Below are 72089 nucleotides of genomic sequence, written 5' to 3' on the forward strand. Positions count from 1 at the left end.
TTACACTGTGGAAGCAGCGAGTGAATTTCAGATCACGTGTCACACCATATGCACTCACCAGTACTGGAACAATACCACAACCAAAAGCAATTTTGTAGAGGTCACCCCTGCAATGTCAAGGGAGCAGTGTTTGATTAAGGGTCACCATGGGCGTGCTGTCGGCGTGCCCATGCCAGTGGTCTGTCGGCGGCGTAGTATTGCGCTGCAGCCTGCGTTCTTGTGCAGGATTCAAGAAAAAGGGACACGCAGTTAAAACCATGTTAAAAATTTACGCATAACACCAATGCAACTTGCATATTTCTGAATGCAACCGAAGACGCACGTTCGTACCACAGTCATTCTGCGGCAGGTGCATTTTGTATACACATAACGTGGCAGCACTCCTCTCAAATGTAAATCGACCCCGATGACTATTATTATTATTATTATTATTATTATTATTATTACAATAATTATTACTACTACTAGTAAGTAGTAGTTACTGGACACAGACTGTCCGCAACGCTACAAGGCTTCTGGACACGTTTAATTAGCAATTAGAGCTAATTGGGACCCCCACATTAATCAGGACCCTCCAGGGAGTCATCACACTAATTGGGGAGCATCTAGGACGTGTCCAGACCACCCTGTGCGTTGCGGACAATCTGTGTCCATAAAAATAAAAAAATAGGTAGAAAATAAAATAAAAAGATGGAAATAGAGTGGAGAGAAACAATTTATTCGAAAATCAACGATGCCGCGGCGAAGAACCCGCTCCGCAACACCCGAGTGACCAGCGCCCGCCATGTTGCTTGTTGACGACTGGTAGTTGCAGAGATCGATGACAGGTGGCCACTTAGTTGCAAGGCATCACACCAGATGGCGCCACCATCATAGCTCTAGATGAGAAAGACAGACAACAAGATACTAGCGCCAGGTAAAAATGGCAGCACTGCTGAACAAGTCTAGGCATGCGAGAGAAAAGGTCTAACCACTACTGCTAAAACAGCACGGAGAAAACAGTACACATCGGGGAAAAAGGCTTACGGGGACGATCGCTTAGGCCTAACCACAACACTACGCAGCTAACACAAGGCGGGAACCACAGATCGCTAAACATGCGTCAACAGGCTTGCTCACCGCAAAACAAGACTAAACATACGAGGAAAAAGGCTTACGGGGGGCGATCGCTTAGGCCTATCCTCAACACTACGCAGCTAACACAAGGCGGGAACCACACATCGCTAAACATGCGTCAACAGGCTTGGACACCGCAAAACAAGTCTAAACATGCGAGAAAAGGCTTAGCACGAGCGCGGTCACCGCTAAACACGGCAAACATACGAGAAAAGGAGCGCGTCAAATCACTCACCTTTTCCCCCGCGGCAACTTCCAGGCAGAAACTGAGCGAGCACGGAGAACACACGTCTGCTCTCTACGAGAGCCAGCCAGAAACTGAGCGAGCGCGCGGAGCGCACGTCCGTCTTCCGCGACGGTCCGAGAGAAACCAGTGGAGTGCAGCTGTAGCTGCCACAGTTTCGCCACGAAAACCACCGCCCCCCTTGACCACGTGATCATCAGTAACGAATCACGACAAAGTAGCCGGAAAACGGCGCCAAAAAGCGCGCGCTGGTTGATTGAACTGCGCATGTGCGCTGCGTGCCCTCTCCACACCCTCTCACTCGAATTATCTCCCCCCGCCTGTTCCGAGCGCTTCGCCAGGCCATCTGCTAATATCATCGGGAAGCAGAAAATGAAAATCCAGAAAACGAAGGAATTCACATGTACAAATTTATTGACACGGTAAACATATAAACAAGAAGCAACATTTGAATGCAAGTAAATCTACACGATTATTACAGAATACTGCAGAATAAAGAATAAATAGTGCCGAGCAACAGAAAGCATGACTATCATATTATACAATCCTTAAGGAAACCTATTCGGTTTGGAGAAAGTAGATATTATTATACACATATATAGGACGTGATGAGTCGCAAAAGCCATCCGCTTCATCCCAGCACAACTGTCGAATTTTCTGGTGACAGGGGCCAATGCTCGCGGATCGCAGGGCCACGAACAGCTGTCGGTGTCTGAATGAAAAAAAAAAGGAACCTGTTAACGATATGGTAAACCCGAGCACAGGCAACGTTAATTGGCTGAATACGCTCTGTATCGACATGCTATCGTTACGCGCCTAATGTCGACTAATGACAAAATTCGAGGAGCCCTGCGTACGCGATGCACGCTGTTTTCCTTTTCATGCACACCAGTGTATTAAACATCAGACACATTCAAATAGCGGAACAAAACGCAACAAGTAACGCCATGCAGAATCATCAACCAGATCATGACAGATAACCGGCAGAAAGTGATGTAATACGGGACAAGGCGTACCTCGCACACAGTTAGGCGACAGTATTAAAAGTCTGATCACTGACATGCATCATACGTTTGTCTGCTTACCTTTCATTCAGGCGTTCGTCCATGGCTCGAACATCTTCGAAATCCACGAAACGAAATCACCGTCTGCTCACATACGTAGACGCCAGCCACACAACGGTCAGACGGGTCGGCGGTCGGCGCCTCGGAGAAACGAACGCGGGCGAATCCACCGGTTAAATGAGCCTCAGCCAATCATGATCGAGAAAGGTCACGTGGGGGACCGGAGCCAATGGAAAGTAAATAGCCGGAATTTGGCGGGAAATGCCAGCGGCGACACTATTGTCGCGGCGGCGAAACCCGCTTACTGTGCCTCCTCTGGAGAAACTGAGTGAGGCGACGCGCGCGCGCCCTCTGCTCCACCCGTCCACGCATGCGCGCGCGCGCGCTCTTAGCGCCCTCTGCGCCGGCCGCGGGTGTTTTCGGTTTCGGCTCTCTGCTGCGCGCGCGCGCGCGCTCCTAGCCGCGACGGGTGGCTTCTGAGTTTCACTTTCGTTTCTTTGCGCGCGCGTTTATCTGTATAAAGGCAGCGCGCACCGCGCTCGCGTCATCATTCTGACTGATACGTGGAAAACGCCATGTGTGGCTTATTCTCCTGCGCTTCTCGTCGTCGCAAGGAAAAGACAAAAAACGAAGAACTTCGCGAATTTATACGCGGCATCGTGGAGGAAGCCTTTCAAGTCCACCGTCTGGAATGGTTGCAAGCGCGTCAAGAAATGTGTCAGGATAAGATGAAGACGCTCGACCGCATCTTAGCGGCGGACAGACTGGCGAAAAAGAAGTCCAACTTTAGCCTGGACAATCTGTATTGGGAACGCAGTTCCGATGTAGAGGACGACGACGAGGATGTGTAAATAAAAGCGATGCATTTCTCTTCGAGTATCAGTCTCTTCTTTTTCTTCGTGCAACGTGTACGCACGCAACATGTCTTCCCCCGAACCTTTTCGTTTCCGTCATCCCTTTCGCTGTATCTTAAGCGGCCCCTCCATGTGCGGCAAATCTACTTTCGTTGCTAACGTGTTGAGGAACCTGAACGACGTGGTAGACAAGCCTCCGTCACAAATATTCTACGTGCAGAAATATGCTTCGCCGAGCATGCAGGACGAATTTGGGGACTCCGTAAAATTTACCAAGGAGCTACCGCGAGAGTGGGACACGTCGCGCGCTACGCTGATCGTCGTCGACGATCACATGACCGACGCCGGTTCCTTGAAGGAGGTGACCGATCTTTTCATTCAGGGTTCTCACCACGCCAACGCATCGATCTTCTTACTCGTTCAAAACATCTTTTTCGGCAGTAGCCATTTTAGAACAATATCCTACAACGCCAGTTACGTCGTCCTGTGGCGCACCGTGCGCACCGTGCACCAGATGGAACATTTCGGCCAACAGCTATTTGCCAGAAAAAGATTGGAGTATTTTCTGGACGCATATAAACAAGCGATGTCGTCGCCCCACGCATATTTACTCGTGGATCTTCACAACTATACGCACGAGGATCACAGGTTGCGTAGCAATATCTTTCCCGGAGAACGTCAATATATCTACGCTCCGAAATGCATCTCCGCCCTTACCTCACTTTACTCAAAGTACTCTCCACTCTACCCCCTCCACGCCGCCGCGACGTCTTGAGACGTTCGTCCTCGTCCGACATGAAACACCTCTCCGAAATTTGCCTCAATGTATTGAACGGAAAGGTGGCTCTAGCTCCAGATACGTTCGCGCGTTTGAAGAAGCACAAACGCTTTTTACGACGGCTCGCCTACAAAAAGATTCACAAGAATCCGCAACGTTTGAAGCGCTATCTGTCTCAGCAGCGAGGACAGGGCGTTCTTTCGTCGGTGGTTCCTCTCCTGCTTTCCGCCGTGTTGAACCTTTTCGCCAATGGCCAAGAGAATTGAAGTGACCACCTCCTCCTCCATCGGAAACATTCTTGCCTCGAAGGAGAATGACGACGTCAAAGTGAAACTCATAGTGCAAGCACTGTATCGCATACTCAAGCAGTACGGATTTGACCCCTACGACAATAAAAATAAGGCGTCCGACGCTACAAATGACTTTGACTATTCGCTTCTCTCTCCAGAGGTGGACGAAGAGGAAGCGGAAAGGGTCGTCTCGGAATTAAAGAAGGTTCTTTCCTGGGATCGCGAGGGCTGTGTCTCCGTGTCGGGCAAGCCCATCAGACACTCCTCCGTTTACGAACTCGTCAATTATTTGTTGCAACGTAAGACGGGAAAGAAACCTACCTGGTTACCCAAAGTCTCGAAACTATTGCGTCTGATTTCTCTACCCAAATCTCGCGAGCCTCAACAGCAGCAGCAGGCCTCCATTGCGTGGACGACTTATGGAGGGATATGAGAAACCAGAGGGTGGTTTGGGGGGTGTGGAACGCTATAGAAAAGCGCATCACTTGAGCAAAAAGAAGGCTCTCGCCATTCTCAGAAAGCTGGATGCCTACACGCTCCACCATCCGGTCAGAAGAAAGTTTAATAGGAGACGCATGATCGCGCTCAAGATCAACGACGTGTGGCAAATGGATCTCGCCGATTTGTCAAAATACAAGAGATTCAACGGTGGCTACCGCTACATTCTCGTGGCAATCGATTCCCTCTCCCGCTTTCTGCGCACCCTCCCGCTAAAGACGAAGCGCCCCGCCGAAATGAAAAGGGCCATGATAAGACTTTTTCGGGGAGGTAACGTACCTACACGCATCTTTTGCGACAGAGGCGGGGAATTCTACAACAAGACCGTCAAGGAGTATCTCTCTCGAAAGAAGGTATTTCACTAGGTATACAGAATATTTCACTATTTTAGGGTAACGGGAAAATACCACTTCGTTTCCGCGCTTCCCAAGATCGTGCACGACTACAACACCACCAAACACAGGACTTTGGGCATCAGCCCGTCCGAAGTCACGCCCGAAAACGAATTGGAGCTGTTCAATAAGATAAATGGGAAGCCCGTCGTACCCTCCGTGAAAAAGAAGCTCAAACTGGGGATAAAGTGAGGGTCCTACTTCACAGAAAAGGTTTTCATAAGAGCTCGGAAGGGAGTTGGTCGCCTCAGATTTTCACCATCTCCCGCCTGAGAGACACCTCTCCTCCCGTCGTACACCTGGAAGATTACCGGGGTAAGGAAGTGGACGGATCTTTCTACCCGGAGGAGGTACTCGTCGTAACCCGAGACGCCAATCAGCCTTGGCCAGTAACGAAAGTGCTGAGAAAGAAGCAAGTGAACAGTCAGAGCTTCTCCTTGGTTCGCTGGTTCGGTTACGACAAAGAACACGACAGTTGGGTTCCGAGCAGCGACGTGATCAAGATTGGGAAATGATGTCAGACATCTACGTCCACCTGCTCTCGAACGCCAGCATGGATAAGTTTCCCTCGAATAAACTCAATGCCTTCACGGTAGCTTTCGATAGTCCGCTTCAGCTCTCGAATCGGTATAAAGTCGGTCTGATGGATCTCAGCATAAGTAACGATTTTTTAAATATCGGGTACGAAAGGCAAGATGCGAAAATCGAGGTTTCTTTCGAGGACACCGTGGAAGCCGGCAGAACTTTTGGTGTCACCTCGGATCTCGAGAGGGATTTGGGAAAAGCCCTTTCGGAATTCAACGTTTCTTTCGCGTACAATAAATCGCGATACGACTTCGTCTTACCCGTGGACGTGAAAGCCGTGGAATTGGACCCTCGGCTCGCACAGGCGCTCGACGCCTCGCTAGCGTCCCGCGAAGCAGGTCGTGCGGTGAAACCTCCCAAATTGAGCGAACGCGAAGCCACCTCCATCTTATTGGAGCACGCCGCACCCGTCGCTTTCGGCGACATCACTCTGAATTCGGAAACCACGTCCCTACGGAACACAGGGACACGTCGACACCGTCGAGGGACACGAAGAAACGCTACGCGTGTCTCTCCCCGTAGCGCGTCAATTTTCTTTCACGATCAAGACGAAAATTCCTCGATCTTTGCAAGTACATGTGCCTCCCGGCTATTATGCGACGCCGCAAGTACTTCTAAATGCGATTAACCAGCGCGTAGGCGAACGCGCGCGCTTCAGCTTCGACGGAACCGAACAGAAATGTAAAATTCGGCTTTCCGAGGGCACCTCCACCCTAAGACTTTCCGAGTACCTAGCCGTGCTTTTGGGCTTCGAATCGCGTACCGTGTTCACGGGGGAGGATGCCACGAGCTCAGTCGAGGTACTCCTGGAACCCCCGTTTCACAACATAATCGTGTACACCGATATCGTGGAACCCACGTACGTGGGGAGCGGGAAAAAAACAATATTAAAAATACTACCCTTTTATTACGAGAAAGACAAGCACGTCGTCACCTACACGTTAGATAACATCCAGTATTTTAACCTGTCTCAATTCGAAATTCCCTCAGTGACGATCGTTCTCGCGGACGAAACGGGAAGACGTTTGCCGTTGCGGTCCAAAGGCAGAACCAATCTAACGTTGCATTTCAAATATGTACCGTAATTCCCCCAAAATAATCCCCGTGTACACGGGACCTCTTTTCCAACGAGGGGGCGGTGTGTTGAGCAACATATCCAAGTTTATCGTTCCCATCTGGCAGCAAATAAAACCGATCGCCAAGAGAACGTTGAAGCGCTTGGCGCGGAATTTGGCCGATGGCGAAGGAATATCGCGCGCAGTAAAAAAGACGGCCATAGCAACGGGGAGAGACGTGCTGGATTCCATGGAGGGCTCTGGAAACAACAATGGGAAGAAACGCCGCAAACGACAACAAAAGGCGCCGACACACGACGCACCTGCAGATATCTTTGGTACGCCGTGAAGGTCACACATCCGCTGCGCGCGCTCCGTCATGACGTCAACGAAAGGAAAAATATAGACGCCGATCTGTCTAACGAGTGATGTGATGATATTCGAACCCCCTTCCATTCAATACGGCATGGAAGATACTTCGTACCAACTCTTTTATCCGGTCAACGAGTAAATAATTCCGTGATCGAGTTTTGTATTCAAAATTTGCAAAGGGCACACTTGGATCTCTACGGCAGTTTCGTGTCCTTGACCGTGCGCATTGTTCGCGACGACGGGTAAGAAATGGACGAGAAAGATGTCGTTTTCCCAATAAACCACCTGTTGAGCGGCATGTTTAAGACGGTCACCGTTTACGCGAACAACAAGCTCGTCAGTTCCAACGAGTTGTACGCCTACAGGAGTATTTTGGACGTCGTGCTTCATTCCATGCCCATGGCTCAAGAAACAGTGCACGCGGCTAAACTTTATGTTGAGGACGACGAACATTTAAAGGACGATTACGACGTCTCGTCTCGCGGTCCGAAATAACGTTACGAAGCGACGAAGGGTGGAAAATACTTTAACCTGGTCGGTCAGATCAATACCGACCTGTTTCAACAGCCGCGCAGATGGTACCTGCCGTCGAAATTCGCGTCGTTTTCCTATTAAACAACGACGAATTTAAACTCGTATCGGTCCCCAAAGACAAGAAAACGTACAATTACGAGGTGGACATTAAAGAAATGACGTTACACTTGAAAAAGGTGACGCTGGCACCTTACCTGTTTTTGGAATACGAGCGTCGGCTTCAGACCACGCCGGCCATCTACGTGTTACGCGGATTGGAAACCAAGGTGCGGAGCTTGAGTGCCGGGAGCTTGGACGCTCACTTTGAAAACGTTTACCCCGAAAGGGTACCTTCCAAATTATGCGTCGCCCTGCTCGCAACGTCCGACTTTCTCGGCGACATCCAATCGAACCCCTACAAATTCCGTCATTACGACCTGTCTCATTCGATGCTCTCCGTGGACGGCCAGCAAGTGCGAGCCGACTACGACTTTCAGAACGACCTCGTCAAAATTCCCTACTTTAACTTCTTGCAAGAACTGGGAGAGAAACATTTCAAGTATAGCTACGAGCGATTTAAAACGAACGGGTTCCTCCTCTACTTCAACCTGGACGTGGACAAGTGTTCTTCTCCTTCGCATTTGAACGAGTGGCGAAAAGGAAACGTTCGCCTGCAATTACGCTTCGCTAAAGCCCTTCCACACGCGGTCACCGTCCTCTTGATTTCCGAGTGTCCCAAGCTCATGTACGTCGACAAGGACCGTACGGTCACCTTCCCATAAGAAAAGATGTACGAGAGCGACATCTTGGAACTCGTGTCCCTGAACCCCCTCGCTTCCTCCATGCTGAGAGGCATTTGCGCTTCCGACGAAGCCTTCGTTTTACGCAAGCCCGGCTATTTAATCATCAATACCGAAGAGCAAAGAAGGCGCGGGCAGCACTGGGTGCTCTACCTGAAAAACTACGACGGGTCTACCGTGTGTTTCGACAGCTACGGACTTCCCCCCATCGAAGCAAACCTTCGTAGGACTTTACCTGTAGTGGACGAGTATAACGACAAGTGTATTCAATCGCCTTTTTCGCCTTACTGCGGGCTTTTTTGTATCTACGTAGCCACGCGCATGTCGAAACGCTACAGCTTGAAAAGTTGTGTATCCATGTTTTCCTGTAACCTCGAAGAGAATGACGAAACAATAAAACGTCTCCTCGTGAGCGAACTCGTTTCGTAAAAAATAGTGTATTTATTTTTTCACGACATACACAAGACCCTTGCGAGACGATCTTCCAACGTGCTGACCCGACGCTCACCGCCGTCGTCGCCGGTCTGCACCGTGACGTCGAGGGATGTGTGGAGAAGCCAGTAGCGACGGACGATAGGCCGGTTGAAACCCGCGTTGATGAGACACGGGTCGACTGTCTCTCCTCGTCTATACTTTTCCAACAGCTCGAGCTTGTAATCTACGAAACGCTTCATTTTCTTTGCAATCTTCCCACTGACGGTGAACAGACGTAAGGGTATCGTCTTGAGAATCGAGCGAAAGTCTCCCTCGCAGCTATCGCCGTGAATATAATCGCGTAATCGCAGCAAGTCCCGATACATTCGCGTTTGCACAAAGGTGGCAAACCTCTGCTCGGGCGTCATCATGACTGAGACGGAATGAGAGTAGACAACCTTTTTTTATTTCTCGTTACACATGAATTAGGCTCCAGCTTTGGTTTCGTAGCCGGGAAGGCAGCCCAAATACGGACGAAGGCTCGAGTCTAACCAATGGCTGGGGTTTCTCAACCAGAGTCCACCGCAGCGACAGGTAGTCAGTTGATCGCCGATTCGCAAAAAGAAGGTCTTTGGAGGAGGCTTGAAGGTTAGGACCAAGGGCAGATCTCCCGTCAGTAGCCATTTGTAATCTGCAACGAAAGGAGTGTGAGAAACGCGTGTTTTTTTTAAACTCAAACACACACGTACAATCTTCTTCAGTCACAGAGTGACACTGATGGTCCATCTTCTCCATCTTCCTTCAATAGTCGTAGTCCTTCGCAACGTACGTCGAACGGTACCGTCCGACAGCCGAGAAACGGGCGAATCAATCGGTCCGTCCAATGCTTTTGCTCTGAAAAAAAATGTAAACGATTATAGAACGTATTAAAAAAATAAAAATAACGAGGAAGCGTACCTTTGGACCACAATCCACCGCAATTGGTGCAGAAGAAGCGGGCGCTGCCAATCTCCCGAAATATGTGAGGCAGGAAAAAACCGACTTCACGCGCAGCAAAAGTGTTGTACACTGAAAACGAAACTCTTCAAACATTTCGACGATGATGATGACGTCATGGGTATTACTTACGAGGATCTACCAAGCTGATCATGATGGAATGACGATCGACCATTCGCTTCGACATTTATAGTAAAGCTTTGCCTCTCACTCTCTATGACGTCATTGAACGTGTTTGGGCATGTTAAGACGTGTTTGAAGATGTTTGGACACAGGCGGCGAAGTCGCCCCTGGACACACTCGTTCCTCTCATTCTCTCTATGACGTCATTGAACGTGTCTGAACATGTTTGGGCGTGTTTAGACACAGGCGTCGAAGTCGTCCCTGGACACACTACTTCCTCTCTCTCTCTCTATGACGTCATTGAACGTGTTTGAACATGTTTGAACGTGTTTGAACATGTTGTGACGTGTGTAGACACGAACCCCGCAATACGAAAAACGTGACGCAGTACGAATTAGATTGGTGGTTAGTGTGTCGCGCCCAGTGTAGAAGGATCCTGGGTTCGAATCCCACTCTGGGTCTTCTTGTCGTCATGTACAAGTCGTCCCAGAGTGTTAGCAAGAAATTAGTGTAATGTTTTTATTGAACGTCGATGACATCATTGTCATATGCGACATCGCAAAAAGGCGCGAAAAACGGAAGGCGGGGTGGTCAAAGTACAGACGACACCGTCGCAATGCGAGGAGGAGGAGAGCGGTGTAGCGACTATAAAAGGTGCACTGGTTCTACGACGATTAACAGGAAGCCCACGAGGGGCATCCATCCACGACACGAGGCGTTTCGTGGAGCAAAATGTAAGTTGACCGTCTCTGCTGTGAAAGTGTATTCTATGCATGACATTGTTTTTCAGGAACCAATAGCCGCTGTCACCACATGACACTGAACACAGGGACTCATCCCATCCTCTCTCATCATCAATCTCAAGCGTTCCTCAACTGAAGGGAAAAGTGAGCATTGTTTCGTGAGAGGAAATCTCGTACTGATTTTGTTTGACCGCAGTGCCGCTCTGCCTCGTATGTCAGTACGACCCCATCGATGCCATGCTCGTGGCCGTAGAAAGAGAGCACGAAGCTAGAATAGAGAATCTCGGTAATAGCCCAGTCGTCCTTTCAGATGACGACGACGACGACGACAGAGTCAGTAGTCCGCCTTTCGTAATACCTGAAACGGACGACGACGACGACGAACCCCTAGATGGACATGACAATGCAGACGAATTGCTCATGTGGGAAGGGGATCAGTCGTATGCAGATTTCATTCCTCTGTCTGGTAGGGTTCGAGATGAATCACCAGATGCAAGCCCAGAATTTCGAAACGAAGCTGAGCCTGTCCAGGGTCGTAGAATCGTTGAATTGAGAGAGCACGTCGTAGAGAATCATCCCTCCGTCACGGAGAGACGATTCCTTCCTTTTTTTGTCACAGATGAGGCATTTGACGGAATGGCTACTAGGTACACGCTTCTCTGTTCCCCGCACGACGACAACGTCGATGGTTTGCGACTCTATCTACCGAGCATAGCTCCAGTAATCACGCGCGTCCTCGAAGCTTATCCCATGCCTTTCAAATTTTGTCTGTGCTCGAAGGCGCTCATGGTTAAGGACGGAGCCGACGGGTTGACTTCGCATCTCCTTCACGTGAACCTTCACATGAGAGTCGTTCATAACCGCCAAGAAATCGAAGGCGCGATAAATGCTGCTATCGCAGAATCCTCGCAACGCGTTGAAAACTATGCGAGAGAAGGGTCTGGTTTCACCTCGAATGACGTCCAATGTGTCGACTTAAAACTAACGCGCTTAAAACCGAAGCGTATTGGGTGCACGGTCGAGCTTCCCGAAATGTTGAAAAGAAAAACAAGGACTCTCACAAACGTCAAACTCCCTCCGAATCACGAAAACGAGTGTTTCAAGTATAGCGTGCTTGCGCTCTTACATCCTTTGACGAACAAACCAAACGATTATGCCAGATACCGCAAATACATGAATCCTTCGAATCCAGAGACGCGCGTAACGTACTGGCCACCCTGCTTCCCAGTCACTTACGAAGACATTGCCCTGTGGGAGAGAAAAAACAAAATCTCCGTGTACATCTACGTGTTCGACGAGCAGACGAGTTCGATATCTACCGGACGGGTTTCCTCTACGCTCTATAAGGATAAAGTCCACCTGATCGAGGTTAGGGAGCATTTCTATGGGATCCGAAAATTTAGCACTTTCATGGGACGAAGTGACTACTTTTATTGCGAGAAATGCACGTCCGGTTACGGAACGAGAGAGGCATTGCAGCAACACGAACGCCTGTGTCGAGACGTGAACGAAGTGATTCTCGAAATGCCAAAAGCGGGGGAGTGTGTCTCCTTCAACAAGATACAGTACATGCATCCCTATCCCTATTTCGCGGTGTTGGACACGGAGAGCGTTTTGGAAAAGGACGCGCTCGTGAAGGACGCCTCGAGTGTGCACAGGATGAGCTCGTACTGCATCGTTGTAGTGAGAAGTTGGGACGGAAAAATACTAGGCCTAGATGGCTATTTCGGACCCAACGCGGCAGAGAAATGCTTGCTCTCGTTCAAGCGATTTAGCGATCAAATCGATAGGTTGAACAGTTGTCCCGCGCCGTTGGTCATGAGTATGGAAGACCACTTTTGACACGCGAGCGCTACACACTGCGAATTTTGTCGAATCGAATTTAACCGACATACGCGGAAGGTATCGCATCACGACCACACCCGCTTCGTACAGCCCGGTTCTTCGAATTTTGTCGCGACGCTGTGTGATACGTGTAACCTTACGTGTCATAACACCAAAGAACTCGTCGTGTGCGTGCACAACCTGCAGTACGATTTGAGCTCCCTTCTCCGCCACATGCACGTTCTAAATCTGGGCGAGCCGTGGATCTTAGCTTCGAGCTCGGAAAAGATAAGAGGGTTCAACATTGGCGATCTCCATTTCCGCGATACCACGCAGTTTTTCAACCTATCCTTGTCGAACCTGGTGGAAACCCTGCTCGCCAGCGGTGGTGAAAGCGCGTTTCATTGTACCCGTCAAATGTATGGTGACCGTTTCCGACGCCTCCTCAGGAAGGGCATTTACCCGTACACCTTCGTCGACAGTTTCGAAGCGTACAATTTGCCCGCACTACCGCCAAAGGAAGCTTTCAAAAGTGACCTGAACGACCAAGAGATCACGGACGAGGACTATCAGTACGCCCTCGAGATTTTCGAATTGTTCGAATGTAAGAACCTCGGCGGTTACACGCGTCTCTACGTCACGCTCGACGCCTGTCAGCTCTGCGACGTCGTACTGTATTTCAGGAAGATTGCGCTAGAGACGGATAGGTTAGATATCCTACGCACAGTGTCCCTCGCCAGTTACGCGTGGAGCAGCGCTCTGAAGCTCACCAAAGTCAAACTCGAGCTCATGAGCGATCGCGAGATGTACGAAACGATCGAGAAGGGAATCAGGGGAGGCATTTGTAACAGCTTCCACAGATACTGTCGGGCTAATCACGAGGGGTGTGACGATTACGATCCCCAGCAAGAAAAGACTTTTATCCAGTACCTCGACGTGAACAGTTTGTACCCGTACGCGATGACTTTCCATCTCCCGACAGGTGGTTTTGAGTGGGTGGATCCTTCGAGGTGGAGCGAGATCGATTTTCTCAACATTCCTCACGATTCGGAAATGGGTTACGTCTACGTAGTAGACTTGTCATATCCCGAAGAACTGCACGCACTTACCAGGGATTTTCCCCTGGCACCCGAACACAGGTGTGTAAACGAGAACGAACTCTCCCCCTACCAGCGACACTTGAAAGACGCGTTAGCGCTGAACGCCCCTCCCACAAAGAAACTCTTGCTGACGTGCTACGACAAAGAACGCTACGTCGTTCACTATGCATTGCTCGCACTGTGCGTGAGGTTGGGCATGAAAATAAAATGTGTTCACAGCATCCTCTCGTTCCGCCAAGACAACTTTTTGCGAACCTTCGTGCAGAGAAACGTCGCGTTGAGGAATGCCGCGACCACGAAATTCGAGCGACTTCTGTACAAAACCATGTCGAACAGCACGTTCGGTAAGTCGATACAAAATGTGAGGCGGATGAAAAAGTATGCCCTAGCCTACGACAAAGAAAGCGCGCTCCAAAAAGCTAGCTCCGTCGACAGTCAGCATTTTCACATTCTGAGTGATAAGTGCATCTTGTACGAGATGAAGCAACGCCGCATCAAATGCACGCACCCCCTTTACGTGGGCTTTGCCATTCTTGAAATATCCAAAGTCCGAATGTACAGCTTCATCTACGAGTCGCTCTTTTCTCGCTTGACATGTCCAGTGCAATTGATCTATAGCGACACGGACAGCGTAATTTTTTCTCTCACGTGTGAAAGCCTGGAAGAGCAGCTGATGAAGATTGAGAGTGAGTTAGATCTGTCTTCCTATCCGCCGGACCACCCACTTTTCAACGACGAGCACGCGAACCAGATGGGGTACTTCAAAGACGAGACGGGGGGCGGAGTTATTCAGGAAGTCGTAGCCATCCGAGCGAAAATGTACAGCATTCTCTTGGCTGGGACACACAAACAGATCGCGAGAGCGAAAGGAGTTAAGAAAGACGTGGTGAGGAAACATTTATTGCACGAAATGTACCGAGATTCTCTGTTCAATGAAAAGGCGGTCTCTCAGAAGCAGTGCACCATCCAGAGTATAAAGCAAACGATGTACACCATTTCGAGACTCAAGAAGAGCTTGGTCCCCTACAACGACAAGCGCTACCTCGTGGATGCCGTACACTCCTTCCCTTATGGGAGCTGCGAATACGGTAAGCTTTCCTAGTGTTTTGACGCGTATCGCATTACGATAGTACTCCCTCTTTGTGCAGCACCGGAAAACCCGGAAGAGAGCCCGAGACCGCCGACGTCAGGCATCGAGTAACCGTGGAACAAAGAGCTGCACGCGCATGTAATCGAGAATAAAAGTTCTAGTCGAGACATGCTTCTCTCTCTCTCTCTCTCGCAGACAGGAGAAGCACGGGTCGTTGTGGCAGTGTGGTAGCGGAATGGGTGTACGAAAAGAATGACCATTCCGTCATCGCGCTGGTACCGTGACCCGCGCAATGACGACGCTGCGATGAAGATTACCCTTTTCTGGCGCGTCTGATGTCACGAACGCAGCATTACGAGATCATCAGACAAGGGAGGGAGGGTGCTGGCATCTATTGACCAAATCTTTTGTTTCTATTCAATAAACATGTTTCAGTGAAAGAACACACAGAGTCTCATCAAAGTTATTCGGACTGTTTAATGCGTTGCATGTCAATAACCAAGCGGTATTTCAATAAATCAATGACAAGGATGGCGATGTAGACTGCTTGCAAATGTCGCTGCTTCCGCAGGGCGTGCTTAATATGAGCGATGGCACGAGCGAGAAGGTCCACGATGTCTGCAGCGATGTAGTTGAATTCTGCGTTGGCCAAGCTCACAAATTCGTTCATCAGTCCCAGGGGTCCGTCAGGAACCGTTATGCAGACGTTCTTGTAACGGGCGTAGATCCGACGCACCATCTCCTGCAGCGGCCCCGGCGAGATCTCTCCTATATTGCCAAAGCCTACCATGTCTATCACGTAGCGAAAAGCAGTGATGACGAACTCGTTGCGGGGACTTTCGCCGTTGAAACATTCCTTCTCCACTTCTTCCCAAGAAGCGTGGGTGCGGGAAATATTTTGTAAAGAGTGGTGCTGAACATCTTCACGTAGTGATGACGCGAGCGCGGTGCGCGCTGCCTTTATAGAGATAAACGCGCGCGCGCGCGCAGCAGAGAGCCGAAAATGAAAACACCCGCGGCCGGCGCAGAGGGCGCTAGGAGCGCGCGCGCGCGCATGCGCGGACGGGTGGAGCAGAGGTCGCGCGCGCGTCGCCTCACTCAGTTTCTCTCGGACAGTCGCGGAAGACGGACGTGCGCTCCGCGCGCTCGCTCATTTTCTGGCTGGCTCTCGTAGAGAGCAGACGTGTGTTCTCCGTGCTCGCTCAGTTTCTGCCTGGAAGTTGCCGCGGGGGAAAAGGTGAGTGATTTGACGCGCTCCTTTTCTCGTATGTTTGCCGTGTTTAGCGGTGACCGCGCTCGTGCTAAGCCTTTTCTCGCATGTTTAGACTTGTTTTGCGGTGTCCAAGCCTGTTGACGCATGTTTAGCGATGTGTGGTTTCCGCCTTGTGTTAGCTGCGTAGTGTTGAGGCTAGGCCTAAGCGATCGCCCCCCCCGTAAGCCTTTTTCCTCGTATGTTTAGTCTTGTTTTGCGGTGAGCAAGCCTGTTGACGCATGTTTAGCGATCTGTGGTTCCCGCCTTGTGTTAGCTGCGTAGTGTTGTGGTTAGGCCTAAGCGATCGTCCCCGTAAGCCTTTTTCCCCGATGTGTACTGTTTTCTCCGTGCTGTTTTAGCAGTAGCGGTTAGACCTTTTCTCTCGCATGCCTAGACTTGTTCAGCAGTGCTGCCATTTTTACATGTCGCTAGTATCTTGTTGTCTGTCTTTCTCGTCTAGAGCTATGATGGTGGCGCCATCTGGTGTGATGCCTTGCAACTAAGTCGCCACCTGTCGTCGATCTCTGCAACTACCAGTCGTCAACAAGCAACATGGCGGGCGCTGGTCACTCGGGTGTTGCGGAGCGGGTTCTTCGCCGCGGCATCGCTGATTTTCGAACAAATTGTTTCTCTCCACTCTATTTCCATCTTTTTATTTTATTTTCTACCTATTTTTTTTATTTTTATGGACACAGATTGTCCGCAACGCACAGGGTGGTCTGGACACGTCCTAGATGCTCCCCAATTAGTGTGATGACTCCCTGGAGGGTCCTGATTAATGGGGGGGTCCCAATTAGCTCTAATTGCTAATTAAACGTGTCCAGAAGCCTTGTAGCGTTGCGGACAGTCTGTGTCCAGTAACTACTACTCTAGTACTACTACTGCTACTACCACATCCTCAGCGATGAGTGCCTCCCTCTTGCAAAAAGCGCACAGATATATTCGGTAAAAGTACTTTATTATTGCCGTCGGCGATATAAATAATTTCGAATGATCATCAATTGTTTTTCGAACATTTGGTTCACGCTCAGTTAGGGGACGGCCTTGGATTGAACTATGTAAAAGGCATGCCCTTTCCAAAACGATATACATTGTTTTGGCTTCATTAATGGAGTATCTATAACGAACTCGGGAAGTGAGCATCTAAGATAAACATCAGAATTCCTTATCAGCCGAACATATAGTGACGTTCTAACCCCATTTCTCATCGTTAAATAGGACTCAAATTGTCTTCGTTTACTGTGTAGACAGAAAACAGAACACAGAAAACATAACTCCGTTTACTGTGTTGTCATATCGGCAGATGCTCTCACGCTCCTCTCGTTCTCCCGCTCTCGCTGGGAGCTACACTGGCGCCACCGGCATTATTATCATTTGAAGCGACCCATAATGGGAGCAGCGCATCACAGCGCTTTCGAGCGCCCTGATATTGACGGAAGACTACACAGTTCTCATTTACATTTTGACATTGAGTCCTGGCATCCTTTTTTATGAAGGGGCTCATTATTTAATTGCCCACATCACCACCAGCGATGGGGAAGAGTATCGTCGTATCGTAAAGTTAGTGTTATTGTTAAGAAAAACTGACTTATTAATTTCACTAATTAACTAATTATTACAAAACAGAAGTAGTTTTAGTATAGTTACACCACTTATTTTTTGTAAAGCACCTGTATATCACTCCCTCTGATTTTAAGTTTTTCCAAAAGCACAAGTACAATCTTCCCATACTCATAATCCTACTGCTTTCATCTATCACGAGCTCTGGCCATTCTTCCTGTGCGCAACCGATGCCGATGGATGAGGAAGAAGAATAAATTATTGAAGGATACCTCGCCCTTCTCAGTGATGTTTCTTGGTTGAACCATGCACGTTCTTGAAGCTCCACATATTTGGTGACCCGAACGTGGTCCCCGGGACATTCATGAACTCTTTCCCTAGCCCACTTCAATCAAAGACCAACCACGGCGATTCATCGCAAGTCATCGCCTCTTACATGATGCTTCCACCGTTGTGGATGAACGAACCGACACTTTGGTCTGTGTCACCATGTCACTTTCGTTCGTGTCACCAGAGTTCGTCCTTGCGCCGCTGTCCCCCTCCGCCGTCGCAGAAGTCTTGAGGCCAACGCTCTGCCTACCAATCCCTACGACTCACTCATGGAGCAACTAATGAGGCTTGTGCAGATGACGTCACACGCAGCCTTTGAGCGCATTCGAGACACGTGGCATGGAAAAACATGGGGAAGGGACACAGACGTCTTATCTCTGTCTGGCGAATGATGCCGCGGCGTGAGTTTTTACAATTTCCACTCGTCACAATATGTTTTCCAATGTCACGTGTCCACACATCACATCACGTCACTGCCTCATTAAGGCTTGTGCTGTGGCGTCACGTGTGGACGCAACATGTGTCAAGCACAATGCGTAGGCCAGACCAAAACATTATTTCGGATTAGATTCAGCAACCACCGGGCTGATGGTGTCTTACAAAAAACTCTTCTTAAAAAAACTTCTCAGCGGTCTTACAAAAATTCCACACCACCGGGTCTCTCACAATTTCAAACAACCAGGGCAATCAGTAAGTGACGTCACTTTATATTCTCCAGTTTAGCTCGGATCGGTGCAGGGACAACGCGAATGTTATCTCATTATCAACTTGCAATCAACTATGAACGAAGATCGTGGCGTACTTTCAACGATAACAAAACTCGTCGCTTAGACGAGCAATACTCTTCCTTCCTTGTTTTTTTTTTTTTCAGCTAGGCCGAAGGAGCATTCATCCTGCCCTGGAATTTTCAAATTCCATACAAAATGGACACTAACCCAATGAGGATGACTTCACCGCCTGGATTTGACCTGCTGGAATATTGCTGTATCTGACTAACCGACAACCGCTTCGTGGCGTGCTTGTACCGATTATGACGTCACATAACAAACCCATTTAAGCAATGTGTAACCCCTGTGCCTCTTTTGTCATGACGAAGACAGTGCCACTGTCGAAACATCGACCGTTTTTCATTTAACTTTTAGTATCCTCCTATTAAATAGACTAGTGTTTCTAACGCCCCTAATATCTGTTGCCCGCATCTTTTTACATCCACAACTGCAAAACTTCGTGTCCCATAATATCGTTAATCTATCGTCCCACACACTTACAAATTCGGAGGTCTCACTACCTACCCATGACCTCTCATTCTGCCCCAATAACTAAATGAATGCCAACTACATCTGGATTTAGGTAATTTCGCCCGTCTAATTTCTACGTCTGAAGGATACAGTTAAATCTCTCCCGGACCTACAACAAGACAACGACGTGAGAGTGTTCAGGGTTTATTCTCCCCGTTCCAAGTCCAGCCTCGAACTGCCAGTCCGTTCCTCAGTTCTCTTCCTCGTCACCTCGCCACGAGCAGACCGTCGATGCCAATGCCTCGTCGTCGTTCCTGTTTCCCGGAGCTGACAACATGACACCTCCCTCCTTTCGAGTATAAAATCGTGTCCACGTTTCATGCGTGTTGATGAAGGCTGGCGAATACACATGAGGGACACGATACGCTGCGGACTTAGAGGTGATATGACCCTGAACCGGTTAACACCTTAACTGACACGTTCCACGAACGACCACTCCAAGAAGCAACTCCAAGAAGCAAAAGCAAAACACAGTTGACATTAACGTTATACTAAAATCCCGCAACCGTCCCGAGCAGGGAGCCACGTTATTTCCCATAATTAAACCCTCGACCAATGCATACATTTCTCCAACCCTCGGCCCGATCAAGTGCACGACCTCGACAAGAAATCTGCAGCTACATTATCCTTTCCCCGAATACCCAAGTGTCCAGCCGCCGGGTGCACGCACGACTGCGCACGCTTCGCGTTCGATCGTCGCCCAGTGCCTGAGCCTGGTAATGGAGAATTTCTGTCCTTCCAGACCTATTCCCTCTCTAAAGTCTGACTGCTTGTGGATATGAAATATCTCCGAACTCAAATGTACCGACATGCTTCCGTCCAACCACCTGACGATCTTGGCATTATCCCGCGGCTTTCGATTTTCCATCTTGCAGTTGTCACAACGCCACCGTACCATATTTTCAAGTTTGAGCCTAGCTCGTTCTTTGTTCAGTACTTAGTACCCTTCAGCTGCTTTGACGTACCGCCGTGGATCGTACGCTTTTGCTGTTAAGGCTCTAAGAGGAATCACTTATGTCCAACGTGTACAGAGGTCTACTAAGCACAGGGCGTAACGATGACCTCTCGCGGACGCCGGTTCCAGCGGACCTATGCAGTCTATATACACGCTTTGAAACGGTTGTTCCGGTCTGGTGAGTGGGGTGATTGGAACACGATCCGATACGCGGGGGTGGGCAAACGTCTGACACATATGACAGCTCGCGCAACATTTGTTCACATCTGCTACTAGCGTTGGCCAATAGAAGGAACTCCTTATTCGGGCTCGCGTTTCCTTTCCTGATAAATGGCCTCCAATCGGCCTGTCATACGCTAAGTCTAAGACTGTCTCCTTCTGAGACTGTGGTAGAACAAGTTGCATTTGTATTTTACCATTGACATTTTCCATATGAAAGAGCACTCCATTCTCAATGAGCATGCCATGGGTCTTGCTTCGGGCGTGCTCCCACGCGTCCGAAAGGGACGTGTCTTCCCGTTGCTCCCTGGCAAACTGTAAATCTGAGGGTTCCGCACATTCGCCCGCTACCCCTACACTGTTTGCTCCTACAACTGCGCCGGCTTCCCTTGACTCCTCCGCTACGCTGTGTTCCAATTCTACGTGCTCACCCATCATGGTCATCCCTGCACCTGCATCCACCTAGCGTTCTATAGCGAACATCTCTTCCGCTTCAGATTTGGCCCTGCGTACAAAGCTGGTGAGCTCCTCGTAATCTTGAGGCGTGATCAGGGCACCGACGTCATCCGACAACTCACTAGTAACCGTACACAAGATGCTACATTGAGGAGAAACTCCCACTCCCCCATTCTCCCCTTTCAGCGCGATATCCAAATATCGCAGTTCTGCCTCAACCGGAGCTCCGAAGGCACCCTTTAACTGTACAACACCCCTCGCTTGTGCCCAACAGTTCGCTGGTACATCTCTCGGGTGCACCACCGTTACATCCGCGCATGAGTCTACTCTGGCTGTGACCGCTCTCCCTTCTATGGCAATGTCCACCCAGTCCGCACGGTCCCGAACTGTTCCGTCTGTACCCTGGAACCCGACCTTTGCGACTAACCTCCGTGGACCATCCGCCCGGGATACAGACCGTTGCCCCTCCGATCCCCGCTGAAGCTCCGGGCAAGCCCTACGCATGTGGCCGGACCTCCGGCACTGGTAACAGAGTCTCGGGTTCCCATAGTCACTGTCCCCTGTCCGACGCGGCCGTGCGGTATCCCTGTCCGACCTAACATGGCCGTTCGGATAATCTCGCGTGACCCCACCGTGTCTTCTCGCGTGAACCACATCCTGCCACGACTCCTCGAAATTTTCTGCAGCTGAAACCAGCTCCCTAAGACGTAGCCACTGAATTACTTCACCCTACAAAACCAACCTTTGCATTTCCTCAGACATTTCTTCCTTCAGTCTGTCTGATATCATTAGTTTCCTGGGGTCATCCAGCGTCTGAACGCCTCGACTGTCCAAGTAATACCTCAACAACGTCTCTACCCTAGTGGCAAACTGATTCCAAGACTGGTCCGTCGTCTTCGTAGCGCTGTTAAATAACCGCTTGTACGTGTTCGCCGTTAGCCTTAACTATTTACGAATGAACGTCTTCAACTGCCCATAGGTTGGGATTTCTGTGACCGTCTGGGAAGCTACGAAAGCTCGCATCCGCTCGTTCAAGAAAGGGAGGATCACAGCGCCCTGCACAGACTCGGGAATTTCCAGGGAACTACATAACGCGTCAGCACTCCGAAACCATGCTGGCACCAAGGCGTCCAGATCGGGTGATCGGGGGCAAGGTAGCCCGTAGTTCTGCAGCGTACTCGCCCATGCGCCTTCGCGTGCCTCCAGCCGCGCTTTCCCCACGAGCCTGCACCTGTGTCTGCACTATCGCCAACCTTAACCTTTGCAACTCAATCTGTAACCTAAGCGCCAAGTACCTTCGGTCCGCCCCCAGATCAGCGGTCGCGTTCACTCTTCGGTCCTGCTCAGAGTTGGTCACCCCTTCCATATGTCCAGGAGACAATGGCGTCTGATGTGTCCCTTCCGGCGCGAGATCCCTAACCTGTTCTGCCCTTTCCATTCCCCTCGTCCTCACCATTGACCTGGTCCTTCGGGAGAAAATCAATTGAGGTTCTCACCCGTCCCTGGACTCGCCAGATGTCCTCCACTGCAAGAATTCTGCTGCTGCAGCCGATGCCACGCAGCCCACGGTGGTTGCCGTTGCCTTAGATCGGTAGGCCAGATCCGCCGTCCGATCCGCCGTGCTGCCGCTGCTTCGGAGTGATCCGAGTAGTGACGTAGGTTGGCCGGACCACTCCATCCACGTGTCCCGCCAGGAGCGTGAGGTTGGGTGATCCTGTCGGGAATCCTGTCGACCGCGCCAGTTAAATCTCTCCCGGACCTACAACAAGACAACGACGTGAGAGTGTTCAGCGTTTATTCTCCCCGTGCGAAGTCCAGGCTCGAACTGCCAGTCCGTTCCTCCGTTCTCTTCCTCGTCACCTCGCCGTCGATGTCGTCACAGTCCGTCGATGCCAATGCCTCGTCGTCGTCGCTGTTTCCCGGAGGTGATAACATGACAGATACTTTCATGATAAGCCTAAGTCGGATCCCGCCATTTCAGGTGATTTTCGCTTATTAGATCAATAGAGCTCACATGCCCACACTCAACATTAATGGAGGGCCCGAGTGACGTTGGACCAAAGGTCTCTTTCTTTCCTGTAAGTAAAAATTCAACAAACTTTAGTGATCCTCATACTGTCTGCTGCCTACAGAGGTGGTAGCGTTGACCACAGGCTACCGGCAACGCACAGGGAATGTGGACACCGTTAAATTAGCAACTAGAACTCATTACGACCCCCCAGAGTAATTGGGACTATCCAAGGAGTCACCGTTCTGTGTTTGGTGGTGTTGTAGTCATGCATGGTTTTGGGAAGTGCAGAAACGAAGTCGTATTTTCCGGTGACCCTGAAATACCTGAACATTCTGTAATGCACAGCTCTTATCAATCGTTCTGCTTTTGAGACCTTTATTACAGAAGAAAACATGAAATATAGAACCACCTTTTTTCTTGCGAGGAACTCCTTGACAGTCTTCTTGTAGAATTTCCCTCCTGTATTGTAAAAGATGTGTGTAAGAAGGTTACCTGCCCTGAAAAAGTCCTGTCCTTGCCTTTTTTCATTTCGCCGGATGATTTGTCTTTAGTGAGAGGGTGCGCGCAAAACAGGAGAGGGGGTCTATCGCCACGAGAACGTAACGGTAACCACCGTTGAAGCGCATGTACTCTGAAAAGTCACCGAGATCCGTTTGCCAGACGTCGTTTATCATGTGGTAGGTTGTGCATCTTCTGTTAAACTTTCTGCTCATGGGATGGTGGAGGCCAGAGGTGGGCGTTTGTCTTCACGAGCATCACCCCACCTCAATTTTCTGGGAGAAAATTTTTCCTCACGTCACCTCAAACATTTTTTTTAAATTTTCTTCACCTCACCTTACCTCAAACATCACCAGATAAAATGGCCCTCACCTCAACTCACCTCAGATATCGTGAGATGAGGGTGAGGAAACCCTCGCCCCCACATGCCCTCGTGAGGGTGCCCACCTCTGGTGGAGACTGTCCCCATCCAACTTGGCGACAACGTGACACACTTTTCTGTCATGTTCCAAGACAAATAGTCCCCCCTCATATCTGGCGACAAGTCGAGCAGGTTATTGAGGCTTGCTGTTGAGGCTTGCGAGATTTGGGTATTGAAATTAGATGCAATAGTTCTGAGACTTTGGGGAACCAGGAAGGTTTTTTCCCAGTCTTACATTGCAGCAAATATTTGACGAGTTTGTAAACGAAGGAGTGCCTGATGGACATGCCCGACATGGAGAGACAACCCTCTTCAACCGGGGAGGTGACCTTTTGTAATTGAGAGTACCCTTTCCGCTTCTGCTTCATCGTTCTCTGGGCTATTACTCACCTCCTGTTTCTATCGGGGGTTGCTTGCAGACATTTTCTGATGCACAGTTTGTGACGTAGTTGATCCACGATGAGGGGATCCCGGCAAAACATTTGGCAAACAAGCGACACAGACATAAACAAACAAATTAATTATAGCAAAACACCAGTGGTCAAAACCTCCTTGAAGGAGGCACCTTTTTTATTGCAAGCTTAATTTCTGTTTCTTGGGTGCTGATTATCAGTAACCGTGCCTCCTGGCACACACCGGAAATAGAGCGTCATTGGTACAAAAACACAGTGGATTGAATAGGCAGTCACGTGGCGTCCCGAAGCACTGCAATCATATTTAAAAACGTTACGTTGATATATTTGAACACTGCATGCAAGCAGAAGGCAACCTGTTGCATTGCTCTTCCCAGTGCTAATATTTAAAAAAATGACTTAACCACATAACCCACCTAGTGAGCACAGCCACGCCAAAGTATTTTTGAGTTGGACGAACGCCTTTTTGTGAAACATAACCCATATATATTGTCACAACAACGTGTAGGTCATCCATTTGCAACGGGTCATGTCCAGACCTTAAGCTCTATGCACTTTTTGAGCTCTCTGACCAAAGATATCTTCCAATACCAGGCGCTCTTGATCATCGGTTCCATTCAGTTTTACCAATCACATTTTAAAATTTTTGTGGGATTCTGTGCATCTGCCAGAAGCTTTCTTTGAATCACAGACTCGCATGTGATACTGCATCGTGTAGCACGCAACAAACTACCGTATTTCATGTCTAACATCTGGATTTTGTTTTTAGTGAGAACCGTAGCACAAAAACATGCACGCAAAAGCTCCAGAAGCCATGTGGTTGCACACCATGCAAATGCAAAGAAATATCAGAGCACATATTGCCACTTAGAAATGTTGTTTCGGGGGTCTGAAGAATTAGGGCATAGCATAGGTTGTAGAAATCCAATCAGCGGGTGAACCTTATCCATCTGTTGAGTGCTATTTCAACTCACAACTCAGCCCATGGCGTGTAAAAGTATATAGAGGGAATTTATGTGACTCTCGCAATGGGAGACATTCGTGGTCAGCCTCTGAATTAATTCCTTTCGCAGAAATATTTGATCACATCACTTATAGTGTTTAATATTTATCATGTAGGACATGATAAGCAGCTGTAAGATATATCCATGCCTGCAGCATACTCCACTGCATTTACAGTTAGATACACGTTACTAAAAAGATTGGCAAAGGCCAGTTTTACAGGTTGGGTGTCGAACCAGAAAAAGTACGTCGTGGCTTGTATTTCGTTCCGGTTCAGTTCCGGTTCGACCATGCCAGAAATCGAGCCGGTTCACAAACCGGTTCGCAGCCCCGAATCGGTTCGCGAACCGGTTCAACGGTTCCATTCTATATCTCGTATACAACTACTTTTATCAGGAAATGTGTGGCTAGTAGCTTCCTGCTGTTGTCTGCATTGACGTTTTTAGTGGTCACGAAGGTTAAGGTGGGGTAAGATCAGACACCTGGCAAGATGCGACATTTCTTGCTCGACGCCGCCTGTCTCATAGACACATTGCTTCATGCGCTTGAAACTTTACTCATAGGTGGTTCTGCATGTCAGGTGGTTCTGCAGGTGGTTCTCAGGTGGTTCTGCAGGTGGTTCTGCATGTTTATTGCGCGTCAGAATTACCGGTATTGGTGGTTGCGTTGAAGACGGAGCAAAAGAAAAGATCGGTTACTTCTGCCTGCAATGTAAAGACCCGTAAAAAACGCGTGATTTTCTGTAATCCTTTCTCTTGTCAGCTGTGCAGCACCGTGTTGCAGGCTTACTCTGTCAGTGTAAGTACACATCCTATTTCATTTTTCATTCATCTAGATATATGCAAAACATGGGCACTCTTGGCTATCCGGTATTTAAAGTGTCACTCCGGACTCGGAAACAGGGTTTATCTTATTTAGTCCATGAAAAGGAGGTGCCTCAAGAATTCTATACGCGAAATCGCATTTTTTTTCTTTTTTTTTTTTACGAAAGCTGTGCATTTCTGTCAATTGTCGAAGATCTGCTGTGCCTCCACAAGTTTCGATGACGTGACCAGCGAGCGAGGAAATCATAAGCCCACAAATTGCAATGATATCATGTTCTGGGGAAGGCACTCGTCTCCTAGCACTCCTAGCAACGACGCTGGTTTCCGGGGAAGATCACGTTGTCGAGAAATCATGTGTGGCTGATCGAAAGGAGAGGGGGGATGGGATAGATGCATTTTTGCTCCTTTGTGTTTTCTCCAAGTTTGGAGGGTTTGGATGATATGTCAAGTGGGCTCCGCTAACAGAGTGCGAAGAATGAACCCCCCGGAAGACGCGAAGCCGGGCGCTTCGTTGGAGCATAACGTGACATCACAGTTCTCAAAAATAAAAATTAATTTTCGTTTAGCTTTCGCGTCACGTAGAGCCAAAATAGTTTGCACGAATGTAAAGTGAGACAAGAAGATTTCAGTAGCATGACTATGGTAGGATTTTAAAGACACGATATTTAGTCCGCAGAGCCACTTTAACTGAAAAATTAACGCACCCGATAATATGCACAGGGTAAGACGCGACAACTTTTATAGTTAATGTAATTTAGGAACTGATAAGTCAACTATCAGGTAGTTTTATTCTTATTCCTCAGACAATCTTTTTTGCTTATTGCCTAGGATTTGCAGCAAATTGTCCTGTTTCCTAGGATATTTCCAGCAACGCGGAAGCACACTCAAAAGCGAGCGACTAGCGACGCATCAGACCGGTGGTGCCTTGTTTGCAAGGAAGAGTGAAGGGAAATAGCACCGGGTTTGGTGTGGTTTTACTGCACGTCATGTGGGCGGTGAGCTCAAGGGGGCTGTGTAGGTGCTTGGATACCAACACTAATTCGTAGGTAGTCCATTACCGCGGCGTGTCTCATCTTGCTCCACGCGATGTCTCGTCTTGCCACGAGGGCCGCGTCAAGGTGACACAATATGCATTTTTGAATTTCTTGTTCTGTGTTTACTTTAGACCCGGCTACGTCCGTTCTGATATACAGATCAGAAGCTCTAGAGCTCTGAGAATGTGCGTATGGCCAGTTTTTTTTTTTTTTACACGAAAGAAAAAAAATCCATATTCAATTGGAGATTTCTGTCATCTTGCCCCATCTTCCCCCTACTCCCTTTAGCGAGAGAAATGTGTAATGGATGCTTTCAAATAGCGTCCACCCTGATTCATTGCATTCGCAGCGTGAATCGACCTGAAACCGTACCGAAGCATGACGAAACAAGAACGTCTGCCACCCTTGCTCCGTCCGAGGTCACAGCAGTGTACCAGTTAATCCACAACACAACGGCAATGTGTCACGACACAACTGCACTAGCAGTACGCAGAATTACATTTACTTTTCAAGCCACGATCAATCAAACAGGCACTGTTCTGCGTATACGCTCCTTCTCCAGTTCTCATGTTTCTGACTTGTTTAATTTCTACTGCTCAAGTGGAAAGGGGAACGTGCGCGCAAGTTTAGTCATATACATGTTTTGTAGAGCTACACAACTGACCAACTACATTCCTGCTTTATTCGTCCGCGTGGCGCTTCCTCTCTGAAGAGCAGACGCCGCAACGCGTGCATTTGGCGCTAGCGGCGGCGCTCACAAGGACAACTGCGCTTCAACGTGTTAAAAAGGACGCTGAAAGCACACTTACTATACGTCCTCGTTTGACGGCTAGGTGAAAATTTGCCAAATGATATGAACACCAATGTGTCTTCGTTCGGTGATTGATAGGCATTTGAACGCCTATTCTGACTTCTTTTACGTCCGAACCGTTTTTTTGCGAACCGCTATTATATTTTTCCGATTCTGCTCCGATTCGGGTTCAGGTTCAATTCCGGCAAAAATAACGGTTCGGGTACGGTTTTCGGTTCGGGCTCGGGTTCGGTTTGACACCCTGCTTTCAGGGCCCATGCAACTAGAGTCTTCACGGAAGTTATGCTATAGCATGACTATCGCTCATGAAGTACAATTATATATGCCTGGACATCTATTATGTAGTGCATTATCTAAACTTCTGAGCCATATGTGTGGCTGCATACGAAATTATATTTTATGCACATGCTGTACATTACTAGTCATATATGCGCACACGAATAACAGTGAATATATGTGATGTGGCAAAAACAATGCTAGCCTCCACCATCATTGTGTCCCTACAACCCCTTGCCTTGCAACTTATGTCTTGTGAACAGGGAATATCTCACTAGAAAAGACGACGCTTGTGTATTGTTTGGCAAGCAAATAAATATATTTATTTACATTTTCCACCAATCAGCAATATTGAGACCTGATGCAAATACAAATGTCCAGAAGGAAACTACTTACAAGCTATTCAGATATATTCAAATGCAGACATGGCAGTTCTCTTTTTGTACCTCAGCACAGTACAGCTTCAAAATTAACTAACTGTACAGGATCATCAATCTTAAAATATCTCAAGAGGGGAATCACATCAAGCTCAAAGAAAGAAAAAATGGGCAGCTCAAAATGGCAAAATAGTTCCAGAAAAATCTGAATAATTGGCTGCGGTTGTGATCTATGTACCGTTCATGAATGGAACATGTTACCTCATTGTATTGCCTCCATGCCAGCACTAGAAGAGACAGCCTTCCAGATCGCTGTTTTCGTGTTTTTCTCTGGTCTTTTCTTCTTCTGCAATAGCAAACAGGGCCATAGTGGAACACAAGCAGCCAAGGACAGGATGAGACACAACCTGACCTGATCCAATGTAACTGTTAATCTGACTGTGAGCCTGGAACACACCGACAGAGAAACACAACACAAGCTGCAACATTAACAGAGAGCTAACTGAGCTGTGGCGAGCTCTACATTGGGAGAAAGTCAACAAGTAATTCATGAATAGGAATGAGTGCCTGAAATGTAACATCCCTGACTGGTAGCAGGAGAGTCCATGTTCAGTTCATGGTGCTAACACTGACTGGCGTTTTCATGAATTGTTTGTTGAAGTTTCCATGTGGCTTAGAACATGAACATTCATCAACCATCGAATGCTGATGAGGTGATGAGGGTTCGTCATCCCAAACAGACTCAATTTGTTGCATGCGTACCTAGGGATGCTCACCGCTACAGAAAAAAAAATGATGACAGGAAATGGATAGTCATGTTTACTTTATAATGATTTTGCACATTAGAAATAATACTGTTGAGAACATCTAAATTTTAATGAGACGAGTCAACAACAACAACAACCTTATTTCGAGATGGGGAGTTTCATCGCAGGGGCGACACTCTACCCCATTGCTGGTGGTGATGCGGGGAATGAGATAATGAGCCCCTTCACAATAAGGATCGAAGTCCTATGGTATCCAGAAAGGTGAAGATAGCTTTGAGGGCAGAGTGTTGGAGGGCTCGATGTGGGCAGGGACCAAGCAATTTTGTGAGAGAGATGGCCGAGAGTACGGTTCGGGAAGGTTGATAGTGTGGGCAATGAAGAAGAATGTGCTCTAGATCTTCTATAGCACCGCAGTGACTGCATTGAGGAGAGCCAACTTGCCTCAAGCGGAAACACCACTGAGCTGTAAAAGCCACATCGAGGCGCACTATTGACGAGGCGTGTGTCTAACTAATGTGGCGTATTGACGAGAGCTGTGTCTAGGCATGCGGAAAGCAAGCGCTGGATCAACTCGGCCCACCATGGCTGGAAGCAGAATGTCAGCGGTTCTTTGGCGGGAAGCCAGAGGGGTCTGGAGGCGTCGAAGGACGGAACGACGACCTCCTCTCAGCAGCGCAATACGCGTCCCTCTCAGAGACGAGAGAGCGGCTCCTGCAGCGCGATCGGCCTGTTCGTTCCCTGCGACACCGCAATGGGCGGGAACCCATTGGAGAACCAGCCTGTGCCATGCTTCGTAGACAAAGTTGTAAGCCCTTAACACATCCAACACCAGCAGTGCGGATGATGAGCCTCGCATGCCAGAATTTTCAATTGCTTGCAGCACACATGTAAAGTCAGTGAACACGACCCATTCCCGCGAGGTAAAATTGACGACATGCTGCAGAAAGAAAAGCATGGCTATAGAGTTCCGCAGCTGTGGATGAAGTCTGATGCGACAGGCGACGTCCTTCGACTACGCCTTCGGACGGGATGACGAATGCCGAGGCGGATTTGCCATCGCGAGCTGCGCCATCGGTATATGGTGCGGTAGAGATAGGAAAATTCGCGTCTACCAGAGCATAAAAATGGTCTCGAAGGACTTGAGGGGGAACCTATTCTCTTCGTTCCTGGTGGTGCGGAAAACGTAGGAAGGTTGCTGTCACAGGCAGAGACCAGGGGGCGTCTGCCGGTGTGGCGTCCTTAGTTGCGAGGCCAGTGAGAGCCTGGCGTGTCCACTGACCTTGCATTTCGCAAGTGTTGATCAGTTATGTACTGAAGAAGATCGAACTACATGCTACTTCATGAAGTCGTCCATATCGCCTGTACGCGAGTCAGTATTTCTTCGAGCTGTTTCAGAAAGTGAAGCATGTAAGGTGTTTTCGAGATTCAGAAACAGCAACGCGTGCGAGAAAGACGAGGTCACAATTAAACCAGTTAAGTTCGTAATAGCCATAATTTCTGCTCCTCTTGCTCATATACATAACTTGTCATTATGCACTGGTGTCTTCCCAACAAATACTCGTATGAAGATAGCCAAGGTCACGGTTGTTTCGAAGGGGGGCAGTGAGAATGACCTGGGAAATTATCGCCTGATTTCAGTTTTGCCGATATTTTCCCCGTGTTTAGAGAAAATTATTCATTCCAGATTGAATGCATTCTTTGATAAAAACCATATTCTCGATGACTTTCAACATGGCTTTAGGAGTGGACGGTCTACAGAAACTGCCTTGCTGAGACAAAAGGAACTGATCATTAACCATTTGGAATCTAAATTATTAACATTAGGTGTACTCCTTGATCTCAGCAAGCCATTTGACTGTATAAATCATAATATCTTTATTTTCAAGTTGGAACACGAGGTACGTGGCGTAGTTTTACAGTTGTTGATATATTATTTAGAAGAACAATATGTGCAACTTGGACATGACCTGTTGTCACCATTGGATAAAGTTAGGGAATAAATGTTAATGAAGGAAGCACACTTCCACAGGGAAGTGTGCTGCGGCCTCTTTTGTTCATTCCATATCTTGATGATGATATGTCAGTTTGAATGTGAATTTGCATTGTATGCGGATGATGCCAGTATATTTTTTGGTGGTGCTGATGTTGATTCGTTAATTGACACTGCAAATGACTGCACTTTATCGCCTAGTCAAATGGCTCACAGAAAACTCCTTACGCATTTACACTAATAAAACGAAAGCTATTAGTTTTGGTCAGAAAAATAAAAATACAAGTAAGTACAGCATGGTAGAAAAGCGCACAGAAGACACGGACAAAAGAAGACGACACCACTTGCGCTACTCACAACTCTATATTTAATCAAAAGACACAAAACACGCACATCGCAACGCCCCTTACGACAGCAACAGCTTCAATCAGGGTCATCCCAAACAGAGATAAGAGGCCTCCACCCGCTGCTATCAAGGAAGAAAATCTCCCTCTCCGATAATGTTACCGATGCCTGACTCACACACTTAACGCCCATCTTACTGATAGCATAGGCCTCTACTAATTCTCTAGTCAAGGCATTAGAGGACACCGCAACAACTACAGTGTCTTGAAAAATCGGGTTGCACACACATCTACTGCAATGCAACGCAAGATGACCAGAGGGTGTGCCTCCCAAGGATGAAGCATGCTCTCTGAGCCTTATATTGACGCACCGACCCGTCTGGCCTATATAACATCGACCACATGAGAGGGGGATACTGTAGATCACACCCAGCCGACAGGACACAAAATGCTTAACATGCTTGACATCACATATAGGCTCAGAGAGCATGCTTGATCCTTGGGAGGCACACCCTCTGGTCATCTTGTGTTGCATTGCAGTAGATGTGTGTGCAACCCGATTTTTTTTTCAAGACACTGTAGTTGTTGTGGTGTCCTCTAATGCCTTGACTAGAGAATTAGTAGAGGTCTATGCTATCAGTAAGATGGGCGTTAAGTGTGTGAGTCAGACATCGGTAACATTATCGGAGAGGGAGATTTTCTTCCTTGATAGCAGCGGGTGGAGGCCTCTTATCTCTGTTTGGGATGACCCTGATTGAAGCTGTTGCTGCCGTAAGGGGCGTTGCGATGTGCGTGTTTTGTGTCTTTTGATTAAATATAGAGTTGTGAGTAGCGCAAGTGGTGTCGTCTTCTTTTGTCCGTGTCTTCTGTGCGCTTTTCTACCAAGCTGTATCCTTACCAACTAGCCCAACGTTGTTTGTTGTTACAAGTAAGTAGCCAATTAGTATATAATGGCACACCACTTTTAATTGTGAACTCTGTCAAATGCTTAGGTGTAGTTTTCATTGAATAGCTATAGTGGGATGAACATGTTGAGTGGATACAGAGGAACCTGTGCAAAATAGTTGGTATATGTAGTAGGTATAGACACATCTTCCCCTTCCGCATTAAGTTATTAATGTATAATTCCCTATTTTTCTCGCATCTTAACTACTGTCACTTAATCTCGGGGACAACTTCGATGAGTAATGTGAAACGTCTGCTAGTTTTACAAAAGAGTGTAATTCGTGTAATTGCGAATATTAGATGTCGCGAGACTACAGAAGGGTTTTTGAACTTGACAGTATTATAAATGTTTTATATATCTATGAACAGAGACTCCAGTGTTTACAGAGAAATGTTCGCCGATACTCCTCAATGTCTGAACTAATTAAAGGACAACGAAATATAACTTCCTACAATATTCGCCATAAAATTAACTGGAACGTCCCGCGTGTCCGAACCAACTACGGATGCGAATCGTTATCATAGCGTCTATCTGCCTTTTTGAACAGTTATTATTATTATTATTTTTTTTGTTATCTTTCCCTCTTGCTTGTATGCCCATGTATGCTCGGGTCATTTCCTTTTCCTTGCATGTCAAGTGTTTGGGAGGTGGGAACTAGTCAAGCTAGCTGTAGCTTTTTCCCCAGTTTCCCCATCAAATATTATTTGATGAAATAAACATTCAATTCAATTCAAAATAGTTACCATTTTTCTTAGCTTTCAGAACACAGACAGTGCATTAATAAGAGCAGACAATGTTAACATGAATTCTGGGCTATTCTTCAATCAAACAATCACATATAGTAAATGCACCTTCCTCAATGGATGTTGATGAGAGTGAAAATTCTAAAACGTCATCGGTGTCGACATCAGCTTCTGCGTGTCAGAAAGGATTGTATGCCCAACGGTAATCCAGCTAACAGTAACAAAAATGTGCTAAAGGCAAATTAACTGAAGTAATGTAACCTACCTTCTATATCCGACAGTGAAGCGCTTGTACCACCCCGTCCACAGGAAACAGAGTTTGGACAGCAAAAGTGTTTGGACTGGGAGATAGCAGTTAATCGGAATGGCGACCTTTGTTTTCCACTATGAAAGCAGAGGTTGCAATGTTGAGGGCAGATTTAAGAGTGGTGCCAAGATGTCTGCAAGAATGGGCCCATGAAAAGCGGAATATAAGTGAATGCTCACATTATAACATCGCATTGTCACACCTGTTGGTGGCAGCTAGACTGCAACTAACGTGTCATCAATGTCTTCATGCACCAGATGCAAGCCTAACCCTGCTTCATTTCCGCCTTCAGCGTGCACCTGTGGTAATCCACAAGTTAGATTATCAATACTGTTGTGTTGTTAATCGTGACTATATCAGAGGAAGCGCAGTAGGACAGCTGCACAATCGATTCATGAAGCTTTCTATTTTGATATCCGAACGCCGACTTACCTTAGCTCTCGTTTTTCGCCTTGATCCTCCGTGGCACGTTCCAAATTTGTGTGTCGGTTATCTCACTTCAGATGATTTCGTGCCCAGATTCCAATTTGCCTCCGGAGCCGCGTGTATCCTATGATCACATTTTCGGACGACATGCTTAGAGTGGAACTCAGTCCTCACGGCTGTCTCTGTCAGCCAAGAGATTAGCATTGCTTGGTCTTTCAGCCACTCATAATAGGTAACCACTTGAATGCTCCGATGAATTCTTCTAACAGCGTAGCACCGTCGCATTCTTGACATCTTCGCCGTGGCATATCACGTATCATATCGCCTCAGCTCATCAAAGTCAAGGTGAGCACAAGAAAGTGCGCTTTCCAAATGACGCCGTGCCAAAGAAATGTTCACATGCTTTGTTTCAGTCTTAGCAATAACATAACGGCTGTTCGAATGTACGATGCACAGAGAATGAAAGCAAAGAAACAAAGCGGCCAAGTCAAGAGTCCATGCCAAGCCCAAGACAGATAAACCTTGAGCAGTGACGTCGGTGCTCCATTGCGGAGGGTTTGCCGACGATCTGACGGGCGGGCTGGGAAACTAAAAAAGAAATGTTTTCTAAAAAACTACAAACAGTTGGACCAAGATATTTCCCAGACGTATTTAGTGTTCGTTAATCAACACGCAGCGCTCAGTTTTGGGGCACTTCAAAATCGACATATGTGACCTTTAACCACCACTTTACCGTGAAACCCGTATCCAATATCGTCATAGTCAATACAACCCATTCATACCTTCTTTTCGGCTTTGACCCCTAGGACGTCGGCTATTGTGGATTCTGAGTTTTTGATTGTTTAACCTTTGTATATCTGTATGTTTGTTGTTTGACTTGCCGCCTTTGACTTACGCCCTGGAACTATTTAGACTGTATTGTTGAGGGACTCGGCTGAGATTGCTCCACGTGGCAATCGTGTGAGTAAGCCATCCTTTTTTCCTGTTCCTCCTCTCCGGAGATTTTTCAATATACAGGGTGTCCCAGCTAACTGCAAACATATATTTTTGTTTAAATATATATAACACTTTTTCCAAGATGAAATCAGTTGCAATATAGATATGCTGAAGGGCACTCACTCACTCAGCACTACGATCGCCAATCACCTTTAAATTTGCCAGAAGAGAATGCTGTTCGGAGCTCCATATGTGGTAACACTATGTTCCACTTGCATTCAGCACACATGACCCGCATGGCATGCATGTCCTGCCGCGCGTGTAGACTTTTAAAAACAAGGGTGCCCCCCAATGTATTGCACAATGTACGAAACCATGCTGGGCGGACGCAATGCATTCTGGACAAGTCGTGGTCACATGTCACAGAAAAAGTCAACGCTCACGGGACCTTAAGGATGACCCCGCCCGTCATCGCCGGCCAAACCGTGTGTAAAGAAAACGCGTCTGCTGTTTCTCTGCGCTGGTTGGGACGTCTCTCCGCCACGGTAACTATTTTGATTGGATAATTCCCCAGTAAAACGCGCAGTTTTACATGAGGCCTCATACTGTTGACAACTTCTAAAGATATGACGGGGACCCCGCGTAAGACGCACTGAACGGATACAATGTACTTAAACTAAGGAGAAATGGGTTACCATGTCGCGGAAGAAGCATCCTGTAGCTTACGGTGACAAAATATGTTCATATCTTGGCTTTATGTGGTCGGGTATATCTCGGCAAGCGCTAAAATGCTATGTAAACCAAGTCACATAACATCAAAATGATGTTTCTTTTGACGTACGACCAGGACAACACGGCCATTTCGCAAAAAGCACCCGCTTGAGGGCAGTTACAAAGCAGAGCGGCGGCTTTGAGTCGCCCTTCTGCTTTTATAGGGCAACAGATCTGGGGCCCCAATTTTCAACTTTCACATAGCGATCGTTATCGCTTTATTTAAAGTTTGCACGCTCCAAAGCCGGTGTGGTAGGCTCGCGCAAGAGGTCGTGGCGAATTACGGGCCGTGTCTAAGTCTCCACATGGACTCAGCAGTTCCTGCTATGTAGGGCTGCGAACATAAACATGCCAATAACAATGCGAGCGTAGAGCGACATCTGTGGACCGCTACCATCACCACGCCGGTTCGCCGAACGTGGTGCATTTTTGCGTAGGTCACTCTCATGGTGATTCTGCTGACAGTTCTGTTACCAATTTCCGCGATGTACCAATGTTATTGCGTTTTGACAGAGCATATGTCAGGAACTATCTAATTTGAGCAAATTTTTCAAAGATAGTTCGAGAAGTCGGTTACTCAGTTTATGAACTTAACCAATAGAGGGTTGGTGACATGTAACACTGTTGCTCGACGAATGGGCGATTGTTTCCCACCAAGCTTGGCCCGGGTCTTTTCACCGTAATTTCATTTGTGTATTAAAGGGACTCTGACCAGAAACTGTGGGAGCTCTTTCGTACCTGTAGTCGATAAAGCACCCAACAAGGACTCTCCATGCGAAAAATCACGCATTAAAACCCCACGGTTTCTCTAAACTCGAATTTTAAACATTCGACTTCATCCGAGTGCAGCACGCCTAGCGTCAAACCGAGAAAACATACGTTTATATAGAATATCCACCCCGGTCCACCATCAAGATGACGTCAACACGGGGGCCACTCGCAACACCCACAATTGGCTCAAACGCGTCACGTGGTCACGCAATATCTGTCAATTTCCTTCATGAAATGGCATTTCTACGTTAATATGTTTTTGTTACAGAGCCTCAAAAAGAAAAATATACCCTGCATTTATCACCTGCAACAGTTTCTACGATTTTCTTTTCAATCTGTACACGGCGTTCGATATATGCTTCCGTATCCGGTCAGCTGTAATGGATGCCGTATGCCGAGCTTGCGAACTGCGAACTTGTGTGACTCCCGGTTCATCCTCTTTGTTCGGGTCATTGGGTTGGTGTTGGAGTTGGTCACCATATTCTGAACGTTTCACCTATCGTTGCGGTGTACTGTTCTTGATCTGCTGCGAAGCGATGAACCGCAACGGCAGTCACTCGCCTCATTGAACTTCTGTCTGCTGCATCTCAAAGGAGCATGGGGACCTGATGATACCTTCAACTAAAGAAACCAAATGTGCTCTCGTGTGGTCCTGACGGAAAAGTAGTATCAACAAGGTTAGCACATTTATTTTTCAGTTCCAAGTCTACGTACTGAAAACCATGCAGGTGCAGTCGATCATTCTCGTAGCTGTTGTGTAACGCGTATGCTTTCTTACATATCCCACAGAACCCTCCACTTTTTCGACCAAGTTATCGTTATGAGATCCTTCTGATGGCCTTTTGAGGCTATGCCGCTCCGAAGCATTGAGATGACGAAGCGTCGTGGTAGCTGCACCTCTGCCTTCGAAAGATGAATCAGTCATTCCACACTGTGCTTACTGGCTTTGTGTAGAGTCTGGCAAATCCGACAGACTTGGACTGCCTTTTTCAAGAAAGTTTGAAATGTAAGTATGTGTATATTGGTTTCACATATCCACCACATATTGAGCGTGTGTATGATTGTACTCTATATGCTACAGCGTATCAGCGTACATTATTATTCAACACGTAGTGTGGCAAACTCGACATCAGTCACACAAAGCCAACAATTGCCTTTTCTTGAATTGCTTATTTTTATCATATCATGTTTTTGTCTATATCTCAATTTACCAACCAACAAAGTATATTATTTTAGTATAATCGTCTGATATTTAACAAGTCACAGTTTTACCATGGTTTTGGCACACTATAGCCCGAGTTGCTTATGCGTCATTAAATTGAATCATCGTCATCTTCAACTGCCATTATTCAATTGAAGTGCCAGGTGGATATAATGATATGGCAAGATATATTTTTTTGCTGTCATCCTGGAATTGCTCATTTCAGAAGAATAGTCACCGTGAAGTTTGTTTTCGTTTTCAGAAACATTAAGAGGACTAAAACCAAACACTTTTCTTTCAGAGCATCCCTTATGCACCTGCATTTCAATTCCAATCTGTATTACAAGAATGACACCACTCAACAGAGATGAACATCTGAAAGTGAAAGAGCTGGAATGAAGATACGTTAATCTGTGTCAAAGGTTCTTAGTATGTGTGCGAGTCGAGGACATAGGTCTCAAGCTTATTCCTGTCTTCAGAAGAGGTGACAACTATGCTCCTTCTATCTATTAACCAGCTCCACTTTTTAGGGTTCCCTGTAAACTAATGGAGCACATCATGTACTACCACGTTGTCAACTAAGTTGACTCTGTCAATTTCTTTTTTTAAATTCCAGCATGGCTTTAGAAAAGGGTATTCAGGCAAAACTAACGTAGTGGAATTCGTTCACAGCATTTCAAACTGTCTTGATTTCTGGGTCCATGTAGATGTAGTATTCTTTTTATTTTGTAAGGGCTTTTGACACTGTGCTCTACGCTCGCGTGTTGGCCAAAGTAGCCTAATTAAAATTTGATCCTGCTACCTGGATATGCAGTTTCTCAACTAACCGTAACTGTGGCGACAACTCGTGAGGAGAACCTATCATATCGCCACCATGCAGCATTTGTTATATTACAATCGCTTCACATTTTAATCTAGTCAAAAGCAAGGCCTTTTGGTGATCGGTCTTGTATAATTACGTGCCCCTCCGTTATGTAACACCACACTGGGTTCTTCAACCTATGAGAGAGAAATAAATATATTGCCAAGTAAATTGTCTACAAGGCTCGTTATTCCATTTCGCCACACTACCACAAGCAATTGTTAGAGTAGTGGCCCAGGGTATGAAGCTCGCCACTAATCATCATTCAAACAAAGTTCATAGTGTAAAATGCTTTACTCAGAACACTGGCTTAACACAACAATTAAGAATAAAGAGAGTAAACGTTTCATTGCCTGTCCAGGTGGCATCATCCCTCCAACAGAGAACAATCAAAAACAATATCAAAGGAGTCAAATCGGTGGTCCGCATTCCTTTCATCCAATGTATTTCATACGCTATTTGGAGGGCACTGTGCCCATCAGGCATTTTGACTGTGCATATCAAGTTGAGTGCATAGAATCTGATGCAACCTACATTGGCGAGATAGACAAAAGACGTGGGACAAGACTAAAAGAGCCAGTTGCCAGGGCTACTAATGCTTAGCTTAACTAAACAGGACCGAATCAGTCTACCACTGCTGTCCTAAGGGACATATATTTTGATGGTGCAGTAACCTTTGCTCATGACTAGCGATGGGACCCTAGAAAGTTCTTAGAATCCTGCTTTATCAGGCGTGATGCTTCAGCCTGTAATACATACCGTGGCCCCCTATCGGATGTGTAAGATTCCCTCTTAGATAGGCTGATGTGCTCATCTTTGGCCTCTGTTGTACTGATGATGCCACCCGGATAGGCGACAAAACGTTTACGCTCTGTTTTTATTCGTTGTGTTCAGCGGTGTTTGCAGTAAAGGACGCTACATTATGAGGTTGTCACCCGGCTTTTGGAATATATTTTCAAATAAAGTTGTTTTACAAAGCTCAATACATTGCAGAAATCATTCTTGGTGCCTATTGTTTTGGGGGTGCCATTCTAGCAGTCACATGAAGCACTGAAGGGCCAATTTAAAAAGTAAAGGCAGTCTGATTTATGTTCTTGCTGACATGGCACAGCGTATGTACGAGGTAGCTCCATTTCAGAAGCCTGAGAACACTCAAAGCAATTAGTGTGCTAGCATCAGATATGGTGTACAGCATTACATATTTGCTTTTGCTAGGGCAACTAAGAAGGGTGGATAGAAAGGCAGTTACAACCTGTTTCCACAAAAGACACTCAGATTCATTAGCAATTTCCTCTAAGAGAGCCAAGGCTTTTTCTAGATTACTAGAACATGGGTACCTGGTTATAAATAACAACAATTCATCTACCAGAAGTCAGTGTTTCACACACCCTGCTTTCCATCAACACTATTAAAAGGTGTGACCCCCAAACCTGCACAAAATTCCTGGAGAGTCTTTACTGGACACTGTTGCTGTCCCTCTCACCAGGTGCTCGCTATGAACCCGATTCACAGTTCTGGATGCACTGCCTGAGCTAACTTCAGCATGCTTTCCCAACACGAATGGTATATGCTATGAGGAGTGTTGTACTTACTGAAAGCAACATGAAATGCTGTACCTTGACAGGTAACGTTGATATCCTTCTTAAGACCGTAGAGAGATGTTCCTTGCTCCCTTTCTTCCAAATCTTACTATCAGACGCAAGCCCACTTGCCACCAAGCCAATGAGATGTGCCTCACAGTCAGTGCAATCAAGGGAATCAATCACTGAGGCTCAGAAAAGCTGTTTTCCATCGGGATCTGATCCAGCACTGAGCCGTGAGTAGCCCCGTGAAAGTACCAAGGTTTCTTCGAATTTTAAATGTGCCAGCATTTGTTTTCCTCCCCTCCTTCTTTTTATGTAGTAGCTGATTACTTTAGCCTTGTACTGCTTTGGAGATTGTGGAGATGATGTAAGAGGTGGAACTAGGCTTTATGCAAAATGAGGCAAAGTGTGACTATGTACAAATCTTCTGAGAATGTCTATGTATCATTCACACAAAGAGAGGATACGTGTTACATCTTTTTCCGGTTTTGATATTTATTTATTTATGAATATGTCTCAAAGGCCATTGCAGGCATTACATGAAGGGGGACATCAACATGGGTCACTTAACAAATACGGAAGTTACAAGGAACATACATATTTGGAAGACAAGACTCTATTTTTTGTTCGTTCATCAGTCTTGCTCAAGAAATTGTTCACTGTAGCAATGGTACACAATGTCACGAAAGGAGTGCTCATCTATCGTTCCGCAAGGCTCATTAAAAAGGACTAGTGTTGTGTTTCAACACAACATGTTGAACTCATGAACCATGCCTCATCCTGAGAGCTATAGATCATCCTAAATACAGATGCTGAATTATTTTAAATGTGATAGACGAGCTGTGCGAAGAGGTACCCCCAGTTAGGATCTTGGGTACTTGAAGCCTGTGGCATTTTCTGTGGGAAAGGCTTGCCAGACCCTCTTCACTGCACAGGCTGGGATGACCATGATCTTGTTTTTTCCAAGCTTGTGCCATACTCACCTTGCAAACTGGCGATACGCAGTGTATCTGCATCGTCTACACAGATGTACATAAAATATAGTTTAGGCAAATAGGTAACCGGTTACAGTACAGTGTGTGTGCATTGTCATTTCTACATGTACCTGAGAGTAACTGCAGTTTACCTGCCCACACCTTGTACATTACTACACACGCTGTGTTCTTTTAGAACCCAAAATTGTTTTGCTTTTCACTGAATCGACAATCAAGAACACTCAATATCTCTAAAAACCTACGCTAAAACATTATGCACAGGGCAATACATAAAAACGTGACTCAGGACACAGCACACTGACAATTACAAAACTGCCTATATTGGTTTTCTCCAGTTCAGAGTCGTGTACTGTATAGCCTTTTTATGTGCTGCGCCCTGTACTGGAGTTTTTAACGACTCTATTGCAGGACCAAACCAGTTTTGGGCGCCCAAATTTTAACATCGTTCGACAAGGACACATGTGACTTACTTGTGAATACAGTCGCTCATAGGTTCGCGCTGCCCACGGAGTTCAATATGCGACCTTCAGGACAGTCATATTGAAGAATAGAAGTTGGAAATCTTTGTGGGTTGTAATGCACTCATACTGCAGTCATTCGGCAGTGTTTTCGAGCTCCTTGCAGCACAAGCATTCGATCTCCTTCGGCATTATGACACACCAGCCACACCGGCACCATGAACAGCAAGTGCGCATTAGATATCAGAACACGAAATTTGTGAGAACGTTTACATGTTCGATCACAGTGTGCGTTAAAAAGCTCATCGCTTACCTGAAGACAGTCGACTCATGCTGTTTGCTTCATCTGTAACTGATGTTCGTAGAGCTCTAACTTCGTCTCGCATTCGCGGCATCGGCGACGTTTCGAAAGCCTACCGAGCTGTTCAGCACGCAGAATTTTCTTCTCGATGTCTCGATCGCAGAAAGGTCAGAAAGAAGTTCCGGGCTCGAAGTCTCCGCATTTCTGCCTTCGACGTCCATATTGAAGATCGCTTTCCGGACGGATGCCGGCGCTCTCACAAACTCACTAACAACAGAACTTCCGGTCCGGGCGCCCAATGAAACGTGGCCCTCGTGACTTCGTCACACACACGGAAATTGGCGGATGTCCAGTGCAAAGAGGCTAGATTTCGGCCCCGATTGCGCGAGTTGAGGGGGAAAAGCGAAGCCGGTTTTGAGCTCCCTGTTTGGCAAACTTTGCCTCCGCGCACAGCCAAAATATTTCGCGTGTGGCTTGGAGGCATATTATACCTTCGTAATAGATGCAAACGAAATATTTGTCGAACTTCTGGTCAGAGTCCCTTTAAAAATATTTAGTTTTTCGTCGCACAAAAAAAAATTGCAGTGTGGATTTTTTTCGGAGCAAGCTCACAAATGCCTCTGCCAATATTAACAGCTTCCGTGCTGCTTTACAGCACCTTTAATGTATCGAACTTTGGAAAGCACGCCCTTTTTTGGTAATATTATTACAAAAGCGCAGCGCTTTGGAGACAAGTATGGCTTCGATCACTCAATATGATGACGTAAAAAGATTGCAAACAGTGTATTAATGACCTGCTGTCACACAAAGTGCCCATACACCTTCAGCGACTACGCTCTATGACGAGGCCTTTACGAGCTGTTGACACTTGTGGCATACGTGCCTGGAGTCGCAGCTAATCAGAACAGTATGTGCACAGCTCAAACCCGAGGTAATTAGAACGCCGCTTCGACCAGCGAATCGGGAAGAGAGCCACCACCACGCGTCACGGGAGACGGAGATTGGCCCCTTGGGGTCCAGTGCGGTAACGCAAACCAGCTCGATTACACCGACGGGAGACCTGGGAAGAGTTTTCTCAATAAGGATACCGAATCACTGGAATGGGTTCACCCCGAGATAGGGATTGTGGTTCCCGAGAGCAGTGCGTCTGTCCACCCTAACGGCGCCCAGGAGAAATTGTGGGAAATAGTGTTTCAACTGTCCTGCATGTGCTGCAGAGGTGTCGGACATGCCATGAAGTGTTGACTCAGCATCACCCTCCACTGTGGTTACTATCGCGACGTTTGTTTGGGTTCGCGCCAATTATGTAAAGGTGTAGGATGGGCGATATCAAACGGATGCGACACCCATTGATCTCATTGACACACGCAAAGGCGGACAGCAAATACAAAAAAAATTGCCACTGGACTACGGTCATCCTTATTTATTGTATCACAATATTGAAAATGCCCTACTCTGCGAACTCAACCACCTTCGCGTGTATCAATTAGATAACGGCATCGCATCCGTGAGATGTCGGCCAGCATACACCGTCATAGAACCGCGGCTAACACAAACAAAGCCACGATGGCAACCACAATCGAAGGCAATGCCGAGTTAACTGCTCGTGACAAGGCGGCCACTCCCGTTGCACAAGTGGGTCAGTCGGTCTCTTTATTTGTCGTAAGCGCCGCTAAGGTGGCTCTGTTCATGCTCCGGCGGTCAAAGCGGCGTTCCAGTTAGCTTTGCTTCGAGCTGTACATGTGAACGTCCGTTGTGTCACCACAACGTTCCAGATCACCAGCGGCTATGAGCCATGTGATATACTTACAGATCCATCACACGAGCGCCCTAGTGCTTGTCCTTGTAAGAGGCGAGGAACGGAGTTCTGCGAACGAGCGTTCGAAGGTCCACCGGCGAGTTGAGATGCCTCTTGCCTCGATTCTACCTGGCTGGGGGAAGAATATGCGATATTACGAGGCAGTGCTTTCGACAACACTGTAAAAGTTGTATCTTGTAAGAGTTGTTTCCCGAAATCACAACTAATATCGATGCTTCGGGTAGTTGGCGAAACATACGTCGAAAACAAGTTTTATAATGTTTTTTTTTCCTACGCAGCGAAATTGGAATCGTGCTAGAAGGGGTTGGGGTACTTTCACAGACGTGGTTCATTGCATCATGGACGCATTGTACTGCAGACTAGGATACTGAGAAAAAAGAATTATCCTACGTGTTTTTCTTCTGAGCGAGATACAAGCCCTGGAAAACACTCTCAATCTAGGCGCAGACGACACAGACCTCAGAGTTGCGCCAATTCCCATTGGCAGTCCTAAGGACGTGACTTCTCGTGCGCTTCCTCGCTGGTGGCGGCGAGGGCTGTCATGTCAGAGGCGCATAATGTTCACGGTATTCGCGGTACCCATGTTCTCCGCTTCTATAATCATCTCCGCTGTGAAACTTTCAATGTCGCTTCACATCTGTGCAAAGAACCATCTTTCATGTTCATCCACGATAACCTGGAATGACCTGGTAACAACCCCTTTAATGTTGGCAACCAGGACAATCACACCCATTTCCCACATTTAGCAAACGCGTATTGACGAGTTGGTTCGCACTTCATGTGTGCAGCATAAAATGCATCACTATTTCAGTAATGGTCTCTCAATTCGGCCTTTCTGTGTCTGATCTTTTTGGAATGCCTCGTGGTTGTTCTTGTTGTCGTAGTAGCAAGTCGGTAGTGCCAGCACGATGTAGTTTAACGTGGCAGGGACGTCAGATATAATACTTCTGTCACCCGGCAAATTTGACGTCATTCCAAGCGAATCATATTTACACTGGATGACATTCGCTCATTGTCACACGGTGACACCGCATATCATTTCATGAAACTTGCAGTCACTCAGCGAATGAGTTGGGGAACCCATTGGGTTTGGCCTCTCGCACCATCTGCGTACCCTCTGCGGTAGAGAAGCAGCAAAAAAAAAAACAACGTTAACCAGAAAAAAACGCAAAAATATATAAAGAAAAGCGAATTGAAAGTTATTGTCCTGTAAGTTTTCCGTGTTTCCTTATTTCTAAAATTACTTTATTCCTAAGATTAAAGACGGGGCTCCTCACGTAACTTTCATAAAGCTACTCTTGTCCCCAGTCAACCCATTCACTGTCACGCGTACACCATACAGCAGTACTATCCGTCTCGTCTCTCTTGTCGCTATCTTGATTGTCGATTGCGATTCGTCTAGGTAGTTATCTATGCTTTTACTTTCCTCTACGACCAAAGCGAACAAAATAGATTTCTTGGTTTAGTTGTGCAAACGACGTTTATATTTTTTTCTTTTCTTTTTTGTATTTCGATTACCGGCCGACCGCCTTCACCAATTTGAACAAAGCTAGCAGCTGTTTTTGGACGACTTGTCTAGGAGCGCCAATTGGTTGACGGGACGCGCATTCATTCTCAACACACTCTCTCGAACATATCCTCTCATTCACGCACGCATAACAAGTACGAGGCAGCGGCATCTGGCGAACGTGATGGAATTTAGGCACCTATGCATTTAGTCGGAAAGTAGACGCCAGCGTGATCGAATCGATCAAGGCACTCGATCGCTAAACACGTAGGGCTTGTCTGCCTATAGAATGGCGATATATGTTTCACGTGCCGCAGGGTAGGGCTGCGGATAACTTCTGCCGCCTGGAGTTCTCTTCATGCACGCCGGAAATCTCCGACACACGGTGCTGGGAGCAATATTTACCTGCCCCCACATTGCACCATCCTCGGCTGGGTTTGAACCCGCGATCCAAGCCAACACGTTACCGACTGAGTTACCGAGGAGGACACCGAAAAGAGCGGACGCAACTATCCACCTCGCCGGGCCGCTAATTACGAACGTTATCAACTTACCCGTCGAACACTGCCAATACCACCACGATGAGAAGGAATGTCCACGGCGCCATCTCGACTTGAGTTGTCCAGACGATTTCGCAGTCAACCCTGGTTCACATGCTATGCATGGCTCCCTACTGGGCTCTTATACAGAATCTCCTTGAGTGTGTTCCTAGTAATATTCTCTAGTTGAATACTTAAGCGCACGAAACCATTCATCGCGTACTTGTCACGGTATCTTGTGAGAAGGCATGAAACATCATTTCTGCGTTGTAAAGCCTTTTCGACAGCCAAGATTAGGTCTGCACGACCTCAATTTTCTGTCATTCGGAAATGGGACATCAAAATGTATATCATGTGTAGGTTTCCAATCTAAGATCGCCTGGGTGTGCGCTGTTCGTGTCTAGACGCCTCGGTATTGGAAATGTATATAAGAAAATGTCGCAACAGTAGCTGTTGGGTCCGTATGCATAAATCAAGCTGCGTTTCATTACCGTAGCTGAATAGCAACCTTCGAGGAAGTCAGCATTTAAAATCACGACGGTTTTAGTTGAGATTTTGGAGCTGGTACTTCCCGTTTCTGCATGCTACACGCGTGCTATAAATCACGCTGTAGATGAGTTTTCTTTCACCCGAAGACGCTTGATGTAAAATGTGGCTTGGATGGCGGCTTCTGAAAAGGATCATATTTTCAAAGGTTTCATATGGTTCATTCATTCTGGTGGGTGACTCACACAGCGAAGTACTTTTGTATATATAATACATGAACGATGTGACTCCTTTGGGGTTAAACTCGGTTCGTCCCGATATTGTTCCCTATCAGTCTCAGACCAATGCGGGTCAAACCAAATTTCTCCCTGAATTCCAACCACGTTTCATGCTGTATCTCACATCGCGTACACACTGAGAAATACTTATTTGTTGTTTTAACAGGAAAGTGCTGGAAAAAAATAGTCCAGGAGTCCTGTTAACATTTACATATGCCTGTTTCAAGAAATTTACAGGGACTGTTGATATAATCGATAGCTGTTGTAGCAACAAGGGGGGATACGTTTATTGGAAAAAAAATGAAAGCGGGGAAACAGGCGCGCTAGTACACGTTTAAAAGTGGGCTAACTTGAGACTTTGGGGATAGCGATAAATTTAGACTTCTACAAGCTGTCCATAACGCTACACATTATTTAGACGTCAATGAAGTGTGGTCTACGTGACATGGCCGATATGTTTCACAGTAGACATCTACCGTTAGACGTCTAAAAGCATGTCACATGTTGGCCACATTTAGACCTCCATCACAAATTTATGCAACCACTTTCACAGGAGCGATAACACAGCGTTGCCTCTGTGCTGTACGAATAATTATCAAAGTGGTTTGTTTTTGCTGCTGTCATGACACAGCGACTAGAAACCGTATGTCTTGCAACCAGGAGGTTAACGTGATTAAATTCAATTGTTTTTTTTTTTTTTTGTGTTTTGCACTGACCCTATGAACAACCTAGTCTGGATAAAGTTATAAGCAGGCAACAGAAAGTGCGACTGCGCAAGAGTGCTGCAATGAGACGAAAACATGTGTGCGAAAAAAAAACCTCGCCTCGGCCCTAGGGGCGCGTGATTGGAAACGGCGTCAGCAGAGAGCAGCGCCACCCAGTCAGAAAATTCTGTCCTACGGATGTCCATCGGATATACTTTCACGCAGATACGGATATCCGCAGAATAATGAAATTCCTTCAGCGATACTACGGAGATCTACTTGGCCGGGCTTCGAACTTCCTACGAACGTGCACTTTGCGGACATAACCAGGAGATACGGACAGAAACAGGAGCTCCCTGGGATGTAGCGTGTATCTCGAGCGAGTGTTACTTTTTTTATTTTTCAGAAGTCAGTATACACTTTGTAGTAAAATGTAAAGCGTGTTTCCGCCATTTTTTTAACATCTGTCACCGTCGCCGCTCGTTTCACTTTCTGTTGCTCCGCTTTGCTTCCCATGAGGGAACATCAGCGCTGCGTTTCAAAAAGAAAAAAAGAAAAGAAAGAACAAACAGCAAGAAGAGATTGGGCCACTCAGCCGAAATGCTTTGGAAAGGAAGTAGCATTCACTTCCAAACAGGGAACAGACACTGTACATTGGTGTTCCCGCGAGCTTCTACACATTCGAGAGCCCATTTCGCCTGTCAGTCGAAATGAAGGGTGAGCTGTCTAAGTTTAATTCGATTGCGTGCACACAGAACGGCGAAATGAGAAATTGTTTTGCGTATTAAGTCGGCGTAGAGGTAATGTCTCTGTTTCTTACTCATGTAGCTTGAGAAACTGAGTTGGTTCATGGAAAGACGAATTTCTGCAGTGCTACATCGTCCCGCCTTTCTCTCTCTCTTCAAATACATGATCCGCACAGCATCCCATCACGGAGCTGATTCGGACAATCCGTGAAACGGCCGCAACAGGACCTCCTGCGGATATACGGCTACGAATATCCTTCCACAAATATCCGAGGAGAGTCCCACGGAGGTCAGTTTTCGGATATGGACATTGGAATATATTTCGGACGTCCGTAGGAGATGGTGTTCTGTCTGGGCAGTGGCGCAGCGCAACGGTCAGTCGGTCAGTAGAGAGTTTTAGTAGACGCAGCGAAGAGAAGGAACGCTATTCTCCACGTGAGCAAGAGCGCGTGCACCGGAACGGAAACGTGGCTTCCGCGTTTCACGTTGGAACGATCGACTCATCTTTTTGCGTTCCGTCCTCTACGTTGTTTTCGTCGCACAAAACAACATGGCTGCCAGCAACACCTCGCCGACTGTGTCCGAAGTTGAGACTACGAGACTGCGCTTCAGTACGAGGGACTCCGTCGTCTTCTTAGAAGAAGCCGTATACCTTGTACCATTCGAAAACACGAACTTCTGGTCTCTGGATGCTGCCAACCAAGTCCGAGTGACCAGCAGCGTGCGCCATAACGGCGTGTGATAGCGACGAACTGACAGGCAGTGAGTGTCCGTTGTCCTTTTGTTTGTTGGTGGAACAACAAATCAATTTTCTAACGCAAAGAAAACAAGAACAGAGTACGAAAACGTAGTTCTATTGGGCAATTCGTTCAGAAACAGATGCCTAGACAACTTGGGAACGGTAGTTCATGTTATCGCCGTTGGATGGCAACACAGTTCTTACCGTACCGTTCGTAGCGTTGCCCTCCGATCTGCTAAGACTCTCTTGCTACCCAAGCAGCACACAAAATTGGGCCCATATTGGCTGGTCATTCGCGATAGTGGTCCAACATGGGACCCGTTTCGCCAAGATTTTCCCCATATTGGCTGAAAATGGGCAATATGGGCCCCATGTTGCCCAGTTTCAGCCAATATGGGGAAAATCCTGGCAATATGGGCCCCATATTGCCCACTTTGAGCCAATATTTGGAACATCTTGGCAATATGGGCCGCATATGGCCCGCGTGCACCCCATATTGCCTGAACAGAAAATGGTACGCACCCGTGTTGCACAAATGCCCAAGCAGCACGGCAAGATTGAACGTTGAAGCATGTGAGATACCCAATTCACCATTACATCCAACAACTTCCCGCAGATGATACACATTGTTCGAAACAGGTAATGTTCGTGGCAATCCCAATGCAACGTTCGCTAGAATTCGACAACTCAACTTTCCACGTCTTGAAAGTCGTCGCCATCTTCCTTCGCGATGCCAATGCCAATCGGCCGAGCCGACTGAGAGCAAGCGGGTTGTTTGAGCGAAATCACGCGTCCTACAACTAATGCGCATGCGCGACACCCCGAACGGACGTTTCATAGGGCTCAAATGTCGCTGGTTGCTGTAATGATAACGAAATTGCGGCAGGTCAAGTAAAAACACAATGTTTCATAGGAAGGGATGGCTATTCTGTAAAGTTAGGTGATTTCATGTTGCTGCACGCAGTGTAAATTGCTTTGGCGTCCGTCACCGTCACGAAAGTGTTTCGCTGCTTTGTGTTCCCGGAGCGGGTTGGAAAATGTTAGTCCACAGAATATTGCGGTCCCAATGAAGGCTTCTGAGGGATCTTTGTTCTCCCTTCAAATCCGCGTATTGATCTTTCGCAGTGGAGGGAGGTGAAAGGGAGCCGGTCCTTCGTATTTGGAGAAAGGCCCCTGGGTGGGCCGTGTCTTTAAAGGGACAGTCCGGGAAAACCAGAAGTTGATTTTTTCCAACTGTCATGGAAGCTTACATGCTGGGTGGAAAGTTTCAGCTCACAAAACGGCGTGGTTCTCGAGATATCGAATAAAAAAGACTCCTCTGAAGACATCCGGTTTCGTTTTTCTCCCTCGCATACTCCTTGCCCCAAGGATCCTCTATGTACGTCAGCCGTCACGTGAGTATGACCTAGTGGAGTGGAGGACTGCGCCGTTGCTGGGAATGCAGAGAGGTGTTTTTGTCTATGAGTGTACTGAACAGTAGGCTACGTCGTGATACCTGTGTTTACGCTACTCTGCATTTTAGTCTACATAACGCGTGATTGGTACTCAAAAACATCATAATGGACAAATGCTAGCACGCAACAATCAACTATCGCGCATCTAAGGGAACTGTGCCGACGCCCAGGACGCACATTCCCCCAGGGCGTGAGTCGTGACGTTGCCCACATACGTGAGGCCGACAAGGGCAAGCCCTATCACTACCACCACCACCAACTATCGCGCAAACAGGCATGCGCATGTCACGAGCGGCATTGCTCTTATGCACGTCACGCGAGAGCTCGCTGCGGCCTTTACTCGGGACCAACTGCGGCATAGAAAAATGTCGATTATAAATCGTGCGATACGATTTCTTCTGAAATATTTTGCACAGTTGTTGTGAGGAGTACCAGAAATCATAAGGCGGTGTTTCCCAGACCTATGTTTTCGACCGGACTGTCATTTTAAACGCGCGGCTGATAACAAGGTCGTCGGGGCAGTACCACTTGCGGTGCTGTTCCGGGAAGATAGTTTCTTGTTCTTTGGCAATGGCAGTTCCTTGTGACTGCCTGTGTCCTTCGGCAAGGCGGGCGTAGCACATGTTCTTCGTTTTTTGGAGGAATGTCGTGTTTCTTTTCGTTTCTTTCTTTCTTTCTTTTTTTTGCAGTCATGTGAACGTGGATCAATCAGATCCGCAGAAATAAAAAAAGCAAAAATCAGACAAAAGCAATATCAGTGGTGAATATTATACAGCATAATGCTTTATTTACACGGACTCCCCGTTGGTTTTATCAGAGAAATATTGGCGCAAAATGGGCTTGCCAATATGGCAGCCCACATTGGTCCAATACGGAGCCTGGTTGCACACCCATGTTGGTCCAATATTGGCAGCCCATATTGGACCAATATTGGCAATCTTGGCAGCCACATCGGTCCAATATATGACCAATATTGGCGTGCTGCTTGCGTATCAGTTTGACGGTAGCGAATTACGTACTCTGCGTTAATGTTCCGTTGTTGAGGTTAGAAGAACTGCGTGTTTATTGAGATGACAATGAGGATGAGGATGACGGACATGAAATCTGTCTCACAACTCCCCTCCACCCCCCACCCCCACTGAGGCAGAGCCATCCTTGCGAGACAACGCAGGGGTGGAGGTAGTGGCCGCCGTCTCACGTTCGACGTATGGTTTGAGGCGGGCGACGTGAGCGGTTTCTGTGGAGCGGCGCCGGCGGTCAGCTGGGACGTCCAGAGGTTGAATGACGTAACTCACATCAGAGAGGGCCCGGACGATTTTGTAGGGGCCGACGTAATGGAACAGGAGCTTGGATGATAGGCCAGGTTTCCGTAACGGGGCCCAGAGCCAGACAGGTTGGCGTGGTGTGTAAAGGACGTTCGCACGGGTCTCGACGAAGCGTGCTTTGGTGGACGCTTGGACATAGAAGGTTCGGCATCGAGCTATTTGATGGCACTCTTCAGCGCGGCAGGTGGCGTCCGCAAGCACATGGTTGGCAACGTCTGGGACGTAGGGGAATAGAGTATCGATGGTGTGCACGGGCTCACGTCCGTATAGCAAGTAAAGGGGCTGAAGCGCGTCGTCGACTGTGTGGCGGTGTTGTACGCGTAGACGAGGAAGGGAAGGAGGTCATCCCAGTTGTCTTGCTGGGGTGAAACGTAGAACGATAACATGTCCGCGTCAGTTGTGCTGCGAGTATGCAAAATAGTATTATACCCTGACTGATCCAAGATCGCCCGCCTAGTGTGGTGTTCCGGTACTAATCTTCGGGTATAAGAGGCTAGATAATTTTGTTTGAGTCGTTTGACATAACCATAGAAGCGTTGATACTTTTTCAACATTTCAGGCGTCTCAACAATAGATTTGCTTCAACAAATATGCTCTTTAAATGCACAAAAATCATTTTGGTAAAATGTCATACTGGGAGTCTTGGTACTGCATCCCCCCACTAGAAGCGCTAAAATGACGGCAAAACGACAAAAACTATTATATCTATGTGTTTTCGTCGTCTTCTTGTCATTTTAGCGCTTTTAGTAGGGTGCATCTTTGATACTCCTTTATAATTTTGTGCCTGGGACCAAGTTTGGGTACTTGAGTACTTGATGGGAAAGTACTCGGAAAAAGTACTTTAAATACAGTACAAAGTACACGATTTGAAATGTACTTAAAGTAAAGTACAAGTACACAGAAATGTACTTAAAGTACTACTTGAGTACTTGGTACTTCAAGTACTGCCCAACACTGCTGGTAAGCACTTCGTTAACGATCTGCGCGACAAATTGGAAGCCGCGGTCGCTAAGCAGGATCCTGGGAGCTCCGTGGTGAAGCAGTATATTATGTATGAAGAATTTTGCGATATCGTTCGCAGTAGCTGTTGGGAGGGCTGAAGCCACACCATATCTGCTAGAATGGTCGATTGCTGTCACAATCCACCGGTTTTCGGAAGCTGAGAGAGGAAGGGGGCCGAAGAGATCAATTCCAACCGGTTCGAACAGGTGCCGCGGTGGAGGTAGTGGATGGAGATGATCGGAAGGATTGATGCAACCTTCCGCTGTTGGCAGAGCCGGCAAGACGACACATAGCGGTGGACGGTTTTGTAGAGGCATGGCCAGGAAAACTTGCGCCGAACGCGTTCATAAAGCCAAGATGTCCAGCGGTTGGGTCGTCGTACAAGTTTATTAAGACGGCTGCCCAGAGGTGTCGAGGTATCACCACGAAGAGCCGGGATCCCTCCGGGGTGTAGTTCCTCGTGTATAATGTTCTGTCGTGCAAAACAAAATGCCTGCTTTTACGGATAAGCTTCCTGTCTGCCGATGGGGCACAGCCATCAAGATGACGGATGAGCGGACGAACAGATTCGTCTTTAAGCTGCCCGGAGTGAAAAGTGAGCGGGTCAAGCTGGATAAGGAACATAACGTCTTCGTAAGAGAGCTCTGGGTCGGATTTGTTCTGGCCAAGAGAAGATCGGGAGAGAGCGTCAGCGTCCAGGTGTTTGCCTTGTACTGGACCGTGAAATCGAATTCTTGAAGGTGCAACGCCCAACGTGCAAGCCGTCGCGAATGATCCTACAAGGTCGCGAGCCAGCACAAAGCATGATGGTCGGTGACGACGGAGAAGTGGCGGCCATAGAGATAGGAACGAAATTTCCCGACTGCCCAAATGACCGCCAAGCATTCCTTCTGTGTGGTGGAGTAATTCTTCTCGACCTTAGTCAGAAGGCGACTTCCCAAGGCGACGGCATGCTCCATGGGTTCATCTTTGCGCAAGAACAGCACCCAGCCCAGTACCGCTTGCGTCAGTGTGTAGTTAAATCGGATACGACGGATTGAAGTGCAGGAGATTGAGGGCGTTCGTGAGGAGTGTCTTGAGCTGCTGAAATGCAACATCTGCTTCGGGACCCCACTGGAAGATCACGTCGCGTGCAAGGGTGCAGTGAGGGGAGCTGGAATTCTGGCATACCCCCTAATAAAGCGCCGAAAGTAAGAAGACAGCCCAAGAAAGCTCCGGAGCTCTTTGATGGACGAGGGTGTCGGAAAATTCGAAACAGCCTGAACGTCTTTCGGGGTCAGGTGATATCCCTTTTGCAGAAAAGATGTGGCCAAGCATCTTAACTTTCTCAAAGCCGAAGTGGCAATTTTTCTTGTGAAGTTGTAGGCCGGCCGCGTGCAACGCAGAAAAGACTGATTCCAGGCGGAGCAAGTGGTCTTCAAACGTGGCAGAAAAAAACGACGACATCGTCCAGATAACATAGACATGTTTTCCATCGCAGACCCCTGAGTACCGTGTCCATCATCCGCTCAAAGGTCGCTGGGGCGTTGCAAGGGCCGCAAGTCTTTACGTTAAATTCAAACAACTCACCAGGTGTTACAAAGGCAGTCTTAGGTCGATCCCTTTCAGCCATAGGGATTTGCCAATACCCCTAGAGCAAATTAAATGAGGAGAAATATTTCGCACCTTGCATCGAGTCTAGGGCGTCGTCAATTCGGGGCATCGGGTATACTTCCTTCAGAGTTATTTTGTTGAGTCTGCGATAGTCTATACAGAAGCGTATTGATCCATCCTTTTTGGAAACCAGGACGACAGGAGATGACCAGGGGCTCGATGAGGCCCGGATTATTCCTTTAGTGAGCATTTGAGTGACCTCTTGGTCGATTCTTTGTCGTTCGGTAGGAGAAACTCGGTACGGTCTTTTACGAATAGGTTTTTCTGCTCCTGTGTCTATAGTATGTTCTTCCATTTCGGGCAACCCCAAGTGGGGACTTGTCAAGGTCGAACAGATGAGCGTATGTACGCAGCAAAGACAGGAAGCGCCTCTTTGGCGCACGTAACTGCACAAAAAAAAGAGGAGAACTCCGACTTAACATAACAAAATAACAAGTTTTACGCAGACGTTTCGTTCGTCATGCGACGGACATCATCAGTGCCGAACTGGATGAGAGATTATACAACCGGTCGCTATTTAAGGAGATGGGAGTATTGTTCCGGAAGGGGGCCACGGTTTTTGTTACAAACCGAGGGGTCACCACGTATGTGCCACGACTCTAGAAGCTTCCTGGCTCCCCATCTTTGTTCGCGAGCCAAGGTCACCGCGTTGTCGAAGTCGAAACAATGTCCCGTGTCCCAACAATGCTCTCTAAGCTCCGTCTTAAACCGCGTGGCGTGGGTCGCACTCTTTATGTCCCGTTTATGTTCTTTGAAACGAGTCTTCCGTTTTCTGCCTGTCTGGGTGACCAAGGCCGCGGTGACCTTCGCTCGCGAACAAAGATGGGGACACAGGAAGCTTCTAGAGTCGTGGCACATACGTGGTGACCCCTCGGTTTGTAACAAAAACCGTGGCCTCCTTCCCGAACAATACTCCCATCTCCTTAAATAGCGACCGGTTGCATAATCTCTCATCCAATTTGGCACTGATGATGTCCGTCGCATGACGGACGAAACGTCTGAGTAAAACTTGTTATTTTGTTGTGTTAAGTTGGAGTTCTCTACTTTTTTGTCCAGTTATGTCGTCGTCCGAGTTTTGGAGTATTTTTGCATCTCTGGCGCTCGTCGAGAGAAGAAGACACCGTCTGAAGTAGGATCTACTCGTCGAGTCGAGGACGCGTCACTGAGGGTCCATCCGTCGTGTCGAGAACGGCATATGCACTACCACGAGACATGGGTTCGCAAGTAGCCACGACGAAGCCAGCAGGTAAGACGACCGATTTCAGCAGGGTGTTGGTGACAGGGATTGAAGATTTTCCGTTCTCCATGAGAGAAACGCAAAAAGGAGCAGCGAGGCCCTTTCGTGCAAGGGCGTCCTGACGAGGAGAAAGTACAACATCGGAAAGCAGCTCCGTCCCCGAAGAAGCGAGAGTGAGGAACGACGTAGACCAAGGAGCAAGTACAATGTCTTCAACTACACAGAATTTAAGTAGATTGGACGTGGCGAGGCCGTTGTATACTCCTTCCGAAGGCAGTGTTAGCTCCTAGCGCACGTGGTCAATAACGGCGTCATGCTGCTCGAGGTAGTCGCAACCCAAGATATGTCGTGCGAAGAAGTGGGGAGTATCCGGAGTTCAACAGGATAGCATACACCATATATTGTCACGTGAGCAGTGCAGGAACCAGCTGTCTAACTAATGTTGTTGAACGCTGAATTGAGGCGAGTACACCAGAAAATCTCACTTTATGTAACTTCTTGCACAAGCCCAATGACAAGATGGAAATGGAAGGGCTGGTGTCAGTCAATGCAGATGTGGGATGGCTGTCAACGGTGGCAGAGATGAAGTTTCGTGGGCGAGGAGGGCGAGGTACGTTTTGAGAACATGCGATTGGTGCAGCACGACCTCCAAGGACTGCATCTATGTGTGTTTCCCCAAGGGGGTGGCGACGTGAGGCGAACTGGGCTACGCGAGGAGGATCTCCAACGGCCACCTGGAGATCGGGAACGGCGTGGACTATTTGCGTAGTCGGACCTCCTGGGCGCACTGGACTCTTCGTTCGGAGGTAACGAAAGATAGTGGTCACGAGTGTGATCGAAGGGGTGTGCTTGATATCGCGCATTCGCATAAATCTGTGGCGGCCCGTAGGAGGAACGTCCCGCCCAAAACTCCTCTCGCTGGCGCTTCCTGCAAAATCTCATGGTGTGACCTGGTGTACCGCAGTAGTAGTATGTGAAACGGCGCCTCGCCTGACCAACGGAAACACTGGTGGGGTTTCGGATAAAAGCTGCAGATACCGCTGCAGTTGTGGAGTCGGGGTACAAGCTGTATCGCACAACATCCGCGTGCGATGGCTGAAGCGGAAGGAGGCGCTAGGCCGCTTGCAATCCCTTCTCGTACTATAAACTGTACAAGCGCAGGGGTTTCACGTTGAGCTGGTTCGGCGGTTGGTGTCTGCTTGCTGAGTTCTTCACGTACAATTTCGCGAATGAGAGTGCGCAGGTTGTCGAGGGATACAATCTCAGCTGCCGCTTCGTATTGAACGTAAGTCTCTTTATTCCGCAGATTCGTGGCGTCTTGAAGCTTCTTGCAGAAAACAAGTATTTCGGCAACCGTAGAAAAGTCCTCGCGTATGAGAAGCTGGAACGCCTGCTCCCTGATTCCTTTTAGTATAAATTGTATTTTTTCAGCGTCTGACATATCTGAGTTGGAACGTTTAAAGAGCGACATCACGTCTTCCACATAGGACATGTAGGACTCCTCATGTAGGACTCCGCTGCTGCGTACGATACGAAAGCTTCTGCTCCGCGTCAATTTTGCGGAACTCTGGTCTGCCGAAAAGGTCACGCAAACGGCCTGAAAATTGTTCCCAGTCCTGAAAGTCCCCTTCGTGGTTCAAGAACCAAGTCTTAGTAACACCGGGCAGGTGAAAGGCGACGTTGTTCAACTTACTGCTGTTGTGATGGCATACCCGTCCAAATTCGTGTAACCAGTCGTCGACATCTTAACCGTCGATACCATTGAAGGTGCGAGTGCCGCGCTGTCGTACTACGGGAGGGGCCTGTGAGGTCGTAGGTGGACCGAGCTCCCCGAGGCAGTGCCATTACCAACAGCAGCTAAAGGAGCGTTAGCCATTGACAAAATTCGTCGGATCCGAAGCTCCAGGTTTAGAAAGAGGCTGAGAAGAAGCAATCGTTCGCACCTCCACCAAGTTGTTGATGTTCGAAGAAGACCGCATTTATTGAGATGACGGGCATGAAATCTATCTCACACAAGGATTGCGCTGAAAATAATTTTGTCGAGCGCTAGCTCCGTAGAGCGTGATGTTCGGCTATTTTTTCTAAAGGTATACCCCCTGAACATTCCTGTCAATTGGCATTAATTTGACACGCTCTTCACATTGGTAGGGGTCAAAATGTGACCTGTACTTGGAAAATTTCCGGCTTCCGTTCGCAAAAATTTACATTAATTTATATTCATAAAATACACAAAAAAAAACAAGAAAAGTTCATCCGGTGAAAAAAGAAGAAGAAAAACGTTCTTCCATTGCTTGTTATTGAGTACTGGCATTCAACAATCTAGTTACATACAAATACATTTTATTACAGTGATCTGATTGTGTGTACAATAAAACAAGTGCGAGAAGTGCATATTCAGACAACACGGGCTACACCAAGCAGTTGCTTCCCGAAACTCACTTCCTTCTGTTCTTACATGGAGTTTCATTTCTTGAAAATAGCGAGCAATAAGCAGGCTTAATGATGCGACTCTGAACAGCAGGCGTATTATCGCCACTTCTTTCCACTTCTACGTACACCAGGTAAGGGGCGTAGAACAGGGTGCATTGCGTGGGGCGGCTTGTCGTGAAGCGATAACAAGTGCAGAAGTTGCATCTCTTGTTGCGGCATGCTTTTATGTAATTTATATCGTATCAAATACATTGCGGTGTCGTAGATATGATCGCCGTATTTGGCGAGTAAATCGCCTGTAAAGCACGGTACTTGTGGTAAAGCACCGCGCGATCCTGCACGTTTGTCTGCCGGCCAGTGTCCTAAGCGACGAGGGTTTATCTGGGCCTGACCCTTGACTAAATCGCGAAAAACCGCTTATCCGTTAGTGCACTTCCTTACTTATTCCGGCCACTTCCCGGACCAATACGATGTGAAAGAATACGCGTCACAAGCCCTGACACACGTCAGGTTCGATAATTCTTAAACTGCGCCAGACCTGTACGTTTCTTGAGAACGTACTCAAAATACGGTATTTTAAATACTTTTTCTGGTATTCTCGTACTCTACTCAATACTTTTGGCGACATTTTTTTTTTTTTTGTAGCTGGTACTCAGCGCGCAAAATACTTTCGTTTCTCATCAAGCACCCCTCACCCCCTTCCCTGTGCATCCGGATTCTCAGCTCACTGGCACTTGACCCTCTTTTGGATTGGGTATCTTTTACTTCTGATCAAATTATCTGGAAGATTTCCGCTGTGCCCTGGGGGCAATCCTGTCCTACTCTAACGCGATAGCTTTTTTTTTAGCCTGGTGTATGTTCCGTTTTGCACATCCTGATTAGAGATGGCATGCGGCATTAGACCATCTTTAAATCCCCAGCACGGATTTAAAGCCTTTCGCTAGCAGTGGGGATTGGATATGCTCCAACATAAAAAAAAGAGCATAAAAGCTAGGGTTCGGAATAGAGCACTGCACGGGCGTACTTTTCAGGCCCGTGCCCTACTCTGGCCCGGCTGCTACAGCCCGCACCCGGCCCGGGCCCAACGTCTTCAATAGATTTCCAGACCGAGCCCGACTGTTTCCGTGCTCATGCCCGGTCCCAGCCCACCTCTGCTGTATGTTTTCTCGAGGCTCGGAGGCGTATTTAGATTTACGAAAGTGCACAAACGGTACTGTGGTACTGTGATATTACACGTAAGGTTTGTCTGCGCAATGTGGTGACGCGTTCCACATGCCGCAGGGTAGAAATGCGGATAATTTGGACTACCTGGGGTTCGTTTGGTCTCTGGGGTCTCTGCTCTGGTCTCCCTTCAAATCCGCGTATTGAAAGAGCACAGCGCAGCGAGGAAAAGGACGCTGCTAATTGGTAGAGACTGTTTGTTTTACAGGCTCTGTTTCTCTGCCGGCAAGATGTTGCGTGTTTGGTGCTTGGTTGCTTGGGAAGGCAGCGCGCAGTGGCGCGTGGGCGATATGTATGCACGTTGCGGATCAAGAGAGACTCATTTCCGCTCTATTGCGCATACACCGGTGTTAATCCCCCTTCTGGAACTCTTACGCGAATGAAATATGTCAAAACCCCTAACCTGACTGACCCTGGTACATGACTTGCTCAGGGTTCCCGCCACACCAAACGTCCTCAAATGTGCGAGTGCACGTGTGAAATCCAGACCCATTACACGAAATAAGCCTGACCACAAATAAAAAAGTGATCTTCATAACGAACCCCGAGCCTCGGGAAAAACACGCTAAACCGGTCCCCAGGTTTCTTCCCCTGTCTCAGGGGGTGTTATGAAGATCAATTATCACCAGCTCGCCTGCTTTGTCTCCGCTCTTTATATAAAAAAAGTGATAGTGCTCAGATGAGAATACCATGATATACCATAACCAATAAAAAAAAAGGTGACATTAAAATTCAGCTGTCCAGTATCGCCAATTATGTTCGTGTACATGCCAGTCCATGGTCGGCGTTGTCAAGCCCGTCCGGCCCGGGCCCAGAGGCTGAAACCCGAGCCCGGCCCAGGTAGGCCCGGACCCCTGCAATACTCTAGTTCGGAACCCCGAAATGTTTTTCGGAATCCGGAATTTCGGGATATGTAAATGTGAATCCCAACGGATCTCTTCTTCCCTTCTTTTTATCAATAAACATCCCCCACCCCCCCACCGGATGCCAGGACCAGGATGTTTCTATGGAACTATGGATGTTTCTGGAACTATGAAACGAAACTTGCCCATCTCTGAGGTAACTTTTTATTCGCTGCGGTACTTTTTTTCGTCTTAGCACCGCGAAGCAACTGTGGCTATGAGCGGTGTACAGATGTATACAGACGGAGATAGGACAGCAGGAAGGAATGGAGGACAGGGGGATTAGTATGAGTCCTGGACCGACTTCAGGGGAACTGTGTCGACATTGCTGCACTGTAAAAAAATACTGTGATTTCTACGGGCGTTTAATAGTATCTGACGACGGCGTGTTACACTAACCGAAAATACTGCGAAAACTACGTAAAACGGTGGCACCATCATCATGCGCCGGCCGAAGACCTCAATGCGGAGGCAAGGCGGAGGCAAGGCCAAGCCAAGTACGGGGCATCGCCGTCATTCGCAACCGCCGGAAGCGGAACATCGTGCGCGGACGATGGTTGACGAAGCAGGACGAAGCGGTTGTTGTAAATCTCGTGAATGCACATAGTCCGGTAAGCACATTTCTGTTCGCACATCCTGTTCTTTGCGATTGGAGCGTGGTGCACCGCATGCTTGGTTTTTGTTCAACTTATGGGACACCAGGAAATCGTGGCTCGCGTTTGCTGTGAAGCGTCTTCCTAGTTCTCCGTGTGTCATGCGTCCTGGCTCGTAGGGTGATCAAGGCACACTTATTGTAATGTATCGTTGCGGAAGGTGCCCTTGTGTTTTTAACACTATGATGAGCTAGTTGGCCACCGTAGAGGTGTACATGAAGTGAGCAGAATAAAGTGCTGTCATGCATTATGTGTGTACACGGCGGCGAACTATGCATAACTCGGATGTCACAATTTGGGACGTTACAAGAACACACCAGGGCAGTCGCCTGGAATCGATTTGCTCTCCAAAACCATGAAAGTATGTCATGTCCATTCGTGTTCGCGTCTGTTCACTACGAATGTAGAGATAGTGTGGCATATGAAGCAGTACATACGAGAGGGCCATGATCAGATGTCCTTATGAACGCTGCCAGAAGTAGTTCCGTGCCGTCTCCGCGTTTTGTGTGCACCATCTTAATATGTTCTTCCTTTTTAAAAAAAGTAAAACAGTGAGTCTAATTTCCTTTCTCTTTGAAGTGTTCCGATGCCAGAACTGACTGATAGGTGCACATGGTTCCTTCGTATGTTCTTCCTTCGAAAAAAGTAAACGGTCAGCTGCACGTCAATTGCCCTGCTCCCTGTAACAGTTTTCTTTTCTTTGCAGGGTTTTGATGCCAGAGGTGACTGGCGCATTTTCATCACTATGTACATAGAAAATAAATGCCAATGTGACAAACATCACAATGTGTTGCGCATGGTCATTGCTTAAACTGCTCTCATTGCTGTGACTATATGTAGAAAAAAAAAGAGGGGCTCCGGGGACGGACACAGCACGATAAGGGTATACGGCTTATGCAAGTTAAAATTACTGGCCAATGCAGTTTTTTTAACGACCACAGCACAGTAATGCTACACGGCGTATCCCTGTCAAGATTTCTGGCCAATGCAGTAGTTCTTCACGGGCACAACTTATACGGGGCCACCGTAAAAAAAAACGGCCAATGTTTGGCAGCCAACTTTCCTTGCATTTGCCCGCTTTTTTAACGGTGAAATTTTTTACAGTGTGTGCAACTTCGAGACGTCGTCAGCAACGTTTGTGAGAAATACGGGAGGGAATACATGGGAAGCGCGCTGTTCAATTCAATTTTCGGTAGACAAACCCACGCGGCTCACATTGCAAACAGATGTGCTTGCTACGAAAATAAAGCGTATTTCTAGACGAACACAACGACATAAATTACTTTCAGGCAAATCGGAAGACGATAACTGAGATGCCCCCAAAGTGGCAAATTTCACGAAGCAGGCGTTTTTGCGTCGTTAACTAGACAAAGGCGAACCCTACAACCTTCAGAAAAACGGATCCGATGTGGGGTGGAACTGGCAGTGAGTGAAATACGTTTCAGCTGAATAGGTTGAGTAACAACAGCGACAACCTTGGCATCAAACTTCATGAGAAGTGAAGCGCTGTTGTCCAAACGTCCGCTTATGAATAATAATTGATTAAAAAATGCCTATAAATTACTTTCAACTACTTTCACCGCCACTATGCTTGCGGTGGACTGGGCCTTAATATATGTTTCAGAGCAGAAAAAATCGGAGAGGCCAACCGGACAACGTTCGGCGTGAAACCATCCACTGATCGTTTGTAAATGTCTGGAAGATACGGTGCGTTTTTTTTTTATTTTCTATTTTTCTTTTTCTTTTTATTTAGGTGCAAGGAAAGAAGACAGACATTTTCGGAGCAACTATAGGATCTTCGTTCCCACAAATTTTGTTTTTTGATGTATGATTTTTTACAGTGCAGTTAATCTTTCGTACTCGAGGGTTTCCGCCATTGAACACAGCGGTGAAACATGCTGTTCGGTGTATACGGCATTTCTTGGGTTCTGAAATAGTGTCATTCCAGCTCAAACGTCCCAATGGCGTGGCTCGACCGTCGCCGATTTTCGTGAAAAAAAATATACATGTCCTTTTCACTGTCGTGCGTACGTTTTGTGTGAACTATTTCATTCGGGATCCTCACGGAATCACCGCTAGGGGTCTTCGAACCCAAAACCGTAATGCCTTTGAGCAGGCGGAGAGGATGAACGGCTTTACATATCTGAAAAATTCAAACGGGACCCGCTTCCGAAAAGCTAAAACTAGCAGTCGCCGCGAGTGGAGTAACGCAGCAACTGTAAGCGACTCTTATCCCTTCCCGTCCATTGAGTCAATCTTGTATTCCCTGTACAACGCAACTGTGTTTTCAACGCTTGATTGTAGTAGAGGATTTTTGCAAATCCAAGTTGCCCCGGAGGATTAGTGAGCTAAGCTACTCTGACACACGCAAAATCGAACAAATTCAACAACCTAACAAACACCATGAGCATAAATTGCGAAGATACATTTTTTCTAGGGGTCTACCAATACATTGCAACAAAAAGGGTTGACACCAGAAAATTAAACTGGATTAAAGTCGCTAAAAACTCCAGTACAGGGCGCACCACATAAAAGGCGAGACAATACAGAACTGTGAACTGGAGAAAAGCAATATAGGCAACTGGGTGATTGTCAAGTGATATTTCTTAAGTCACTTTTTTGTGGATTGCTCTCTGATTATGTTTTTAGCGTAGGCTTTTAGCGATATTGATAGTTCTTACTTTCGATTCACTGAAAAGTAAAAAAAAATGTTGGTTTCTAAAAGATTACAGCATGTGTAGTAATATACAGGGCGCGTGCATTTAAATTGCAGTCGCTTTCAAGCAGGGGCGGATCTAAAGTGTTACAAAGTTTTAGAAGTTAATTCGGTGTTCGGAGTGTGTCCTTTTGAATTAAAATGTCCTTTAGTGTGTCCCGGACGGTCATTAAAACACATTTAAAGTGTCTAACTCCACCAGGACAGTTTAATTAGTGTCAACTTAAAGTGTCATTTTAATAAAGTGTTAATAAAGCCACCTGAAGACGTCATTAGTAACCTAAAGTCACCTGAAGCCGCCTGAAAATGCCTGGAGTCACATGAGCTCACGAGCAGACGCCTAAAGTCTTTTGAAGACACCCGAAGATGTCTGAGGGCACCAGAAGAAATCTGTAGTCACCTAAAGTCTCCTCAAGGCAGCTGTAGATGCTAGGAGTGAGCTAAAGGTACTCAGAATAACTTACTTCAAGCACGGTCCCTAAATACTCTTTCTGGTCAGGAAACTCCCTCGAAAAGTTCACTTAGGGCGCCCCGACGACACGTGGCGGCGCATCATCGCTCTGGAGGAGACTTTCGTGTCCGCCGCTGCCCGCGCGTATCGATTGCATGTGTTTCTGCGGGTGTTTGGAAGTGAGAACTTTTGCTTTGCGTGCTTGCGTTTTGCGTGCGTAAATAGAGGTTCATTTTTTTAAATATCCTTGAAATGTACTGCAATCTTTGCACTCTGTTCGTGTGTAAGAATGATCTACACAGATGAAGGAGACTCATACGAGCACGCAGCATTTTGGAATGACTATATTCCTCGGAGCCTTAACTTTACGAGAAGTGAATGAAATAATTTTTTTCTTTGTCTACAAAACAGCGATGACTTGGTATACGGGAATAAATACAAACCATTCGCTAATAGCCTTATTGGAGGTGTACTGCGATGAGCGTGATTTGTGGAGCATGAAACATATAAGAACCACACTATAAGAACCGTAAAATTTTCAAATGATAGGTCTTTCAACACGATGTCAATACAATAACATTTCTTATGGTACAACTTGCGAGGAAAGATGCAGCAGTAAACGAAGTTAGCAAATACCCGCTTACTCGTTTACGCACCGGATACCGGCTTATATATCCTTTTTTACTGAATCGGAAGCGGGGAGAGGGAGGGATGATGTTTTCACCTTTTACCTTTCCATTTTTCTTTTTCCTTTCTGATCTGCAATACGGACATTTTTCTGCGGCCTATACACTACAGACTCTAGAGCTCATTCATGGCCGTGTATATTGCTACAAAATATCATTTCTTTGACTTCATCATTACTTTCAAGTGAAAGACTGACTCAATAAATTTTCTGCATTTCTCGTTACCTATCTCTTTCCGGTTATTATATTTATTTGTCACCAGATACTGCAACGTTTTTCTTGTAAATGTAGTTCTTGGCCAGTCCTAAAATTTATTTCCGAGCTATGAGAACAGTGGCCGCTCCCACATAAAGCTTCATTCTGTAGCAGCACACGCCGCTACAATTTTATCACCTTAAATAGTTTCTTTATTGGAACGTCCTGGAACTGATCTGACTGATACGCCGAGGCTATCTCCAACACGATGAACTTGACACCTGAATCTCGTCAGCCAATTTCTATAGCTGAAAAGTGCTATTAGGGCCACACTTCAGTAAGCGGAAATTCTATCCTGTTAATTTAGTAACCCGGCTTAAATCATGTTGGAATCTCCTTATTACAACTGGTTGGTCAGTCAGTCCAAGCCGCAAAAATAGTAGGGTTCTTCTTACTTGAAGGGAATACTTGAAGGGTTCTTCATGGGATGATCATGTGCATTATGTTTAAAGGGAACGCATGAGAGCCATTGCTATCTTAAGTCGATACATCTTCCCAAAGTGTGTAAAGATATCTACAATACGTTAATAGTGTAATATAGATCAGTTATTGTCAACTACATCGAAAAACAACATAAGTTTATTTCTTCACCGAAAACGATCGAGTCATGCGATTTATAGCATGTGTATCCCCCGTCTCTCATACCACCAGAGACGACTTTCAGATGATCATGATTACAACGCAAGATTTCTATAAGTACTTCTTCTGAGGTCTTATGTCTTCTCTGAAATAGAATCACCTCGTAATTTTATCTCTGCTCAGATTGCAACAAACTGCATGCTACGAGGAAACCACGCGTTTGAAAAGTTTCGCCCTCACGAAATACCTACCGAAAGCGGCATTACTTTATAACACAGCACTCGTTTGTGTGATTGTGTAACAGAATGAATTAATATCTTTCTCAACCTTCATTGAGAGATATGAGTCAGCGTAAAATCAACACTTTCCGTGTGAGAAAAAGACAACAACGAAAGTTGCAATCTACGCGGGAAATCTGCAAATTTACGCTAACTGAACTAAAATGTGCGGGCTGAACTCATGAACCTATTCGAGAATTATTTCTGCTCTAAACCCGAAATGAACTTTAAAAAGTAGCTGATCAAATCTTCCCTAAAAACACGCAGCGCTATGGAAACGTCGTCTGCTGCACGAGGGTGTCTCCTTCCGAACGACGCGATCGCCCCATGCGGGAGCAATTGTCCCTAAGTGACCTTATCTATTGTATTCGAGCGGAGTTTCCAGACCAGAAAGAGTATTGAGGGACCGTGCTTCAAGTCAGCTGGAGTGGCGTGACCTCGGCTGTAGTGGGGGGTCCCCGAAATCCACCATTTAGAATAAACGCTTAAGAATAAAACATTCAAGAATAATCCGTTTAAAAAAATACACGGTTAAAAATAAACTGCTTACTATACCCGCTTAGAGATCACCGTTTAATAATCCACCATTAAAAATAAACTGTTTCAAAATCCCCTCACCATCTAGCACGGAGGCTGACTGATTACAATTTGCGCCGGGTTAGATCAGGCTTTGTTAGGTTAGGTTAGTTTGGTTTCGGTTAGTTTGGGATAGCTTAGAATAGTTTGGTCCTGTGAGGTTAGTCTAAGCCCCTTGCTTGCAGTTCACCTTGATTTAGGCCATACCACATGGCTCTAGCAACTGTAGGGTGGACTTGGGGGGATTCTGAAACGATTTATTTTTAACGATATATTCTTAACCGTGGATTCCTTAGCGCTTTTATTTAAGCGGGAATATTTCGGCGATTATTTTTGTGCGTTGATTTTTAAGCGTATATTCTGCGAGATATATTTCTAACAGTGGGTACTTACGCGTTTATTTTTGAAAGATTATTTTTAAGAGTTTCAAACGGGATACACCCGCTGCAGTCACCGCAACACGTCAGGGGTCGGCTCAAATACGTCCGGAGCGAGATAAGGTCACTTGAACTCACCTGAAGACGTCTGGTGTCATTTGAAGTCACCTGAAGTTGTCAGGAGTGACCTAAAGCTGCCCGAACTCACCTGATGAAGCTTCTCGGGATCCTGGACAGGTGATCCAAAAATTACCTCGCCCTCAGGCACATTCCTCCTGTATTCTCCCAATATCCCGAACGCTCATTGCCATAGCCTAATATTTTTCACTGTTGTGCTGGCTGTCGCGTTTGTAATTTTTCACTTATGATGTTCTACTTTAAATTTGTTCGAGTCAAAGTGTATCAGGATGCTCCGGTGTACATACCTATTGAACTGCTGCGATGGTAAGCGGAAAATGTAAAATTTACCTTCTTTGGAGATCGAGGATTCAAATCCTGCACCACACGATTTTTTTTCAACAAAAATTAATGTAAATTTTCTTGTTCTGCCCTAATTATTTTGTTCTTAGAAGGACGTTGTTTTGACCGAAATCTCAATATAGCCTCCTGAACAGTCGTTTCGTACTTGTTCAGTTGTAAAACTACTGGTATCACTTAGAAACAGAGTTCAAAATCTCGCTTGGGAGTGGCAACTAACTGTGTAGTACCACGGGCACCTCGCCGAATTTCCTTGGTCGGAGAGTGGTAAGTGGTCATACAGTAAGGGGTCTCACAAATCCCGGACCTCTTAAATCCACCCAGAGCCTCGCCCATCACACGATGGGGAGGCTTCCGACCCAAGTAGTCTCCAGCATGTGCGTGCATTAAACCACTAGGCTACCCAAGCACCGATCAAACTGGAACAAATTGGGAATTTTCTGAGAGGAACGACCACGGTGTTTCGACTTTCGAAGCGGATCTGCCAGGAAATGATTTGGTTCCATATTGTAAAGAATACAGACAGAATGAGAACCACACTTTATACAACATGCATGTCTTTAAGCCGCAAATTTTTACGCGACCTTTCACAAAATGTGTTCGCTGTCGGAGCCCTGGAGTGAACGTCAAGTAGTAGCTGCCTTCGAAAGCACACGCGAAATCGCTCCAGTAGGACAGATGTATGACTCTTCGAATTGGTTTAGTATTGTAAAATAATGAACGCTAATCACTAAAGAAGAATACGAGAGAAGTTGGCGGGACGAAATGGTCTAGTATAGACGTTACCGTACAAGTGATCCGCGCTTCGAATCCCAGACGCGAAAATAATACATTATGTGGAAATGTTCAAGTCATTTCTGAGACATATCTAACTGATCACGAAACAAGCAATTCCAAATATCCCATGCTTCTGGGATCTCATAGTCTACAGTTTGAAGGGTTTGGATTTCCTGATTAGACATGCTATTTCAGTTCTTCTGAGCTAATACGACAAGAGATTTAGAAGCCAACGCAAGCAATATTCGTACATTACCTGTTCAGGGGCTTATGAGATGCGCACTTTAGAAAATTTTAAGGAACGCCTTTTATTCTACGCTAGTTCTGTGTCAACCAAACGCTCCCATTTGCCCGAATGCTCTTTTCTATAGCCAAATACTTGTTCTATATTGCGCTGACTGTCGCGTTTGTAAGTTTTGACCACGTCTGGAGCCTGCAGTCCCCTGAATACGGCAGCGGTCACCTGAAGACACCCGAACGCATCTGGAGTCAGTTGAAGACGTCGGGTGTCATGTGAAGTTAACTAAAGTCACCTGAGGATGTCAGGACACACCAGAATTTACTGGGAGTCACTTGGAGTGAGCTGGAGTTACCCTGAAGATGTTTTTGGGGGCCACGCACGTCTGGAGTCACCTGAAATCAAACGAAGTGACATGAGGACGTCTAAAGTCAATTGAGGTTCCATGATGATGTCTGATTTGACCCGCAGCCGTATGACGTCACGTCAAGTCACCTGAAGACATCTTGTGTCACATGATGGCGTCGGCAGTAACCTCAAGTTACCTGAAGACGTCATTATAACCTCAAGTTACCTGAAGACGTCATTATACCCTAAAGTCACTTGAAGCCGCCTGAAGACGCCTGGAGTCACCTGAAGTCACGAGCAGACGAATAAAGTCTCTTGAAGGCACCTGAAGCGATCTGTAGTCACCTAAAATCTCCTCAAGGCAGCTGTAGATGTCAGGAGTGAGCTAAAGGTACTCAAAGTAACTTACTTCAAGTCAGCTAGAGTCGCTTGACCTCGGTGTAGTCACCGCAACACGTCAGGGGCAGAGCTCAAAGACGTCCGGAGCGAGCTAAGGTCACTTGAACTCCTCTGAAGACGTCTGGTGTCGTCTGAAGTCACCTGAAGTTGTTAGGAGCCACCTAAAGTTGTTGGAAGTCACTTGATGAAGCTTCTCGGGATCCTGGACTGGTGATCCAAAAATTGCCTCGCCCTCAGGCACATTCCTCCTGTATTCTCCCAACAGCCCAACGCTAAATTTAGAAAAACTAACCACACCAGAATTTAGAAAAAAATAAACGAATAAACATTCGTTTATTCGAAATTGTTCGAAAATTTCGAATTGTGCTGCACCGAGCAGGATGAGCCAACTGCCCCTCGAGACAACAGCACAAGGCTGCTTCCGTCTCGAAAAGACTGAAAACACAAAAAAACAACAGAAAATAAGACCAGCGGTGACTCTAGTGCACCGCGCGAAATTAGGACACCGTGTAGCGGAGGCTGGACGACGACAACGACGACAACGATGGCCACGCGCGTGGAGCACCCGCTTCTCAGTTCCACCGGCGAGGCTCTGGAGATAGGCCACCGTCATCGCCTCTCCGTGGCATACCATCATCGCTGGTCGGGGCTCATGTAGAGGAAGACCATCGTCCTCTACATTTGGTGACCCGGACGAAGAACATCACGTCCGGAGCAATTCGGCCCTTCACCATCCCAAACTTGTGACGACGCCATCGAGCACCACTACCTCCGGCACACACGGCCCGCCTTCACTCCTACCGCATCTCGGTACTCTTCACTCCTGTTCTCGCGCTTCTCACTGCCGGCCGCGACACTCGAGCCTTGCGCTCACCTGTCGGTAGCGGCAGTCGCGGCAGCTGACGGCTTGGCACGCTTCAGCCCGTCTCGGCACCTTACTCACTCCACCTGGGTCTCTCGAGCTTCGGCTCCCGTGGCGGTCGCGGCACCCCATGACCACGCCACCGAGCGCCTCACTCTCTCTCGCTCGTCTCTACCTGACGGATCGCTGTTCCCATCTTCATCCTCTGTGAAATGCCGGCAACGTGTGCCGTGCCCCAGTTCGACCACACGTCACCATGTCTGCACGTCTACCACGGTCGCTCTCAACTGCAGCTTTTCTCAGACGCGTTACCTGGACTCCAGCTCTGGCGATGCGTCCGCAACGCATCTGACGGCCGGGGGACCCCTGTAGCGCTCGCTGGACGACGACAACGACGACAACCATGGCCACGCGCGTGGAGCACCCGCTTCTCTGTTCCAGCGGCGCGGCCATGGAGATAGCCCACCGTCATCGCCTCTCCGTGGCATACCATCATCGCCGGTCGGGGCTCATGTAGAGGAAGACCATCGTCCTCTACACACCGCTACGGAAGCAAGAGCCCGAAGCTCCTTCCCACTTCCAAAAGAAGAGCTAAATCACAAAACTACAAACAGACACTCATACTCGTATTAGCAGAAAACGGGGAAGGCCCCTACGTTGGGCACCAAATTGTGGGAACGTCTGTTCACCACCACCGGAACCCCAAACTCGCTTGCATCAACCGCATCAGAACAGGTTCTGTTCGCCCGGGCTGCGTGGCACCACTGCTCACTTCCCTGCTGCGCCCCGCTTTTATCCCCAACAAACAACTAGTGCCCCCAAGGGGCTACATCCATATTGCCACCAGCGCCCCCACAAAGCCCAGATGTAAATCATATAAAAATCAAATCCGAGATTTTAGATCGTCAACACTGCTGCTCGTAAGGGTTGCCGATTATGACATAGATCAAGTAGGCCAAAGTCTCAACTCGCATTCGCAGTAAGTAGTATTTATTCGACGCACGGCATTCAAGGCATACCTGCCACTATAGACGAATACTGCGACCGCGGCTGCGTGTTGTTCACAGACTGCTCCACACAGTGATAGGGATACATGACCTAGAAGATAGGTTGCTTACGCATCGTTTATTGCAACTACTCTCTGCTAACCTCACTCATTTGGAGTCCCGTTACTTTATTCGTGCAAGGGATTGCGAGAACATTTCCACGTAAAATAAAATGCACGCCACGCAATAGAAACGCATGTGCGGAAGAGACACGCACGGACAGCAAACATAACTTTATTTTTTATTTATTTAATATGGTGTTAGCGCCCCGAAACAACTGTGGCTATGAGCGGCGAACGGACGTGGGAAGATGGAGAGAGGACAGCAGGAAGCAGTGGGGAACATGGGGGTTAGTACGCGTCGTGGGTCAACTTCAGGGGAAACTGTGTCGACATTCGTTAGGAAAGTCTTCGGAGAATCTTGGCAGACCTTCAGGCAGCGCAGCCCGTATCACTTCCCAGTCTCGTCGTGGAAAGCAATCATCCTAACCACTATGCTATGGGAGCTGGAGGCAAAAATAACGTGTCTGAGAAGCACGTGCAGATGCTGCATCAGACATTATCTTCACGGAACTCAGCGATCTGAAAGGAAATCTCATGACCATCAAAATGCACGTCGAATAACTTGTGCAAAATAAAGGGGGTGGACTGTAATAGATCAGATTATTACACGTATTAAATACTCCAGAAGATGCAGTGCTCGGTAAGAGGTCCCAAGGTACCCTTGCGTCTACGGTGTCGAATGTGTCGTCCCCATTTGATTGTCGTCCATATAGAATTGTGGAGGGCAAAACGAAGTTCTTTTCCAATTATTTGAAGCTCACCAATGGAAAGTACGTCCTTCACGAGCGTGGAGATGGAAAGGATAGATGTGGTAATTCCATAGACCTATAAGCATAGGATATGGTGCCAAACTATATAATACAGACTATATACACAGACTATATATTGCAGACCTTCTTGCATACCTTGCATACCTTACCTTCTTGCAGACCTTCTTCATATTGCATCTTATTACCAACTTCTTCGTTCATGTCACTGTGTTGAATCCTCAATCACCGTGAGTAGCACTCGCTTACTAAATCGATAATGTCTGGCTGGTATGTCAATATGTTGTCCGCGGGCGTTTATTTGATTTTTTTTTGTGTTGTGCACTTTCGAAGTCTTTTTTATAGATGAAGCTAAAACTTGTGTCTGCATTAGAATAATTGACAAAAAATAATTGATCCTCCAGGACGACTCATGTGGAAACGACAATATGCTAAGGAGTGAAAAATTGGGTAGTTTCATCCTTCATATCGAATAGCGTAAAACCCCATACCAACTAGAGATAAAGGTCGG

At 47.2% G+C, this 72089-nt stretch overlaps 1 long non-coding RNA gene across 1 annotated transcript; it reads right to left on the reverse strand.

Moving 5' to 3' along the window:
- Nucleotides 1–19565: 19565 nt before the first annotated feature.
- Nucleotides 19566–46083, reverse strand: LOC135379060 (uncharacterized). The gene is made up of 4 exons (XR_010418693.1): nt 45870–46083; nt 43800–43920; nt 22418–24556; nt 19566–19580 (listed from the first exon to the last, which is right to left on the reverse strand). It is a non-coding gene; the product is annotated as an uncharacterized LOC135379060 (long non-coding RNA).
- Between the last annotated feature and the right edge of the window lie 26006 nt (nt 46084–72089).

The sequence above is a fragment of the Ornithodoros turicata genome, chromosome 1, assembly GCF_037126465.1.
Source record: "Ornithodoros turicata isolate Travis chromosome 1, ASM3712646v1, whole genome shotgun sequence".
NCBI classification, from domain to species: domain Eukaryota; kingdom Metazoa; phylum Arthropoda; class Arachnida; order Ixodida; family Argasidae; genus Ornithodoros; species Ornithodoros turicata.